General features: G+C 42.4%; 1 protein-coding gene across 1 annotated transcript; it reads left to right on the top strand.

The window, feature by feature from the left end:
* Positions 1-32,942: 32,942 nt before the first annotated feature.
* SLC5A7 (solute carrier family 5 member 7) lies at positions 32,943-44,217 on the top strand. Its single transcript, XM_033401667.2, has 6 exons — positions 32,943-33,098; positions 36,879-37,027; positions 37,858-38,001; positions 41,106-41,259; positions 41,792-42,009; positions 43,032-44,217. Exons 1-6 carry the CDS (start codon positions 32,966-32,968, stop codon positions 43,659-43,661), a joined length of 1,428 nt encoding a protein of 475 aa, XP_033257558.1. The 5' UTR covers positions 32,943-32,965; the 3' UTR covers positions 43,662-44,217.
* Positions 44,218-72,089: the final 27,872 nt, after the last annotated feature.

The raw sequence follows: 72,089 nt of genomic DNA, 5'->3' as shown, positions 1-72,089 counted from the left end.
GTATAATTGCTTTACAATGGTGTGTTAGTTTCTGATTTATAACAAAGTGAATCAGTTATACATATACATATGTTCCCATATCCCCTCCCTCTTACGTCTCCCCCCCTCCCCCCTCCCTATCCCACCCCTCTAGGTGGTCACAAAGCACCGAGCTAATCTCCCTGTGCTGTGCGGCTGCTTCCCACTAGCTATCTACCTTACGTTTGGTAGTGTATATATGTCCATGCCTCTCTCTCACTTTGTCACAGCTCACCCTTCCCCCTCCCCATATGCTCAAGTCCATTCTCTAGTAGGTCTGCATCTTTATTCCTGTCTTACCCCTAGGTTCTTCATGACATTTTTTTTTCTTAAATTCCATATATATGTGTTAGCATACGGTATTTGTCTTTCTCTTTCTGACTTACTTCACTCTGTATGACAGACTCTAGGTCCATCCAACAAACACATGAAAGAATGCTCAACATCATTAGTCATTAGAGAAATGCAAGTCAAAACTACCTTCGCCTTTTAAGCATTATCATTGAGGAACGTTTTTTGAACATCAACTGTATATGAAGTCCCTAGGTTAAGCACAGGAAAGGTTGTGACAACAGAGTATCCCCCAAGGAGTTTATCTTCTAGAAGGAGCCCAGTGAGTGCACAGCAATGTTAATGAGCGCTAAAAGCCACCAGAGCTGAGTGTGGGCCAAGCGTGGACCTAGCTTGCTAAGATTTCAAAATGGGAATATTGTGCTAATTCTATATTTCACCTCAATAGCAAGTAGGTAACTTTATCTAGATGTAGAAGGAGGAAAAAAGTAAGAATGCATGGGCTTCCTGTAAACTTGCCAATAGTCCTTGAGTGGAAGGGCAGACACCAAGGTCACCCCATGGTGCTCTGGACAGCAGGGGTCTAAATGTCAGCTGACACTTGGGGCGGTTAAGACTTGAAACCAGGGACTTGAAGTTGCAATTCGTGTCCCATGTTGCCCCTTACTCCACGGGAGTTTGGGGAAGGGATTTAATCTCTCCAAGTGACTGCGCCCCCATCTGTAAAGCAGGGCTACGACTCCTGCCTCTAAAGTTATTATGAAGATTAAATAGATCATGTATTTTGAAACTGTCTTGTAAATGCAAAGCTTTATGTAAATATTAATTGCACATAAACATTAAAGGAAGTTATAGAGAGAAGAATGTCTTTAAATATGAATAAAGCTAAATACATCTGTAGAGAATATGTATCCTACATGAAAGCGGACTCTCTCTGTATGCTATTCAGGAATAAAATTTTCATTTCTTTAATAAAAGCCATAAAAATTATGCCCTAGGATTCCTTTCAGTCGGTGCCCCAAGAAATGATGCACGACTTTTGATGTGGTACAATTCCATATAGCAGATGGTGTTTTTAATCTTCCGCAGCATTTTACATTTTAGTTTTAGTTTATCAAGAGGTGGGGAAAGTGGGCTCTTTCCAATATGTTTTACATTTTAATAAACCTAGACATAGCCAGTAAAACGAGAAACCTTCTAGAAAAGGAAACACATTTTCTCCTGTGAGAGCAAAAAAATAAACCGCTGATTACATTGACTAGTTTTAAAAATTAACTCACAGTGCTAGATTCAGCAACAGTTTATGATTATATAAATTATCGTTATCTCTTTGCACGCCTTTTTTCCTTCACTGAAAGCCATACATTTTCAAGTTTCCAGGTATCATTTCTGCACAGAACCAATTAGTTTACTTGTATTTTAAACAAACCCCACCTCATTTGTTTAGGAAAGGTAACAATATATCAAGCCATCCAACCTTCAACAAGTCACAGTGCCTGAGAGAACAGGATTCAAACCAGGAGGAGAAGGCAACATTGAATAAATGACGAGGAGTTGTGTGATCGAGCCACAGGCTCTTACCTGAATTAATGGCTAACTCATTTCTGCCGTGTAACGGGCTTGCTTTTTTTTCAGCGATGACATGTAAGGATTTGTTCCATATTACAATGGAATAATTTAAAGCATCTTAGCAAGAGTCTCTGGAATGCATACATTTGCTTTCCAGGTCATAAAACCAACACGAATAATTTAGGTCAGATTGGAAAGTCTGCAATGCGCTGATCACCAGCAAAGCCATATGCTAATCCGTATTTTATGGAACATACATACTTAGTGAAATAGGAACAGTATTCCATTCAGAATGAAATGAAGTGCAGTTGCTCTGTAATTAACAGGAGGAGGGGGGTGACACCACCGCTGCAATTTGGGTTTAATACTCAGCTTCCTGGAAGGGACCCTCACCCCAGGGAGAGGCCACAATTCTTTCCCTCTCCTTTTAAAGCTGCGAGGCAGGGGGCAGCGCTGTGCTCACTTTCCCACAAGTGTCTTTAAACACACCTGTCGGAGGCTATTTAAAGTTCACGCCAGGTATGTTTGCCTCACGACCCCAGGGAGAGCATACAAGAAGCCCACGTGACTTCTCTCTCCAAGGGCCAATTTTGGTTTCTTCTGTAGACAGTTTTGCCAGTGCCCGGGGGTGGGAAGAAAAAGAAGAGATCATTTCACCAAGAACAACTCACTTCTGTGATTCCACAGGGAGACACGCTAAAATACTGAAACTCACCTGAGTTTGGATACAGAGCGACTAGACACACAGTCTCAGAAACTTGACTCAGAAAACCTTCCTCCGTGGTCTTGCCCCAGCACCCAAAATGTTGCCAGCGAAGTTTTAGCCCTCTGGGTAAAAACACATGTGTATCCAGAAAGATCCCACCACATGCAAAACCTCTGAAACAGTCGAGTCCCCAGAAGCGATAAGAGGAGACCTGTAACTGGCAGGTTGCCATATTATTAGACATAGTGAGTGCACCGAAACTGTATTTATGCTTTGATTCCCAGCAATCTTCATGGCCGAGTACCAACGTCAAAACTTTTAAAATGCCATCCTACAATCTACAAGCAAAAGAAATTTGGAGGACTAGTAGGGAAATGATGTCATTAGGCTGTTTCCAGCGAAAATCAAGGGAAGAGAGAGCAGAAGAAAAATATATGTTTTCTGTGAATGCTTTTAATTGACATAGAAACAGAAGACATCAAATCCAATCAGTCATCAACTTCTAGCCAAAGAATGCACTGACTGAATTATCCATCATAAGTCTATCCTCAAGGTGAGGGCACGATGCCTTACTTTGCTTCCCCACTGGATCTGACATTTAGACCCGAGTTGTTTTTAGAGAACTGCCGGACGCTAACCTGAATGGGTACTGGGTTTTCTGTGTGATTTCTGCCTCAGCTCCTTTGAAACCTTTTCCTCTACCCCCCTCTAGTGAGTCAACAGCAACAAAACAGAAGGAACACAAGCAACTCCTGTTAAAACTTTAAATTGGGGAGAAGTGAACACCACGAGCCCCCAGGGTTTGCCAAAGGTCAAAGTATCTTGCAGTTTAAGCTCGTAGTTGTTTCAGTTTGGGCATTAATTCTATTTTGGTGGAGACGGTTTCCAAACACAAATCATCAGGTCTTTAAAAGTAATCTAGAAGAAATTAGAAATTTTACCAAGCCCGTCTGTGCTGGTAGAACATCTCTGATCCAGGATCTCAGGACTCGAGAAGCGTTATGAGGCAAGAACTAGGCAGTTCACACACAGATAACACGTGTTTCAAGAACCCAGGGGGATGTGTCAGAACAGAGATGGGCTGTCGTCTACACCATCTAAATGACCAGCTACATAATCGCGTCCCCTCCTTTCTACCAAGCTCCTTGGAACCCAAGGGAACCTATGAAAACAAAGCCACAGGAGGAGAGGAAGCTGAGCTAGGAGCCAGTTAAACTCGACGAGTGGCCGTGAATTTTTGGACCTGACGCCAAGGCAAAAATAAACGTGTGGAGGTACATCAAAAGAAAACGCTTCTGCACAGCAAAGGAAGCAACCAACAAATGAAAAAGGAATCTGTGGAATGGAGAAAATAGTTGCAAACCACATATTTGATAAGGTGTTAATATCCAAAAAATAAGGAACCATACTACCCAATAGCAAAAAATCAAACAATCCAATTAAAACATGGGCAAAGGACCTGAAGAGACATTTTTCCAAAGAGGACATACAAATGGTCAACAGGTACATGAAAAAGTGCTCAACACCACTGATCATCACGGAAATGCAAGTCACAACCACAGTGAGGGCTTCCCTGGTGGTGCAGTGGTTGAGAGTCCGCCTGCCGATGCAGGGGACAAGGGTTCGTGCCCCGGTCCGGGAAGATCCCACGTGCCGCGGAGCGTCTGGGCCCGTGAGCCATGGTCGCTGAGCCTGCGCGTCCGGAGCCTGTGCTCCGCAACGGGAGAGGCCACAGCGGTGAGAGGCCCGCGTACCGCAAAAAACACAAAAACAAAAACAAACAAACAAACAAAAACCACAATGAGACGTCACCTCATACCTGTTAGAATATCTTTTATCAAAGAGGTAAGGGATAAATGCCGTTGAGAATGTGGAGAAAGAGAACCCTTGTGCACTATCGGTGGGAATAAACTGCACAGCCTGTATGGAAAGCAGTATGCTGGTTCCTCAAGAAATTAAAAATCGAGCTACCGTATCGTCCAGCACCCCCACTGCTGGATTTATATGCAAAGGAAATGAAATCATTATCTCAAAGAGATATCTGTATTACCATGTTCATTTCAGCATTAGTCACAATATCCAAGGCATGTAATCAACCTAAGTGTCCACTGACCGATGAATGGACACGGAAAATGTGATATACACATACAGTGGAACACTATTCAGCCTTGAAAGGGAAAGAAAATCCTGTCAACCTCTGTGATAAGCGGGTGCAGCTGGAGGACATTATGCTAAGTGAAATAAGCCATACAGAGAGGTTTCGATGCTGCCCAGTGTCACTACCACGCGGAATCTTAAAAAAGTTGAACTCGTAGAAACAGAGAGCAAAGTGGTGGTTGCCAGGGGCTTGGGGGTGAGGGAAATAGGAAGAGGCTAGTGAAAGGGCACAAACTTTCAGTTATAAGTTGAATAAGGTCTGAGGATCTAACGTATAACACGGTGACTATAGTTGGTAACACCATATTGTACAACTGAAACTTGCTGAGAGGAGAACCTAAATGTTCTCACCAATAAATTAAAAAGGTAAGTATATGAGGTGATGGCGATATGGTAATAACTTGCTGGCGGAAATCCATGCAGTGTACAAGTATATTAAATAATCACGTTGTATACTTTAAACACATTATAATATTGTCTATTATACGTCAATAAATCTGGAAAACAACCCGGCTATCAACCTCGCTGTATTTAAGAGCTGCGTTCTCCCACCCCGTTCTGTGTTCTACCCTTCAGATCCAAAGTGCAAGCCCTCGTGTGTCTGAGTCCCGATCCTGTAATGCTTTAACAGGACTGGGTGGGGAGGGTGGAGAGCCCCCAAATATGTCATTTTATCCTTCCAAAATCTTGACTCGTTTTTATTTCTTATGTGGCCTCACCAGCAGAGGGCGCCCTGATACCATTTTTCTTCTCCCCCTGCAAACCAAACAATTTGAACAAGCGGCCAGAAAAATCAGAATTCACTTGATTACAAAATATAGATCATTTATCATCCTTAAAAGCAATCAGAGGTGCTTGTAAGGTCACAGAACATATGCGTGTATCCTTCTAGATACGGAGACAGGCTGTGTGTCATGCAGGACACGCTAACGGGTGGAAGGTAGTTTGTAGCTATTCCAAGGAGCCCCTAGCCTGACTTGACAGACATTATTTAATATGAAATTCTTGCAAATGATGTTTCAGGACTAACATCAAAAAGCTTGCTTTTGTAAAGGGTCTGATTTCTTCGCAGGCTAAGTTAGCTGAGAATTTAGTCTTCAATCAAGTTGGAGAACCCAGGGCTATTACTTTGCTTGATTTCTCATCTAGGTTAATCAGTTAAATCATGTTATTTGCCTCCAGCCTACTTTTACTTAGTCAGTTTGAACTTTATAAATGCACAGTGTTTTCACCATGTCTCTTTTGGGGGTAAACTATTCTAAATCCATAAACTACCTTATTTCCTATACTGGTTTTTGTTTCTCAAGGCATTTAATGAGGAATAAAGACTTTACTTACCTAACCCATTTTCCCTAGGAAAACCCTGTGGTCTGTAAACGTTAATTTACTTAAAATTAAGTTTTGTGTTCTGTCTGATACTGTGTAGAAGGACACATGACAAAACCCACAGAACCGTACAACGGAAAGAGTGAGCCCCCGTGTGAATTATGGACTTCAGTTAATAATAGCACATAAATGTTGGTTGATGGGTTCTAACAAATATACCACGATAAAGGAAGATAGTAATAGGGGAAACTGAGTGATGGGAAGAGGGGTAGTTTTTCTACAGAGCTAATCTGCTCTAAAAAATAAAGTCTATGGACAGTCTTAAAGAAGAGAGAGAGGAGGGAGTAGAAGAAGGCTCTAATCTCCCTTCCCGCTCCAGGGGGAGGAGAAACTCTCTGGTAACGCCTGGCCCTGCTCCATCCTGGGAAGAGCCTCGGGGAGTGGAAGTCCCAGAGAATTTGCAGTCTGCTGACCCTTTTAGTCAGAGTTTCTGGCTTCGGAGGTTACTCGGGGGGAGGGGGATGCACCTAGAATTTGCGTTTCTAACAAGTTCTAAGGTGATGTTTCAAATGTGTCCAGGCAGAAAAGCCACCTCACAGAGACTCCTGTCACATCGAAATAAGGAAGCTACAGGTATCCCGACCTTCAAGCCAGGCATTTACCGTGATTGGAAGGGCCAGGCCTGTCAGCACCAAAACCAAAAGACTGCAAACCAAACCCCAGAGTGGCCCAAGAGCATGTCAGAATCCGTGTGGGGACCAGGGATGCGAGGACCTGACCTTTCCCGCTTCTCCTCACCCCTGGTACTTCACAAATTCCCTAACCAGACACAGTCCTGAGGAAGGGGGCCGGCCTCCGCTGATAAGATTATTGTCACTGCAGCCAAGTGGGGGCTTAACGTAGAAATAAAGCTCAGTTACAGAAAAAATTCCATTTGTTGCACATACACACAAGATATTGAAGTTCTGGTAAACTCTTTGTTTACCAAAATTAAGATAAAAGGAAAAAAAAATCCTGCAAGATCAAGAGAGAAATTCATTCTTCATCATTTGTGGTAAAACATGTATTAAAGTAAATACTTTCAATGATTTCATACCTCCCAGGTTTAAAGAAACATTCCTGTTCAAGCATAGGACTGGTACAAGTTGCTAATTATTTATAAATTTCAGTATGTTTATCCATCTGGAACAATATCATAAAATTCAGGATATAAACCAAAAGACCTTGGAAATTTTTTGATGTTCTCACCATGTATGAATTTGTTGATGGTCTCACCATTTATAAGAATAACCATTGATTACATCTTTACAATTAATTGTAAACAATCAATTGTTTGTTATTCCTCAAGCAAGAATTCTAGTCTCTTCCATTGTGATACTGATGGATAACATAACTCATTAGCCACGATTGTTCGATTTTATCACTACAGCAGAGCAGGGAAAATGGCTACAATAGGAAGCAATACTGAAAGAGCAATTTTATTCAAAATTGCTGAGGAAGTTTCTGGCACCTTTCACCAGCCAAACTCATAATCCTGGCAAAACTGTGAAGGTGGGATACAGGAGAGAACTAGAGCTTGAAGGTTTATGTGAACATTTGCAGATGGATTTTACACAGTTACTTCATTTGAATGGACGTTCTCCGTTCAGTATGTTCTTACTACTGTCTATATTCTGAACGGCTAGATGCTTTTCTCTGTCAAAAGTCAACTGTCTTGTCTAGACTTTGTATTTCTCACATGGGGATTATTCTCCTGTTTGTATAGTGGCAAATTCGACAGAGGAAGTAATGAGAGAGCTTTGAAAGACCCTGCCTGTCACCCGGGAGCTCCACTGCTCTCATCCTCGGTCGTCAGAGGAAATTGGATGAACAAATGGCATCACAAGTGAGCTGCAAAGCTGTCCTGAGACTTGCCGTACACTGTTTTCTGCAGGACACCCACGTGTATAACCAGCAGGTACAGGCAGCTTCTCCCGTAGATAAATGACAGGAACCTTTGCATGAGCTTCAGCTCCGAGACCTGGGAACACCACCAGGGCAGACTGCTCTTGAACTCATGGAAAGAGATCCGACCAGGTACTGTTCAAGGGGGAAACAAATCTGCAGAGAAACGCCAAGGAATCAGCCTTTGAGTTCCTATTTCTCAGTTAAAAAGACAGGACACGGCCATTTCCCGGACTCCATGCCTGTGGGGCATGTCAACTGTGGATCTCTTGGGGTTCTCCAGGAGCTTGTTTCAACAAGGAGAAAAACCTTTCCCAAGACTACCCCAGACTGTTAAATGGGAAAGTCTTCTGCTGAAATGAACCTGCTAGGTGGTGTTTCGGGGGCTCCGAGGAGCTCCGGTTCTTTATGTCTCAGCGCAGAAAGAATCCAATGAGAGGCGGTGATAGATAAGAAGTGATTTATTAGAATAGGATGCTTGTGAGGCTTACAAGGGGCAGGTGAGAAGGTGTCGTACCCCAAGAACTTAGCCGGCTACAGTTTCATAATCAAAGGAAAAGCAGGGAAGGGGTGAAGATGACTTTCTTCCTCATTCTTGAGTAGGCATCACGCTTCCATCACCAGCTCCGCCTTCCGGTTGGGTAGGGGAGTTTTCTTGTCCCTCCGTGGTCAAGCCGGGAATGTCATGGCGCAATGGAAATGAGCAAAAAGGTGGTAACATATACTAAAAATGGTAAATCATCTCAGGTTCAGTATAATGTCACCCTTGCCTTATACCTTCGTTTGTAATGTGCCCAGAGGAGCATGTCCTGGGGTCACTAACTTGCTGAGCGCACTGGGCAGGGTGTGGGTCTCGCGCCACCGTTGTTTTATCGTTTGGGGGCATGTTTCATGCTTCTGTTGCACGGTTTTGTTGCCAGGCCTGCTTGGTCTCGTGGTTAAGCAAACCTGCTTTCCTGAGCGGTCAGCAGCTTACGGGGTCTCCCATGCATGTTTCTTGACTTACAATCCCCTAGTGGGATTAACTATTTAATCACCTCCTTTGTCCCTTTACTCTGTCCCTATCAAGAACACTTGGGTCAGGACCTGTGGGTACCAGGAGCCCGTGACTCCATGCCCTGCTTTTTCTCGCTCCCCTCCTTCTTTTCCCCCTCTGTCAGTTCAATATTCTAGATTGTTAATTATCAAGAGTGGAAACTCTAACATCCCTTCCTCTGATTCTAACGCTGTGGTCTCCAGGGCTAATCCCTGCTGTTCTAACAACACCTGACTGATGGGCAGGAAGTACGGAAGCTCGGAGACCTGGAAACCGAGCTGCTTTCTGGGTGGATCCAGAGCTCAGATGGAGGAGGGGTTTACTCTCCCAGTCGGGACTAGAGGAGACAGTTGAGGGTTAGGGGGAGTGTTTCATGGGGCCTGAATTCCATAATTTCTCAGCATCACACTCCCATTCTTCTCCATGTTTACTGAGTCTGGAAAATTGAAAACCAAAACACTATATCAATTTCCTCTGAAAACATTTCCAGACTTCATTGAAATCAGACCTCTTCTCAGAAAAGACGATTTCTGCCTGGTGCTCAGGTTAATTTTGAAAAACAAAATCCAATAATCATCATCTGTTTGTGCTTCGATTGTGTGATCAACCTTCCAGCTGTTTACTCAGTGGAGCTTTTAGGAGATGTAAATTTTGTTGACTTCCAACTGTAAGCTTTTCTTCCCAATAAATGGGTTGCAAGAAAAGCGCTTTAAAGAGATAGAGAGAGAGGTCTCTGAAGCTCTGTGGTTTCTATAATAATAAACTTTATTTACTGAGCTCCCGTTATGTACCAAGCTCTATACTAAGGGCTATACGTTTATTACCTCATTGAATCCTCAAAACATTATTTGATGCAAGGTGAAGGAAATGGGGTTCAAAGGAGTCACATAATTTATCAAGGAATTAGTAGTGTGGACCTGTGAATGAGCTCTTATGTATGTAAGGACCTACGTATGAGGTTCTATGCATGAATAGGGTCTTTGCATGAGATATTAAATATCATTGTTGCTGAAAAACATACTTGAGATCTTTGTACTAAAACGATGCTCGTCTGCGATCCAGGCAGTATCTTGTCTGTTACACTACTAGACTGTGAATACGGAAATGTTTTGCTGCAGCTCAGGAGACAATCAAAGCCTCAGCGGCAGGTGCAAACACACAGCTTTCATGAAGTTTCCCACTTAATGCAAAACTGGGTAGACCACAGACCACGAGATATTGCTGTGGTCTGACAGGTACCCTAGCTGCTCTCCCTGAGCAGTCTTTGAGGGCCGCTGCTAATTATGCCTGTTGGGGGAACAGTTACACTCCTGCTATGCTGTAGATGAATCTGCTTCCTTAAGGGAACATCCTCTGTGACCTCTCCCCTTCTCTCTAGCCTATGTGTCCCCTCTCAAGTTACGCTAGGGGCTGGCAAACGTTTAAAATAAAGGGCCCGACAGCAAATATCTGAGGCCTCGTGGGCGATGCGATCTCTCTTGCAGGTTCTCACTATTCCCATCTGCATATGAAAGCAGCTATAGATGGTACATAAATCAGTGAGCACGAGTGTTTGTGATAAAGCTGTGTTTACCAACACGGATAATCATCTGGATGTGGCTTGCAGGTTGTTAATTTGCCAACCCTAATTCTAATCATAATTAAAGGACCTTAAATGAATTAAAGCATATAAAACTCTTAGAACAAGGCCTGGCATACACTAAGTTCTATACGAATTAATAAAATAAAATCAAAACTTGAATACGTGCAATTTCCTAAATACGTCATGCCCTGCGTGCCCCATGCGTTTGCTCCTGCATCTTCTTCCTGAAACTTTCTGTCCCCTTCTGGAGCCGGATTCCCCTGTGACCTTCAGGACTCGATTCTCCACCTCCAGGACACTGTCTTTGCTTCCCATCCCCAGTAGGAATAGACGTGCCTGCCCGTTTACCTTGCGCCTCGCGCCTGCCCCAATCACGGCGACACACAGCAGCCCAGCCCGGTACCGAGCCCCCGCAGACTGCAAGCTCACCACACAAGGACCCTGTCCTCCACCTGAGCGCCTCAGTTTCGAACGGGGGAGGCTTGCAAAAGTTTTAATCACTGAACAATGAAAATCTTCAAACGAATAAGCTAAAAGTTGTCCATAGGGCCCCAGTAACCAAATTCACAATCTAAACAAATAATTATAAATCTCTTCTCCCAATTTTTTCCCATTCATCACAGACGTGAGGAAAAGAAGGAGGAGGTGCGTCCGCTAGGGAAGGACTCTGCTCCGCCTTTAACCTCCAGTAAGCTCTACAGAAGGAAATGTTTTGAGAACAGACAGTAAAGTACCCAGGAACAACAAAGTATGAATATAATAAAGGTAAAGATTTTAAAAAGAAGAAGGAAATACCCTAGAAGGGAGTAATATGAATGTACATAAGGTGAGGAACTCAGTTAACACTTACTATGTACATTGTTTAAGACATTCTGTCTTTTAGTTTTTGTCTTAAAATAAGAAGTCTTATCTATGTATGTTTATATTTATTGAACAAATATAAGTGTGTGTGTGTATGTGTGTGCGTATGTGTGTGTGTATGTGTGTGTGTGTGTCTGTGTGTGTGTGTGTGAGATTTGTGGTGGGTATGAAGAGGATCCAAACATTAATAAAATGCTGAAGGCAAGACTTCCCAATATATCTATAATAAGAGGTCAAAAGTAATTGAGTACAAAAGTGTAGTGACTATCTTCTGTTTTCTACCATCCAGCATTCCTTCCCCTTTATTCTGTTAACCAGACACCCTGTTTTCCTCATTCCCGTAGCTTTGGTGGGACTCCTAGTCATGCTGGGCCACCCACCACGAGACCTGCCCTTGACACCCAAGGTGAGGGGTTTGCTCTCAGCCAGTTCAATCACACACTCTCTCCAGAGGTTTTAAATTTTAATGAATGAACACAAGTTCAGAAAACGATTGGCCTTGAGTATCTCCAAGGAGCACCCTGCAGATGCCCACATTTTCTTCTTATTCCCTAGCTACCCAGTGCGACTCTTCCTTTCCATTGATTCTATGACCTACCTTAAATCTTTCTATTTTGACCTAAGTTAGAAGCAGAGTCTGTTGCCCATAACCAAAGCATCCTAACTGACACAATCAGAGAAGTGAGATAAAAAGTTTTAGAGATAAAATGATAAAATGTTTAAGAACATGGAAGAGAGTTATTTCTGGTTAAAAGGATTAGAAAAGATTCCATGGATAAGTTGGCATTTTAGTTAATCCCTGAAAAATAGCTAGGATTTGGATATAAGAAGAAAACAGAAGGAAGAGGGTGTCTAAGTAGGATAATTGTGTGGACAAAGATATACAGGCAGGAAATTTTAGAAGATTGCAAAGGATATTTCAAATAGTTTATAAGACAGAAACTATGAAAAGGATGAAATAAGACTGAAAGATAGAGTACCACAATTGGTTAAAAGTCAACTTCTGGGCCAAAAAGGGCCTCTATTTTACAATCGGGTAAGTGATACAAATGGACAGTTAGTTGGTCCAGTGTGTCTTGTGACCAGTGACCACCCTTACTCTAATCTTGTTATAGTAGATGCCTGGAAAGAGAACAGAGCCCTTTGTAGGGGCCACTGCATTATTTAAAATATTGTTGTCCTTTTAAGACACCTTTGAAATGATATGGAGAAGACTTTGCAATCTTATTGAAGCATGGCTACTTTAGATTCAAGTATTCCTGTTAAAAAGAAAGGTTTTTATATGTCAGCAATGCCATAATACCAAATTAGAAGATAAAATAAAACTCTAGTCATAATAAGCGAAAATCAGAAAAACTGGGGAGAACCCTGCAAGAACCCACAAGAAGAAAGGTATTTTTAAAAAATGATAAAAAATTAGTGAAAGAGAATAGAAATTATAGATATTTCAATATTTCTCTAGTTAATCTATTCAGCAAAACCTTACCCAAATCCACAATTTTTGTCTTAAGTTGATCTTTAATGTTTCAAGATTTATCTGAAAGAATAAGTAAAATAGTCAAGAAATTTTTTTTTTTTTTTTTTCGTATGCTGTGGCCTCTCCCACTGCGGAGCACAGGCTCCGGACGCGCAGGCTCAGCGGCCACGGCTCACGGGCCCAGCCGCTCTGCGGCACGTGGGATCCTCCCAGACCGGGGCACGAACACGCGTCCCCTGCATCGGCAGGCGGACTCTCAACCACTGCGCCACCAGGGAAGCCCTGAAATAACCCTTTGGGATGCTGGATGCTTTGCATGTATCTTCATCATTTTGTGGTCAGCCAATGCTGAGAATAACACTATATTACATTCCTACCACCCCTAAGATAGGGGTGCAGGGGAAAATAGAGTCTCTTTGATTTCAACTTCCAAATGGATAATTCACAAATGTAGTGTCCACACATTAAAATATTCTTCTCCTGCATTTCTGATATGAAACTCCCATTAGATAATAACTGAATAAATTATTAAGACAGTCATTTCCAAGATACTTACTTACTTGGGGACTGATGATTGGAAGTTATCTGTATCAGGAAAATGTATGTGACTAAAAACTTTCAAAGAAAAAGTGGCTTTATGACTCGACATCATCTAGAAATGCATCACATTTCTAAAACATTCCAATACATAAATTTAGTTACCAAAGTCATGATACAATTAATGCTATAGCATTTTTTAAGTGGTAAAAGCTAAACATTTATTTTAGAAATTCTATCATTTGCAATATTTCAACTACGGTGAAGACTTTTTTCATGGAGCGCCTATTTTTGTTGGTTAAGTTCATATTTTGTATTAGAATGAAATGAAATCAAGAATGCAGTTGATTCTGCAGTGTCTAAATTTGATGGAATATTTTTTTAAAGTATAGAGAATTATTTAAAAGTTTTATCTCATAAAGATAGTTTTATTGAATGGAAGGGGAAAAGTTAAATATCTAGGCTTGAAATATTTACAAATTTTAACATAAAAGAAAGCATTGAGAATATCCTTTTATTCAACAGAATTTTCTCTGTGCTTACTAGATCATTCAAACTGTAAAGAAGACATTTTCTCCATTAAAAATATTATGCTCTAAGGACTTCCCTGGTGGTGCAGTGGTTAAGAATCCGCCTGCCAATGCAGGGGACATGGGTTCAAGGCCTGGTCTGGGAAGATCCCACATGCCGCAAAGCATTTAAGCGCGTGCACGACAACTACTAAGCCTGAGCTCTAGAGCTCGTGAGCCACAACTACTGAGCCCACATGCCACAACTACTGAAGCCCGCACACCTAGCGCCCGTGCTCCGCAAAAAAGCCACCGCAATGAGAAGCCCACGCACCGCAACGAAGAGTAGCCCCTGCTCACCACAACTAGAGAAAGCCCACGGGCAGCAACGAAGACCCAACGCAGCCAAAACTAAATAAATAAATAAATTTTAAAAATATATTATGTTCTATAGAGAAGAGTAAGTTGCAAATGTCAACATTTTCACAATTATTGATCATAAAATTCAGTTTTGAAGAAGACTGTAGGCAATCTCATAAAATTCAGTTTTGAAGAAGATTGTAGGCAATCTTTTTTTTTATTTTAAAAATAATAAGACTATATAAAAATACATTCTTCAGATAAATACCAATGATTTGGTCTTAGAGACAGAGCTATGAAATTGGTTAAAGTATATGAATAAATAAGTATATGAGTGAATAATTATTCTGCTTATGTTTTTCATGCATCATTGAACATGGATATGATTTTATCTTTTATAATAAAACAAGTTTTACAGTCAATAAATACATACTATAAAATTACATAATTTTAATTACTTAAAATTTTCTATCTCACTTTCAATAATGTCTGTTAATATTTTAAAATAATTGAATTTCTTAAAAATTAGTTTCAGGGATCAGAAATAAAAGCAAGATGAATCACTCCACTAGCTCAAAAAATTATTGCAATGAACAGATTTATTTTCTCTGATTTATTTTAGTTGCATATTCTAAATCTCAACACTCAAAAACAGACTTAAGAATTAACCTAGTTATAGATTCCCACTCTACATTTGAGGACACTAACAGTTGGATGTATTTTCCAGGTTATCCCAGCAAGTTGATTACACAGTTCAGTGTAGCACACTTCCTTTTGACCTGTATTACTAATTTGGTGACTGTTTTGCTAATGGTCCTTAAAAATCAATCATAGAATTTTTCTTATCTGTTGATAAGAAACCAACATGGTCTAATACTTAGTGGATAGCAGTTGTTGGTAAACAAATTTAGCATAGCTGTATTAACAGCATTTTGTAATTTGCAAAAACAAAGAAAATGTCTCTTTTCTAAACAATATCCAGCATCTGAAAACATGTTGATAAAAACTTCAAGCCAGTGAATATAGTTTTTTGGTAAAAAGTAAAGATGAAGAGCTTGAATCTGGGTCTGTTACTGACAGTCTTCAATGTTGAACAAGTCTCTTCTGTAGACTCTGTTCTTATCAGTAGAAAAATGTTCCCAGCCATTGTCAGAGCGCTTATTGGGAAGATGGTGAGATGCTACTGACAAGGCTTTGTGGTTTCCTCAACTGCTTAATTTCAAGGCCATCATGCCCCAGACGATTCTTATTCAACAAGCAAGAATATTTTATCACCTGTCATGTTAGCCTGGATCACAGTTAGTCCAGATAACACAAAGCAGTCATTAGAGGGACGATGTCAACCTCTGAAGGGGAGACTTGCCTTTATTTGGTGCCTTTCCAATAAAATGAAGACTCCTGCAAGTAGTAAAAAGGCAGGTCATTAAGGAAGACTTCAGTCGATGGCCTGCCAGGTTCTTTCTTCTAAAAAATGGTGAGCAAGTTTCAGAGCAAGGTCACAAATTGCACAGGAATCAAGTGAGAGATGGTAGGGAGAGGCTGTAATTTTCAGTTACTATGTTACGGTGTCTCAAAGGAGAAGATGGACAGAAGTCGATGGTTTCCCTTTTTGTTAGTATAAACCAATGTTTCCCAAAGAGTCATTGGGGAACGCCAGTTTCTTAACATGTTCTCAAAAAAAATTAAAACATAACATTACAGGTTTAGGAAATGCCTTCTCACCATTAGCATATCAAGGGCTCTTAGATATCCTTCCTTAAAGAAATCCCTTCAGACATCATTGGACAAGCAATTCCCAAACATACACGGCCACATATCAATTTGAGGAAAACTGGCATAAGCCTTCACTTCTCATTGTCAAATTTCAACCAATGGGCATCTACTGAACTCTATTTCTTTTTACTGTACTTATATTTATTATTATTATTACTAATTAAATATTGGTCTGTACAAGTCCTCCTCGATGTGATTACATTCTACACTCTACCTCATATTGCTTTGGGAAGGTTAAAAGAATTCATGAATATAAAGCAACTGATACATAGTAAGTTCTCTTCTTCTCATTCCTTTTCACCTTTTGTCCTAGGCCTGTAGGAGGAGGAGTGGTCAGAAAGTTGAATACATGGGCTACTTCACATCATTTGGGAATCAGGCCATCATCTCATCCAGTGGCGATGATTTCAAAATCACACACATGGATATTCAAGAAGATATTGAGCCTTAAATGGGTTTTGTAATGTTACTCAGGAAAGAATAAATTTATTAAGGAGTGTTGTCTTTGAGCATTGCTTAAGCAGGCAGCCTTTTCTATAATATTTTATTCAGGTGGTACTTTTAGCTTATCACCCAGACGTCTAATAATAACTTAATTAATGTTACTATGAAATGAAAATAATTTATAGATGAAACTGAGTATAAATGAGAATTACTTGCAAAGATCATTGGCTTGAAGAGTAGTACAAAGAAACCAATTCCCAGTGTGGTTAGAAGCAGTCTGGCCAAAAGATTTTACACAGTAAATTAGAAAATCTTGACAAAATTTTTAATATTTCCAATTTCAGACATGAGAAACGATATTTCAGTGGTGTTATTTCAGGAATTATTAATGTGATCTGCATTCTAAAGAGGAAAGTGCTGTTGGTGGTAAAAAGCATTCAAATACAGAGCCCAGTTCCTTCCAGAGGCACAAAGGACATCAGATTAAATGTTTGCTTTTCTCACATGATCCTAAATTATTACAACGGTTTTGCTTTAGTCATTTTTGAACAGGAACGGTTTTTTCGGTTTTATGTTTTTTATTTTTTATTGAAGTATAGTTGATTTACAATGTTGTGTTAGTTTCAGGTGTACAGCACAGTGATTCATTTATACATACATATACATCTACTTTTTTTTCCAGATTCTTTTCCCGTACAGCTTATTACAAAATATCGAGTACAGTTCCCTGTGCTATACAGTAGGTCCCTGTTGGTTATCTATTTTATGTATAGCAGGTGTATGTGTTCATCGCAAACTCCTAATCACTAATGAACTTATATACCAAACAGAAATAGACCCACAGACATAGGAAACAAATTTAATGGTTACCAAAGGGGAAGGGGGAGGGATAAATTACAAACAGGAATAGTTTTAAGAGAAGAAAGGAAACAAGAATACAGCTGTGTTGTAGGGAGGGCAACTTTCTGATGGCTTCCCCGGGAATTTGTCGAACTTCCACCCTTGTTACCTAGCGACCAGTCTCAGAACCAAGCTGTGGGGTTTCTCTTGATCCCCACTGTGTTTCATCTTGAGCATCTCTAGCCTCACCTTCAACCCCCTCAACCTCAGTGTCGAGATGGTCACGCTCTCGGCAGAGCAATCACTTAGGGCTTTAACTGTAAGAGCATCGGCGGAATCCACTGCCACTGAGTCTTACGAACTGATTTCTCTCCTGTGAGCTCTTCCAGGTGGAAGGATTAAGAAATAGAAACCCATCATTCTGTGAATCCCCAGGGTGTATAATGAAAGTGTTGAAAGTTAGTGATGGTAAAGCCTGCCTGGAATTATAGATGTTTACAGTTTTTTCACTTTCTTTCCCAAACAATATGATAAATCCGTTCATGGATTGGACTGATGGTCAAGTAATGACAGATGAATTGATCAATTTTTTCTCTGATGGAGTTTTTCCTTTTCTCTGGGTATTATCTTATAATTCTTGCCAGGAATTACTTTTTACTCAATAGAAATAATCTTAACCTCCTCAATAAATCAGTTACCGGGTTTGTTTTACATACACTAGCAGTAAGTTTTGGAAAATTTGTTTGCAGACTTAAATGAAGAGTACCTTTGAATAAGTGAGTTTAGATTTTGACCACCCTCTAAAGATTAGTATATATTTGGATGAACAATTAATGACACGGGGAATTCAGCTAGTTCAGGGGATTATCATGCAACACACAACAAAAAGAGGTACCTTTTGAAGGATGAAAAATGAATGAGGAAACAATTATCAAGGATTTCCACTGTAGTTGCCTGAACCACGAACTCCTTTATAAAAATAGCACGTCTCATTCATTTCTGTGTCCTCAGGTCTTAATGGAGTGCGTGAGCTCTCATTAATTCAATGTCCACTGCATTGAATCTAGCTAATGAAACCCACAGCACACATACATACCCAAGTGCATGTTTATTCAAAATAATGTTCAGGTACAGTGGAGGTCACCACTGAAATATGCAGATAGTACAATTAGTGAGAGGGAAAGAGCGAAACAATTGACCCTCTCTGTCTATCTTTTATTTTCCTACTTTTGGTAGATATTAATTCAATAAACAGTGCATCTTTCTCCAAACCCTCACTCTTACTCTAAAACGCAAAGTAAAGATGCAGAATTAACTGCACAGTGACACTTGCCCTCGGTCTCGGGAAAGCAAGAGCAGTCAGTGAGGCCCGGGGCTCCACACTAAGAGGGAGCGGCGACCATTCGACCTGGCCCATCATGTCATTCCCTGGGGAAGCCCACAAAACCAGGCCAGCTTGTCAGCTCTCAGGAGAAATCCGAATCTGGGGGGAAATCTGGTTTTAAGGCGTTCAGATATGTCGGAATTCTGTGACTAAAACACAGCAGACCTGCAGACTGAACCCGGCTCATGCAACATCTCCCTGCTCCTGGGAGAGCCAGACAGCTGAGTAAGTAGGAGCTGAAAGCTCAGTGAAAACACGTCACCCATCCCAGTAACGATGGTAACAATAAACCGTTATCTCTCTACTAGTAATACAGGTTTAGGTGCACATGACTAGTATAAATTATTGGGATGCAAAGAGAAAAAGATCCTATCCACCTGCCCAAGATTTTATTCCCCAGATATAATGACCTACTTTGGTGAGGTGGAGAAAAGAAAAGAACAGACAAATGGGTCGAAATTCAAGCTCTCACCTCCTTAGCCACAGCCCAACAGCATTCAGTAAGCAAAAGAATCAAGTTGCTGAATTGTTTACTTTTTTAAATAAAATACTATCCTTTCTATAATAATGCCACATTTATTTTTATTTGAAATACTTAAGTAGAAAAATTAAAAGAAGAGTGCAATTACAAGTATTAGGCCAAGGATTAGGAAAGCACGGTTAACAGGACTTTCTGCAGTCTATGTGCTACAGTACCTAAAAGAGTACGTAGGGAGCTCTGGGTCAGCAGGGAAAGAGAGAGATGAACAATAATACATCCCTTGCCTTGCTTACTCACAATACCAGCACAGCGTGAACCAGTGCTTATTCCGAGAGGATCACAAGTGCATAATTACATGTGTCTTTAAATAAAATTTGACTTTTATGACTCAACTTTCATGGCATGCAAAAAAAAAAGGATTAAAAAGCTATTATGGGGACTTCCCTGGTGGCGCAGTAGTTAGGACTCCATGCTCCCAATGCAGGGGGCCCATGTTCGATCCCTGGTCAAGGAACTAGATCCCACATGCATGCTGCAACTAAGAGTTCACAAGCCACAGCTAATGAGCCAGCGAGCCGCAACTAAGGTCCAGCACAACCAAATGAATAAATAATATTTAAAAAATATAAAAATAAAATATTATTTTAAAAAGTTACTCTTAAAAAAAAAGTTATGTACATAAGCCTGGCATACAGTTGGTGATCAATATATATTTGTTGAAAGAATGGATTGTTTTCTTACCATGTTCAGCACAAGAGCATATATGGGTCTTAGACATTTATAACTAAAATTAACAGGAACATACCACTGGGTCTGCTTATGTAACAATCTAAAAGCCATTAACTATAGACTTATTGCAGCTAATAAAATTCAGTTTGAATATAAACATAAAAATATATACAATAAAGAAATACATAGAAATTATAGGTTAAATTGCTTTACTATTATTTGGACCAAAGGTGAAATATTTGCATACAGAATAAATCTTCTTTTAATAATCCAGGGTATCTCTAAAATTATTTTACATTAAGAGTATAGGTAAAATGTTTATCCTTGGGCTTCCCTGATGGTGCAGTGGTTGGGAGTCCGCCTGCCGATGCAGGGGACACGGGTTCGTGCCCCGGTCCGGGAGGATCCCACATGTCGCGGAGCGGCTGGGCCCGTGAGCCATGGCCGCTGAGGCTGCGCGTCCGGAGCCTGTGCTCCGCAACGGGAGAGGCCACAGCAGTGAGAGGCCCGCGTACGGCAAAAAAAAAAAAAAAGTTTATCCTTAATAAAATTTGGAAATCTATTTATTTATTTTAAGGAGTTAATCAGTAATATAAATAATTACAGTGTTAATTTCTGTTCATTTTTATATCATATCTTCTGAACATCCACATCTATTGTTGAATCATGGGTTGGATAGTGGTAAAGATAACGTTCATTTTTGTTTTCTTCCTTACTGAGCAGTAATGTCAGAAGCACTTACTTACAGAATGTGTTTACATTCAACACGAACAGAGTAAACGATCAAAATAATCAGTTACAAAGTGCAGAACATGACACCCAATGCAGACGATTCTCACTGTGACTAAGGAAAGATTAATGTCGCAGTGCTATGAATCAGAGAAGATTCACCAAATGGCCCGTCACACTCACATTCACAGACTCACTGTAAAATTGTATTAAATGCTTACAGTTCTTCATCTCTAAAATAGCAAGACAATTATTAGAAAAAAGCTAGCAAAGAGATCTATCTTTAGTTTCTAGTTTTTATGATATTTATCCCCTAAAAATCTAGGATTCCACAGTTTTAAACATAATAGTCCCCAAAAGATAGCATATGTATCTTAGATGACATCAGGCCTGCTTGGTGAACCTGGGAATAAAAGAAATTGTCTTATACAACATTGTAAATCAACAGTATTTCAATAAAATTTTTTTAAAAAAAGAAACTGTCTTCCGTGGTTAAGGAGTAGGTCTTCATGTCTGCTGGATCAAATTTCTCCTAACAGGAGAGCACGATTTCTCTCTGGCAACAAGAGTGATGGATGAAGAATTGACTTATCTATTTTCCTCTTCGCTTCTAAGTAATACTAATAATACTAATAATATTAGTACTGATACTAATAATAATTCATGTGAATAGCAGGTGGAAAACTAAAGTCCATTCCCAATTATTCATCTTAACTGGGTTTCAATTTCCTTAAATGCATAAAGTATTTCTTGTGAGTACTTAGTACAGAATCCTTTATGTGAAGAAAGAAAAATATACAGCGTTCAAGAATCTCCTGGGCTAACACAAGTTTGTTTTGTCATTAAAATATGGTGCTGAAATTCTGAAACCTCTATACACGTGTACTGGAAGTGAGCACTAAGCAAGTGATGGAAGACGGTGGAAACCAGGTGTCTCACTGTTGGAGTTGGAGGCTGCAGAAAAGTGAGGGGAAGAGGCCCAAATGACCCCTCGGGAGCTGGACTAGATTGGGGGGCGTCAGTATGAACTGGTGTTTCAAAACACATACAGATGGACGTACCGTTACAGACGGACCTATGTAGACCATTGATAGATATGTTCATAAACAGCGGTTAGTATTCATACATATTTCCAAAATCTTTTATCTGAAAGGAGCTAGAAGAAATGATATTCCAGAAACAATGAGCTCACCCACGACCACTGTCCATAAAACAAACTAGGGTTCTTTGGCAAAAGGGCTCATTCTACAGCAGGGGTGGGAGATACACAAAATGAGTTGGGAACATCTTGTAGTTGTAGAAGGTAAAGAAATGCTAACAGACACACACACACACACAATGGGGGACATCAAAGGGGCACAGTAGACAACTGTAAAGTTCCTAATTCTAAAGCTGGAACAACTTAAGCAACAAAATAAATAATTCAGTTGAGATATACTAATATAAATATGGTAAAATAGACAAATCTTCCATGCAGAAGAATTCCAAGTAATGTATGTAGCTATTCCCCCCCAAAAGAGGTAGAGTATAACTCCTCACCCCTTAAACGTAGGTTCCTAGAGCAATTTTTCCAAAGAATACAGTGTGGAAAGGGGGAGAGGAGGGGAGGGGAGAGAAACTTCTCAGTGGAGATAACGTGACAACACGACCTCAACCGAGTAATTAAGGTCCACACCAGCAGTGGGTTGACAGCATGCGTTCTTGATACGATACGAGAAGAACGGTATTTTACCTCCGTGATCTTCCTCCCCCAAACCTGCAATCACAATCTGATCATGAGAAAAACATCAAACAAACGCAACTGAAGCACATTGTATAAGTTACCTGATCAGTGCCCTTTCAGATGGTTGAGGTCACCAAAAACAGGAAGAAGTCTGACACACTGTCACAGCCTAGAGGAATCTAAGGAAACATGGGGATTCGACGTCATACGGTCTCCTGGACAGAAGGGGCAGAGACTAAGGGTATCTGAATAAAGCATGGGTTTGAGTTAGCAAGAATGTATTTTAGTTCAGAGCGACAACCTTACCACACTAATGTAAAATATCGACAATAGGGGAAGCAATGTGGGATATGCGGGAACTCTTTTATCTATGCACAAGTTTCCTGTCATTTAAAAATATTCTAAAATAAACATTCATCAAAAAAATATATGACGTTGATTTTTCCCGTATTGGAATGATGGTAACTGTAGATGTTTGGTTTGGTGTTCTCCTACATGAGAGCTCGCTTCCTCTCCGTGTTGTTGACATTTACAACCTCTTACTGACTGCAATGCTTAAAACTGGCCCGTGCTGCCAGCCATTTCCGAAATTCTTACTGACGATAGCTAGGATACGGACAGTGAATCTCTATTACGCTTTTAATTATATTTACAATAAGAAACGTGTTAGTTATCAACGTCAAAATCCAGTACCGGCACATCTCAGAGATACAGCAGGTCTGGGTCCAGACCACCTCAATAAAGCAAATATTGCAGTAAAGGCAGTCACACAATTTTTTGGGTTTCCCAGGGCATAAAAGTTATGCTCACTCCATACTGTAATATATTAGCTGTGCAAAAAACCAACTAAGCATCTAAAAAACAATATAGACACCTTATTAAAAATACTTTATTGCTCGGGGCTTCCCTGGTGGCGCAGTCGTTGAGAGTCCGCCTGCCGATACAGGGGACACGGGTTCGTGCCCCGGTCCGGGAGGATCCCACATGCCGCGGAGCGGCTGGGCCCGTGAGCCATGGCCGCTGAGCCTGCGCGTCCGGAGCCTGTGCTCCGCGACGGCAGAGGCCACAACAGTGAGAGGCCCGTGTACCGCAAAAAAAAAAAAAAAAAAAAAAAAAAGAAAAGGTGATGCTGGTGACATTGCTTTGAGGACCACGCTTTGAGTAGCAAGGCCGCAGCCTGTAAGCCCACTGAGGACAGGGCTCTTTTCCTTCAAGTCACTTGACTATATAGCTACCACCGAGCAGAATTCCCGGTGCATGGTGGGTGCTCACCGTGTGTTTGTGGAATGAATGCTCCCCTCCTCCAGGGAGAACACCCTGTTCTGTTTAAGGCCTTTTGTTTGTGTTTTCCCTGAAATCCGTGTGTATAGATGATACATCTTTCCCAGTGTTTATAAGAAAATACTGGAGGACAGCTTTTGCTTGTTTCCTTCTTTCCTTTCACTAATGATAAATTGCATAAGAGCAGAGGCTATATAACAGTCTGCATGTTTCTCTGTACTCAGGACAGTGCTTGGAACATAAAAGACACTTAGGAAATGTCTATTAAACAAATGAAGGATTTGGAAAGGCAATCCCTGCTTTTCTATCCACCAAAGCTGCAACTGATCTTCCACTGACACGAATTTCTCTAACTGCATGCGTGATCGCGTATTCTCTGGAGCTTGGACAGAGAGATGATGCATATTGAAGACAAAAGAGGAATGGGTGTCAGGGAGAGCACGTCCTGGAGCAGAAATTCACAAGCAGCGTCATCCTGAGGTCGGACGGAGGAGCTCAAAGGACGCGGCAAATGAGCAAACGTCTCCCCAGAAGTAGACTCAGTACAGTACGTCAGCTGCTGTTGTTTTCAGCTGGCGTTCTTTGTCATAAAGGACAGCTCCTCTGCCAGGTCAGAATTGGTCTGGCCACCTTCAAGGTCATCATACCTCCCAGATCTGGCACTGAACCTGGACTCTGGCAAGTCCAGCTTCTTAAAGGGGATTAGGTGGGCCCCACGGAGAGCCCACATCCTGGCTGCATCCCGACGCTTATGCCTTAAAGCCCTGGTGATATTTCTCTGAGGACAGCCTCCTATTTCGTCCCTCCCTGGATCTGAGTCTGCCTCCTGACCTTAGCAGTGGACACTACTTCCCACACTGCCATTGCCCATGCCGGGCCTGCTATGGTCACACGCTTCCTGCCATCATCACCTGAAGTATATTCTGGTAGGAAGGACGGAAGTTAACCTGTGGCCAATGTCCAGAAGCAGAAACTGAGTTATAACTGTCAAAAACAAAACGAATGAATGAGTGAATCTCTGCGAAAAGCACTTGAGTAATTATATGAAATTCCAACTGTCTTCCCTCAATCCGTTTCTCAAAATTGCTTAAATTAATGTAAATGTAAAACTGTAAAAATGGAGTTATATCGACAGGCTATGCAACTGTTTTCCAGAAAAGCCGTGAGCTAATCATACAAACCAGACGAGGTAACCACACACAGGCCCTTCTCCTCTGTCTGAGCTGTTTGACCTCCGTAGGCTTTATCTCAGCCAAGGTGGTTGGATGCTGTCATTGTATATACAGAGAACAAAGAAGACGAGGTAAGTGTGAAAGTTCATTCCCAAATCCAGCGTAAGAAAACGGGGGATGGTCTGAAATCTTGCGCAGAGAGAGGTGGACAGTAGTTAAGGAACACTCTTACTAATTCGATCTTTTACTAGATTTTCATATATCACTGTTTAATTCACTGACACAGCTGGTGGAATGTGGGACCGAGTGAGAGAGCGGCCAGAGGGGCTGTAGCTCTATGGCATGCTCACGCTCTAGCTCTCTCTCTCTCTCTCCATCCCCTACACTCACACACTTACAGAAATACACACAGATATCTGTATCTATATAGATACATAGCTAGACGTAAATATAGCTACAGATAAGCAACTATACCTGTGGATACATAAGGTAGGTGTTAGAGATAGGTGTCTAGGCGTAGATAGATATTTAAAACGTATACAGCAAAATTTCCCAGCTCTGGAACAGCGTACGTCAGTGGGCAAGCAATGTCGGCTCAACCTTGCCTGGCTTACCTGCTACCTCCATTGCTGTTTTGGGCGACTCCTACAGTCTTTCATTTTGATCCCATTTTTAAGAGGAAAGGGTATGAATTTAAAAATGACTCTCGAAACCTTCCCAAAATATCTCCTTCAGAGAACACCTTGCAGGGAAGCCAGAATCAGCCTCCAGCAGAGGCCCGGGAGGGAGGCAGCCCCTGAGCACCAGTGAGAGGCCCCTCAAGAAACCGTTCCCGCGGGTCTGGGCAAACAAAACCCCTCGACCCCTCCTCTCTGCTGCACCTCCAGCGGCTGCACCTGAAAACAACTTCCTGAGACCCTCCCCGTCTCCCCATTCCCTGCTTCCAACCAGAGTCGTGGGAAGTAGGCATTGGACATGACCCTGGGGAATCACGCCCTGCTTCCAGGAGGAGGGGGGCGGGAGTGGCAGCGCCGCGCCCTTGTCGTCAGGCCGGGACCCCGCCGGGCCGCTGGCCGGGAGCCCAGAGCCCAGCCCGGCCTGGTGGCTCCGGCGCGTCCCCTGCGCCCCGCGCCCCACGCCCGCCGGCTCGCGGGGCACTTTCCTCTGACGTCCGCCTCCCCGGCTCTGACGATCGCCCGCCTGCCGCCCTTATAAAGGGGTCTGTGGCCAATACCGGATCGATCGCCACTTCGCCGCGCCCACACCTGTCAGCTCCGCGCGCGCCGCGTTCCGGGAGACCCGGGGTGCGGAGTCTCCGGCGCCTGACCCTCCTGGCCCTGCCGCCCTGCGCCCCTGACCACCCCTCCCGTGTCCCGCGCAGCCTCGGCCTCCACGGTTCCCGAGAGGAGCCCGGACCCGCGGAGCGCTTCCCTGCGCGGCGACCTCTCCAGGTAGGAGCGCGTCGGGGCCAGCCCTCCGACGCGGCTCTGGGCCTCCCGCGGGCACGCCCGGCGGGGCGGGTCCCGCAGTCCGGGTCCTCTGGTGCGGGTGCGAGCGCGAGCGGCTGTGAAGTCGGGGCGTAGTAGGGGCGCCGGAGACGCGGGGACACCGGGGGCGCAGGAGGGACACTGGGGCGCGGGAGAGACACCAGGGGCGCGGGAGGGGCAGCGGGGCGCAGGAGGGACACCGAGGGCGCGGGAGGGGCAGCGGGGACGCGGGAGGGGCAGCCGTCCCTCCCGGCTCTGGCTGCAAAGGCAAAACCCACCCCACCTCCCCACCCGCCGCCGGGGCTCCCTTCGCCTCCCCAGAACCCCAGGGGGGCTGGTTCTTTCGCCCTAGGTCTGTCACTCACCTGCGTGCGCAGATATCTGAGTTTTCCCCCAGAAACTTGTTTGTGTAAATTGGGGAGCATGAACAGACGCGGTCACGCGGGGAAGATAAGAGAGAACAAGAGAATTCCAGAAAGTAAAGGCGTTAGAACTTGGCATGTCTCTTCCAAGCGTCTTGTTTTTAGTGCCTCTGGCGCTCCATTATGTTTTCGGCATTTCTGTATTTTAAATCGTTTTCTTGTATGTGCCATTAAGGGGGTGGAGGATGGATCGGAGGAACGGAGGACAGTGGGTGGGGACAGTTGACCGGGAGGGAGACCCTTTAAACAACGCAACCCTTCAGTGGCTGCAGCAACTTAAACCTCGGGCAGTTCACTTGTTGAAAATTGGAGGCCGTGTGGTTCTGAAATGGATTTCCCTAAAGTTGTTATTTTTTCCCCCAGATATTTGCATGTCACATTACTTCTGGAACAACTCCCTAAAGTTGTTTGAAAGGAGGGGTAGGATAATGAATGAACGAATATGGGTCAATTCTCAGAGTAATCTTTTATGATACACTTACACTACTGAGCAATTCTAGATTGAATAGGTACATAGTTCCAAAAAGCAAATACGGACACACTGTTCGTAAGGGATTTCTCGACTGTTACTGAGTTAAAACACAAGACAAGGTGAATTTTACATTGCACGGATTTATTTAACACAAAATGATTATTCCTTAAACAGCATCTCCAATTTTTTCTGTTTCTTGAAAACCCGAAACAAGGTTCAGTTGTTGAATAGAAACAGAGTGATGGAAAGGACACCTGTTGGCAACCACAGGTGAACGTGCGATTTCAATGTACTTCTTCTTTAAGTGGCAGAGGATGTCAGGAGCCAGCACTTTCCAGGTGGAAGGGCTGATAGCCATCGTGGTGTTCTACCTCCTCATATTGCTGGTTGGAATATGGGCCGCGTGGAGAACCAAGAACAGTGGCAGCTCGGGGGAGCGCAGCGAGGCCATCATTGTGGGCGGCCGCGACATCGGGCTGCTGGTGGGCGGATTCACCATGACAGGTGGGTGCCCACGCGCCTACCTCTGCAGCCATCCACCCTAGCTGCTCCAGACACAGAGCAAATCTTGTTCTTTGTCCTTGGGGGATTCTCTGTGTTCACTACTTATATATTTAAAAAATAATTTTTTACATTTATTTAGAACAAAATTAAAACGGTTTCAACTCAGTAGCGCTGGAACTAATGATTTTATAATCAATTACTGGACAGAATATCAGTGAAACAAATCTGGGCTATCTGGGCTGTTGAGCAGGTGGAGGCAGTAAAAACAAAGGGGTGGAGGCATGTGCAGAAGTGCCTTAGCCTTACAAGTTGTGTCTCTGTTCATTAATGTGATACAAGCAGCATCCCCTCCTGTTCATGGAGACAGGCATAAAGGCATAGAGCTGTGCCTCTGACAGGCATAGAGCTGTGCCTTTGACAGGCATAGAGCTGTGACTTCGACTTGTCTTAATGAATACTAACTAGCCAATGAACACTAACTAGTGATTTTAACTAACTAGTTAAAACTGAATAAATCAACATGGGGGCAGCCCAATTCCAAATTGATGGATGTCCTGTTTTGAAACCTTATTCTCCCATGTAATGAAATAATTTACTCCCAGGAAGACGATCACATGTTATGAATCCACGGCTCTGAGAAAAACATTCCCAGGAACATTGATATGAAACGAAAAAAGCCAGGGTGTGTCCTAGTAGGAATCCCTCAGTTACAGCTGCAGCTCTTGACCATTCAAGCCTCTCTGTGCTAGGAGCAGTCTTTCCTCCTTTGCCCAGAGGTGGTTCTGATTAAGTGGTGGCTTGTTTTTCTTTTGTGTTCTTCTCGGTTGTTGAAAATAATATGGAAAAACAACAATTTAAAATTATGTCTGTAATATCACCTGATGTGTATTCACTAACAGCACACATTTCATTTTAGACTCTTAGTAAGTTCTTAAATGTTAGCGACATATTCCATACTAACAGGAACTCTCAGTGGATTAATGTGAGTGGAGTGCTCAGTGGAAAAGTACCCCACTGCAAATCATATCGAGATGATGTCAAATTTCATTCCTGAAGTGCTGGTTAAAATTGATTCACCCTGTTTATCACAGAGTTTTCCAAGCCAGTCTGGGAAGACTGCATCCCTGTTTGCCCACCTGAAACCTATAATGTTGTAGAATAACTGATGGACGATCGATTCTACCTTTCAGATATTCACATCTTGTTTGTTTAACTCTTCACCATGTACATGGTTCCGTTCAATCTTCATGACGTCACTATGGAAGGGCTCTGGTTATGTCAGGACCCAGCCTCCCGTGCTTAGTAAGGGCCAGAGCCAGGGCTACACCCAGGTCTGGCAGCCATGCTGGGGCCCCTGCAGTGACCACACCCAGCCCTCCACAGGTCTCTCCCCACTTCTTTGTCAAGGTACCCAGGGTAAAAACAGCTCTCTTGTACCCTCTGTTTCTAATTTTTTCTACATACACACATATGCAGAAAAGAAATGTTTTGCAAAATATTTTCTGTGATGCACAACATACAAAGTTAGAAAAATACAGAAACATGAAGAATAAAAATCACCCACTTTCCTACCACCTGCAGATGTTTACTGAAACGTTCATGTAGATTTTGTTTTTTCTCTTAGTATCCAACTGCTGATGAATACACACCTTCATACCTTCATTTTCAGTTTTCATCAGAGCACAAACATTTCTTCTTTCCTCTAAAGATACACATATGATACCGTATGAACCGCATTAAAGCATTGTAATTATATGTCCTTCAGATTTCTCCTCTGACAAAGAAAATAAGAAGAAAAGCAAAATAGAAGGACAGAAGTTTTTGATTTCACTCAAACTGTTGAAAAGAATAAATGAGCTGTTGTATACCAAAGTATTTTGTTCATTGTAAATTATGATCATGTTCTATTACTCTAATTTAATAGTACATTTATTATGTCCGTAAAGATAATATTTCAGAATTTATCTTTTATCATTTAGAGTGATTTTTAATCTAATAGGCTATTAAAATGTATAGAAAAAATTTGAATTATGATATTTCTTATAAAGTGTCATGCTCGAGCTCAGCTTTTAAAGACTTTTTTTTCTCTCTCAGAACTGAAAAGAGCCCTGATCAATATCATAATTCAATTAAAATCTGAACCATATTATCTAAACCTTGTCAGATTCATTGATTGTATTATTCGACAAAGAATAAAGATTGAAAATAAAAATGCACATAATTTAAAAGAATTCTTGTTCTCACTCATGAATCTGACATGAAATATACAAACATGCAAAGGACCAGATGGATAAGAATGGAGGGGCTCTAGTCATAATAAGTGACCGAGTCTGCACTTCTATATTATAATATTTGCAATCATTCAGGCACCAGTTTTCTTTCTGGAAATGGAGAGGAGACCTACACAATGAAAAATGATCACTAGTAAGTGTTGTGCTTGTCAGACCATCAGATATTTACTTAATGCAGCAAAACATTGCTGGTGCGGAGTCAAGGGTCCCAGGTGCCAGGCGGAAGGTGAGGTCTCAGGGGCTGTGCCTGTGAGAATCCGCTGCTCCAGGTCCTGGTTACTCGTCCAGTGAGGGGTGGGGGGAGTCTTTAAAATTTCAGCAGGGCTCAGGATGAGAAAAGCACATCATAGCATTTGTTATATATCAACACCATGGAAAAGCTACCGGTGAAGACGGGGTGGTTGCATTTGTCCACTTGAGGATTTTGTATATAAACTCTCCACTTAAACGTACTTAAATTTCCTTGGCAGGAAGGTCTTTTCACGTTGACTTTTAAAAATAAGATTAACCCTTGAACGTTCTCTCCTCTTTGCTTTGGATTTGGATTAAACGCCAGATAAATTTTGGCAAGAAACACTTGTCTTTGGCAGTCTCATGTACATGTTATTTATTTTACTTACATTCTAACCGCGAAATTTCAGGGGACTTTTCAGAGTCAAATTTTATTCCCCACTGCATGGTACAGCCCAGAGTGCAGTCTCATATTTGATAAGCTTCATGCCAGCCTCTGTTCCTCATAATCTGACACAAATTCTACCTAGGGATTATTTTAAATGTCTTGACTAGACTCTCAAAAGGATACAAACTGCAAAGATCTGAGTGTTCCAGTAACTTTGGCTTTTCAGCAAGAATCAACTAGTCTAGTGTCTTCTCAGAGAAAATGATAGCGTTTACAGAGCATTCTCGGCCCAAACTTGTTTAATCAAAACGTCTTTTCTTTGGTTCCATGGCCCTCTTCACCTACTACACTACAGAAATGTTATTAAACAACATCTGAAGAAGACATATTTCTTATCATTCTTTATGAACTATCAAGCATCTCACTGAAAGACCCGGAGCAGAACAAAGAACTGCAGATGGGCTTGCAGCCAAGGTTGTAAATTCTCCTGAAGGCTGATCTAGCCCTAAGTGTAGGTCGGGTTCTTGGGAAGACAGAGAAGGAAAAGGTAATTTAAGCTCACGTTAGGGCACCTGGCACCCACCTCCCTCCCCACTCCCTTAACAGCGTAAGGGAGTGAGTACAACTTCGTTATAATTCAGAATAGATTTGCCAGAATCCTATGCACCCAGCATGCTTACAGAGTGACTCTATTGGTGAAAAGCACACGCACACACAACCACGCATGCACACGCACACACCCCTCCCACTCCTCGAAGACAACAGTCATGATCAAGAGAAAGATCAATACAATTAAAACAAAAGGCCCTTGAAATGAAGACACTTGACCCCATGTTATGGAGGCTGGGGGGAAAGTCATAGTATTACTGAGGAGTAGTCATATAGTATTATATATTGTATATGGTCTCAGACTTTATGATATAATAATATCATTTTAAAATGTTGATGACAATGGATTTAGAAAATATCTGGGGCAACACTGTTCAATGGAAATATGATGTAAGCCATAAATATAATCTGAAATCTTCTACATATCACTTCAAAAAAACATTTAAAAAATAGGTGAATTAATGTAAATAATAGAATTGCTTAACGCAGTACATGGAAAATGTTTTTCTTTTGCCCTGTAACCATTACAAAAACAAAAATGAGAAACCTTACATTTATTTTTCCATGCTAAGTCTTTGAAATCCGATGTGCCCTTTGCATTCTTCCAACACTTCAGACAAGCCATGTCTCCGGTGGCTGTGTCACCAGCCACTCGATGTCCAGGGCCGCCGTGCGGGGCTGAGCGGGTCTCAGGGATGACAGGTATGACACGCCTTCCCCTCACTTCTCACTCTGTTTCAGCCACCTGGGTCGGAGGAGGCTACATCAATGGGACAGCCGAAGCCGTGTACGTTCCAGATTACGGTCTAGCGTGGGCTCAGGCACCAGTTGGATATTCCCTTAGTCTGATCTTAGGTAAGCAAAAGTTTACACCTGAGCGACTCAGTCAGTAAAGCATATAGATCAGGAGTATAAATAACAAGCGAAATAAGTCAAACGATGTGAACAACTGTTGTGGGAAATGCTACCGGAAATCCCTAAGTAGCTGTTATCAGAAAGTGGTAATACTAACGTTTAGGTGATTGGATCTCTTGATGATGGAATATGTTTAAAAAAATTCCCTTGATTGTTTTGCTATCAAAACAGTGAATTTCTTAACATAATGATGCTTTTTCTTTCCAAAATAGTGTGGACATATCGTTAAAAATGAATCTACTTGAATTGTACCTGCATTTCATTTTGTAAATCAAACTAATAAAAGGTCAAGAATATTATATAACAGAGGGTTCCTAAATTTCTTTTGCACTTAGAATACTTTTGTTGGATCCTGTGCTTAATCAAATATCTGAATGCCCTGCTGGGTGACACAGATACATGAAGACATTTGACGAGTGCACTGCTGGTCCGTGTGTTTCAATCCACAGCCTCTTCCATGCCATGTGTGGCCCTGGATGCACACAACGACAATCGTATTAAGAAATTTCCACCTTGTTGCTAAATATTTCTTGGTCCTGTACTCACTGGATTTTGCAGACAGGTTCCTCAACATGTATGAGTGTTCTAAAAAATTCATTTCCCTTCAGAAATTATATATAGTAAAAGGTTGGCAAAGACTATTGTATTAGGGATTTTTCATTTTCTCATTAACGCTTGCTTTAATTTCCTTTAGGTGGTCTGTTCTTTGCCAAGCCCATGCGTTCCAAGGGATATGTGACCATGTTAGACCCCTTTCAGCAGATCTATGGAAAGCGCATGGGAGGGCTCCTGTTCATTCCCGCGCTGATGGGGGAAATGTTCTGGGCTGCGGCCATTTTCTCTGCCTTAGGTAAGGACCAAAGAACGTCGTTCTGTGCGCATCTCTGGTTGAATGAGCATCAGATACACAGCTTTACTTTCTTCAGCCACAGGCCAGGCCACCCCCAACCTCCAGCACCTGGATTAATGCCACCACCCCCCTGCTTTTCTCCCATAAGACTGAATCTGATCACATCCCTTTCCTGCTTAAAACCAGGCCTTTGAACCAGGCTAGGAAGGCTTCTTACAACTTGGGCTTTTCCTTCTCCCTTCCTCCAGAATGGCAGTTCTGACACTTTGCAAGCACACTGCCCTCTGCTTAGGACTCACGCCCCTCTTTCCTTTCTAGCCAACCAGGTAGTTTCTTCAGATCTGCTAGAGATGTCACTTCCTCAGGGCAGTCATCTTGAACCTGCTGGATGCCTTTCCTATGGGCTTCCGGAGGCACCAGGAATTCTGTTTCCATTGAATTTACCACTTGATTACGTGCCTATTTATCTACTTCCCAATTTCCAACCTCACAGAAGGAACTATCCATTTCCTGAAGGCAGGACCTGTGTCTTGTTAACACTTACAGTCCTATCACAAATGAATGAATGAATGCATCACCTATAGCTACATGTTCTTCAAAAGAGAAAAAGGAAAACAACAGTCCTTCCTTTCTCAGTGTAATCCCCTTACATCTTAGACTGTTGGGTTGTAGACATATTCAGGGATTAGGAAAATGGACTTAGACTCTTTGGGGTCTAACTTACTATCGAGATCCATCAGTGCTGAGGACAGCCTGTCTTTGGTCCTTGGATTCTCAGCCCACCGATACGACCTAGAAAATGAGAGCTTTCAGTGGGAGATCTTCAGGTTCAGTACCCTCCCTGTTCATCAAGGAGAAATCTACACCATCCTACTGAGTGTTGAGTTCCTTCCTGAAGACGAGCAGAGCTGGACGTTCCTTGTCCTTCCTCAGTGAGCCGTGTGTATGTGTGATACCCAGAACACGCCGTGTTATTCTCCATCTCCTCCTACAAATGGAAACAATGGGCTTATGTCTACAGTCAAACTTTAAGTGGACAAAACAAAAGTCAGATAAGATGAATTTCCTTCTCTGTTGCATATTAGACTACAAGCCAGTCTTCTGGTCTCAGTATTATCATGAGATCTGGTCTCTGTAATATCAGATATTAGTTTACACCACTTTTCATTCCTGTCTCTCTAGACTCTTGTATAATCATATCTTATTTTCCTGGTCTCCAGCTGTAAAATGAAGGAATGACTTGGTGTAGAAAAGAAGAGAACTTGATAGTTTAAAAAAAGCTGTAATAACTCAGTGAAAAGTTGCACTTTGCTGGCACTAAGTAATCATACTCCACAGCCACCACTGCTATATCCTAAGGAAATTTTACATAAAAGCACAGCTCCCTTCCCACCTTGCTCTCATTAGCTAGGAAGCAATGGTAGTTTATTTGTCACTGGTTTCAACACCAGAAAATGTTGGCTTTAAGAACAAACTCCTGCTGAGATATCAAAAAAGGAGGGGGCTGAATATCTAACAGAATACAAAACGTTCACTCTCACAGAATAAAGATCAACTTCTATAACAGAGCCCTGAAGGGAGAACACAATGAATCATCTATTATTTCTAAAGTATTCTGGAAATTTAATAGCTAAACTCAACCTTGCTGCAATTAGTTATTTGTGTAAATACGTGTGTCTACATCTGTGTCTGCTGTCAACACATATGTAAAGTATATTAATGTCTGTCTCCACACACACATGTCAAACAACATTTATGAAATATTACTGCTATTCTTGAAATATGTGCTCTGGTAAAGAGAATGTGTGTGAATTTTAAATTAACACCTCTATTTTCTTCAAAAATAATAGTCGGACGTAACTCAAAGTTAGTGTTTATTAGAAATAACTTGGGACAAGACCTTTCACCACCTTACTGTGAATATGTATGAATGAGCATAGCTTACCACTAAAGCTTAGGAGTATCTTAAACTATCTTCTTGGTATCAACAGACAACACCCTTACAGCTTCTTAAAGAAACGTATATTTACACTTTTCACGGCTCAATTCAGATAATTTTTATAACTTTATTTGCAGTATATTTAGTTTTACGGCTGCATGAGTTAATTAATATTTCACAACAGATCTGGAAGTATAACTTTGATTTTACTCACGACAAATGATGGGGTGATTTAGAAAATATTTAGAGAAAAAATTCATCCCAACCTTAATAGTGGGACGAAAGTAGGTGACGTCTTTAAAACCACTGAGTTACAGCCAAATGGCGCATTTACTAGGACCCTAAATCTTTCGGCTCCCCGTCTAGTGATCTTTCTTCTATAACATACAGCCTCCCTACCTTTTGGATGTGTAGGATTAATAGAAGTTTCACAAAAGGGTGGGAAATTAAACAGTATTCAAAAGAGGTTGGGTAATGATTGGACTTTTCATAATTCATGGGGTATGCCTCTAAAATGTTGTTCTTAAAGTAGAGAACTAGACCAAAGATGAATGACAAAGAATTGCACCTGAAGTTTCAACATGTAGTAAATCATCTCAGGAGAAAAAACAATAACTTGTTAAATATCCATACAACAGTAATTCAGTCAGTTACCCAAAGTCACTTGTAAATAACTGGCCGCTTTCCCTTGTCCTCCTCTCCCAACTCCTTACTAGGCATGCCCTCTCCTCAACCGGTTTTTATGCAAGAAAGTAATTCAATTTTGATGCCGAAGCCACAGCACTAAGAAAAAATTTCTTGAAAAGTATTTTGCATTGTTATCTTAGATCAAAACATACTGCTCTTTAGATAATGGATTTTTCATCTCGGGTGGGCTGCCTCTGCTATTAGCGCGCCATTGAGAAGCGATAGTAGAATGCAAGATTGCAAGTAATGATTCAAAGAAATCACAGATTTGTTGCATGTATGTTAACGTGGCAGGAATATCATTGCTGCGTTTAATAATACGAAATCTGGACTATACCACTTTTGAAAAAAACAGGGAAAGGGTGTGTAGGGCAGCAAGTGAATTCCGAACTGGCTGTCCAAGAACTGCAGCGTCCACACCATAACGTTCTATTGGAAATACAGACACCAACAAACACAGTAAACAGAGTCAGAAAGTCAGAAAAGCATAGATTGACTTCCAAGGCACGGTTACAATTTTGATGATGAAAATTACTTTAAAACATGATGCTAAAATCTGCGGCTCTTCAGTGCCCTGGTGTCCTAGGGGCAAAACTGGAATTCTCTGGCAAACAAATAAAATAAGTCGTCTTTCCCGAAGTTGAAAAAGTTGGAAGGAACAAGTTACCAATTTTATTATTTTCTCCTACAAGTTTGTTTCAAACCTTGGTACCTTTTACCATGTGTCATCTAGTAAAAGCTGGCTGAGGTCAGAGTTAACGCAAAAGAGCAAATGAACGCTGATTGTAAAATGTGGAGATGGGTGTTATGCTTACCATAAAGGCTTATTTTTCTCATGGATGTGAGTAAATATACTGCATATGTTCAACAAAGTCAGAATTTCAGGTAGTTGGTGGCATTACTGCAAGATCTTATAGTAGTATTTAGTGTAGTATATGTCATGGATCTGTAATCAAATCGTGAATTTCAGGTGTCCCCACACAAATAAGTGAGCAAAGCACTAATTTCAGAAAGAAAGAAGGTTTTTAAACATATGTATGTATATATATATGTATGTATATAAATGCAGATATGCATGTGCATATTCAGTTTACTGAGATGGAAGAATCTGAATGTGAGACTTCACCTGGGCTGTTCTCATCCAATCCTTCCAGGAGCCACTATCAGCGTGATCATTAGCGCCGATGTGCGCGTGTCCGTCATCGTCTCCGCCCTTATCGCCACGCTGTACACCCTGGTGGGCGGGCTCTACTCCGTGGCCTACACAGATGTCGTTCAGCTCTTCTGCATTTTCGTGGGACTGGTAAGTGGGGCCGTTCACAGACTTTCCTTCTTCCTTCCTTCCCTTCTTCCTTTCCTTCTCTCTCCCTTCTTTTCTTCCTTCTTTCCTTCCTTTCTCCTTTTGTGAAAGATAATGTGGTATTTTATACTAACTCAGCAAAAATTAACAGAAATGCTATTTTCCCATCATGAGTAATACACAGTAAGTCGTATACTATTGGCAATTTTTCATTTCTCTGTGGATCAATTGGATGAAAAACCTCTAGTCACGTTGTGAGATTTTGACAGAAAAGTGCCCTCAGTTAAGTCTTAGTAGGGTCTAGGGCTTCCCCTCCTTCACGCCTCCACTTGATGGAAACACAGGTGGGATCTTCCTTGAATAACTTCCCTCAGAGTTAAAATTTAAATCCTGACACTAATCTGTATTTGTCTCTTAACCCTTCCTTATATTAGTTTTGGTTAATCCATGAAACTGCTCATGGGACATAGAAATTCTTTTCAGTCAAATCTTCTCGGTCACTTTAAGGAATGGATATCTTCTTCCAATTCTAAGAAAACACAAAATGTTTATGTATAAACATATGTCAAGCTCTCCAATTCAGCATTTTCTTCCCAAAGGTCTCTGGTGGCTGCTCTGTGGCTAATGTGAAACGGCATCGTTAGCACAGAAGTTATGTGCTACTCTAACTCTCCTAAGTGTTGCACAGTGTCCCACAGAGAACGTGCTCCCAGGTTCTTCCCTGAACACGAGGAACACTGAGCTGTGCCATCTACGAGAAAAAACTAATAAACTACATCTTGCACGTCCCGGACAGTCCCACGGCCTAACGCTCTCCCGCGCTCTGGTTGCAGTGGGTCAGCGTCCCCTTCGCGCTGTCACATTCTGCGGTTGCTGACATCGGGTTCACGGCCGTGCACACCAAGTACCAGAAGCCCTGGCTGGGGACCATTGAGCCGTTTGAAGTCTACACGTGGCTCGATAGCTTTCTGTTGTTGGTAAGTGATGCTCTTACCCGAGGAATGCACTCTCACTTGTCCTAAAGTCAAACGCACTTCCAAGACTTTAGTGTTTCTATGTAACACTAAAATGCATGCTCCTGTCCGTTTCTGGGTTGACTGCTTCCTGCTGGAAGAAGGATGGGGGCACTGACAAGTGTCAAAGCGATCACTTCCCTGGGGTTATGTGTGGTGTGTCCACACTTGTGCTGAACACCACGCCCTACTGCCGGATACCTCCCCCAATCTGAGAGCCACACCATCTAAAAATTCTATTTTGTATCTTGGATTAAGGCATTAAAATCCAACTTCTTCTGAAATAAGTAACTCATTCAGTCTCTAATTAAATTCGTGGTGTCATAAGGCCTTAAGTGCGTGAGATACGTAGGGAAGGGAGGTGTCACCCAGGACAGATGCCCAGAAAGAAGGCTGGGAGGTCAGGCAGCTGGGAATGTGCAGAACCTGTGGGTGAAGGTGGTGGCCTTGAGGGGTGGGCATGGAAGAAATCAAGGCGGATCACAGACTGAGGGGGAGGGAGTACCAGAGAACCTCCCCCTCAGAGATTTTGTGATCTTGTGATTTTGCTAGAGGGGTTACGTATTTTAAAAAAAAACAATGTATTTGATTTCAAAGTAAGCAATAGATTGTTATCAAATTAAGGGGAAATGGTTTATGTTTGTTCCCTTTTTGGAAGATTCACAATATTTTGTGATTCCATTTTGTGTCTGTGGCACTTTGTTAAATTTTAACACTGAAAGTAGGTGTGTCTGCCCCCATGAAGAACTTACTGGTAAGAAGACAGGAAAACATGTAAACTAATGTTTCCAGTGGCGGGGAGGAGGGCGTTTTCCCCAACGATTGTTAAGAAATGCATTTGGCTGAAATTTTTCGGGCATGGTTTACAATTATGAATCGAATGGAGAAGGCGATTAAATATTATATGTATGTGTAATTTTACCTTCATGGCTGGTGTATTTTATGGTTATATGGGAGAGATGATGAGACTTAGAAAAACTAGGCAATTTTTTGATTATCAGTCACACCACTGTCTGAGTGACAGATTGAAACAGAGAACCAAGACCCCAAAGTCCTTTCTCCTACACCACACTTTCGTCCTCGGATTTACTCATCTTCAAGATAAGGCATTATATCCAATGATTGCTACAATTTCTCCCAACTCAGAAAGATTGTATGACTAAGTCATGTTCATCCTTCAAATTGTAAGATAAATTGCAATGAAATAATAGATGCGGAATGACTGACTGAATAAATAAACTGTAGATGCGAGCCTTGAAACGTTTCACCGATGGTCTCTGATCTTCCAGTTGCCATGGAAATGACTTGTCAAGTCCTGCTCATGGTAATCTAGAGGCATCTGCCCGTCCCACCCTAAACTTCCCCCGTCCCTATATTAGCACTAGATCAAGCTCCTGGATCACCTGGCCCTATTGTGACAGCCCCTCACTGGTCTCCCTGCTGGCAGCCCACCCACATCCCACCCCTCCAAGCCCATTTCTACCTTTCCATCAGAGCTCCTGTTTGTCAGTGGAGGCCAGATTTTACCTGACTTACAAACCTGGATGACCTAAATGTCCATAGACACAGGTATGTAGATTATGATATATCAATTCACATAGTCATTGAAATTACTGACGAAATATTCATCGACATGGAGGAAGTCAATGATATACTGATTTACAAGTTGCAAAACAAAAGGAAAAGTTTTGGAAGCATACAGATTTGAGGCATGGGATGATGAATTTTAGAATTTCTCCTTTTGCCTTTGTTTTGTTTGTTTGTTTGTTCTGCATTTGAGCTTGTATGGCTTTTATAAGAAGGAAACTGTTCTGGAGCCAATATGTGATTGGCACAGATGTGACAATAATAAACAAGACAGATATCCCAGAACTCGGAGCCAGTGAGAGAGACAGACAATCAAAGAAGCAACTTCAGTACATTGTGATGTGGGAAGTTCCCTCCTCAATTCACTCACTCACATGATAAGTATTTACTGAACACTGACTCTACGCCAGTGAGAGGATGCTCCAGCCTCCTCTCTCACCACCCACACACACCCTGACCTCTACCCATACCAAACACACGGTGGTCTAATGGCTGCCTCTTTGTTTTTTTCTTTTTCTTTTTCATATTGGGTTCTTTCCCAAGAACTCTCCTCCCTGTCCGTCTCCACCTAGTGACACCCTCTTGATACTTAAGGGGACTCAAATGCTCTTTCTGTATGGTTACCATGGTTACCATGCCTCTGTCTTCCTCCCACCTTTCCCCTCCGTTACCCCCAGATGATTGCTTCTCATTATTGTTCCCATATGTACCTCTTTATAGCATCAACAAATTACATGCAAGTTCAGTGTCTCCAAACTTTTTTATTGTATATCCTCAATAAGAATGTGAAGCACACCCCCAAGGTAGGGATAGGAATTATAAACTGCTTATATGTACTGTACTAGCACATTGTGGAAATCATTTAATAAAACAACAATATTTAGGTATGAGGTAGAAATGAATATAAAGAGAAATTCTAGTATCTTCTTGATGCTCTATATTGTCTTGAGCCTCTGCACACCCCCGTCTAGAAAACACCGTAACGCATTGACCCTCCCAGTGGACAGTGGTCTCAAGAGCAGGAATTTTTCACTCATCTCTGGGCTCTGACAGCCATTACATTGCCTGGCACGTGATTGGAATCTAGAAATATTCACTGGGTGTTTTGAATCAAATGAAACTTCATGGTTTCAGAATCTTAATTTTTTGAGATAATTTTGTGGCTGTTAAAACTTCCAGATAAGAACAAATTGAAGGTTTCTGGGTAGTTGTGTATAATGCAGTGTAAAGTAGGTAAATTAAGCAAAAGAAAATATTGTGCATAAATAATTATGAGAGAAAAGAACTTGAGAAATTCTGCACGACTGAACCTATGACGATGACTTAGTGACAGCAGTGTAGACAAGTGGCAGGTAGGACCATTTTCTCCCCTTCAGAGCCATGCATGTGACCATTCTGAATGTGACTGTTAAAAAAATAAAAATACCTAATAGATGCTATTTGCCTCCAATTCATTTTGAGTCCCCGTGGTTCCCACGCAGATGCTGGGTGGAATCCCGTGGCAAGCCTACTTCCAGAGGGTCCTGTCTTCATCCTCAGCCACCTACGCTCAAGTGCTGTCCTTCCTGGCAGCCTTTGGGTGCATGGTGATGGCTCTGCCAGCCATACTCATTGGAGCCATTGGCGCGTCAACAGGTAAATCTCCTGCAGCTTCACTAACTGACTCACTCAGGCTTCATCCAAGTCACCAGTTACCCCTCAGCTGCCCTCCCTCCCCCACGTTCCCTCTCACCCCCACACAGTCAATGGTTTCTCATCTGTTCATATATCTACCTTTGTAATATGTCAACCAATTGTCTTATATTTCAGACACCATTGTAACACTGAAGATGAGAAATATATATTAAATATGTATTTAATTTTATATATATATATATTTCACACCACCATATTCTGTTCAGATCTTGTGCATAAGACTAACTGTAACCCATTAGAAGCTGGAATATATGAGGCAATTTCACTGGACCAGTACATGGACTTCCCACCTAATTAAACTAACATGCCCTGTTAGACTAATTAGATTTCCCACTGATTAGACTAGTTTATAGGTTCTGATTTTACTTTGAAAGCTACCTAGTAAATAGGATGACCCCAGATGGATGGACGGATGGATGGATGGATGAATGGATGGCTCTCTGGTTGTTGTGTTTGTTGTTTCTATCCACAGACTGGAGCCAGACTGGATACGGGCCTCTCGACCCCAAGGACAACCAACAGTCAGACATGATCTTGCCGATCGTCCTGAAGTATCTCTGCCCTGTGTACATTTCTTACTTTGGTCTTGGAGCCGTTTCTGCTGCTGTCATGTCATCAGCAGATTCTTCCATCTTGTCAGCAAGTTCGATGTTTGCTCGCAACATCTACCAGCTTTCCTTCAGACAAAATGTAAGAACGGTTTTTGCTTTTATCTTTTTTTTTTTTTTGCGGTAGTAAGAACAGTTTTTTCAACATAACGCTATTGCTCTTGTTCTCATCCTTGCAGTTACTATGTAGGTGTTTCTCTATACTTATTAATAGTCTGCATGAAAATCTGACCCTACTTTGATTCAGCGCTTTATTTATGCTGTATATGAGGTTTTTAATGCATGTTGTCGTTCACACTAATACTGAAGGGCACTAATCAATATAACTATTTCCCAAGAGGTACAGTCATATTGCAATAATTTAAACGTCTTCTCTTTCTAATGAACGAACAATGAAACCTAAAATAACTTAGAAAAACTCTGAGTTTAACTAAATACGATAAGAAATTCAGGAACCCTGGCAGAGCAGAAGATAATGAGTAATTATTTCATGGGTGCTGGTCTCACACCTGTCTGCTCTTCACTTGAACCCCAAGTCCTCCTTTGTCAGAAAACAGCGTCTCAGTTTGATTTTCCTTATTGAATGCCAGGGCGCAGAGCAGCACGATCGTGCTCACGGAGGGGCCCAGAGCCCCCCTCCACCTCCTTCCTTGACTCAGGCTTGCCTTTCTCTAGGTTTTCTAGGTCATAGTTAACAAAATGGTCCCACTTGTTGTTTAAGGCAGTTACCCTCCAGGAAGAGAGGAAGACAGGCCACAACCTCTCACTGCCACATGAAAAACTATTCCTTAACGTGGAAAGTAAAGAAATCCTCCCTTGCGTTATCCTTCCCCTCCGAGGACCCAGCGCGCATCTCACGTCTCCCTCTGCCGTTCAGCCAGTGGGCTCTGCTTACCGCGAAGCCTCTCGCGAGGTCGGCCGGGGAGGCTGCCTAGCCTGCTCGATTCACATGCTGTGGTTTCGGCTGGTTTCACCCATAGACTGAGCCTTTTGAACCAGGGGGATTCTTTACAGCAGCTTTAAAACACAGGAAGGCATCTCATTCTCCTCCTAGAGGAGCCAGCACGTCCTGAGAAAAACTGACTCGATGTCGATTTCTTGCAGGCTTCCGACAAGGAGCTCGTCTGGGTCATGCGCATCACGGTGTTCGTGTTCGGAGCTTCCGCAATGACCATGGCCTTGCTGACGAAGACGGTGTACGGGCTCTGGTACCTCAGCTCCGACCTCGTGTACATCATCATCTTCCCGCAGCTGCTCTGCGTGCTATTCATCAAGGGGACCAACACGTATGGGGCCGTGGCAGGTTACATCTCTGGCCTTTTCCTGAGAGTAACCGGCGGGGAGCCGTACCTGAACCTGCAGCCCTTGATCTTTTACCCTGGTTATTACATTGATAAAAGTGGCATATATAATCAGAGATTCCCGTTTAAGACCCTTGCCATGGTGACCTCATTCTTATCCAACATTTGCATCTCTTATTTAGCCAAATACCTATTTGAAAGTGGAACCCTGCCACCAAAATTAGATGTATTTGATGCTGTCGTTGCAAGGCACAGTGAAGAAAACATGGATAGGACAATTCTGGTCAGAAACGAAAATATTAAGCTAGATGAACTTGCACCTGTGAAGCCGCGGCAGAGCCTAACCGTCAGCTCGACTTTCACCAATCAGGAGGCCCTCCTCAACATGGATTCCAGCCCAGAGGGCTCTGGGACTGAAGATAATTTACAATAAACACACCCTCACTGCCTTCCTAGACGGAGCTCTATAGCAGGCTAGTCCCGGAAGGGTGGTTTGCGGCATATAAAATATATTTTAAAGATATCGTTCAGGAGGACAAAACTCCATATAATAGTGTAATTGCACATCCAAGACAAGCCAGAAGGAAGCACCCCTGAAGCAGCATCTCTCTCTCCCTCGTGGACACATCTCATCCTCATTTGATTTCGACTCTCAGTAGTTTTGTTAAGTATTCAAACATGAATAAAACCCCACTCAAAGAATGGAGAGCCAAAAAGAGTGTTCACCTTTCTTATGGAAAAAGGAAGTAGATGTGAGAAAGCCAAGGAGACGGGGGAGCCTTGATCGCGACCTTGTTTGTGAATGCCCTGAGTCTAGTTTAACTCTCACACTGAAGTTGTGAGAATAAATCCCCATCACTCCAGTGAATGGAGCAGCGAATTAATCAGATGATTCCCTGATGTGATGAGTAATTCCTTCTTTCATGGTCTTAATTATAACATTCGCTGAATATGCAATTTGTTTTTCTTTTAGTAGTGGTATGTATTATTCTGAGTGCAGGCAAAGCAGACACACAAAAAAATATTGTGTAGCGGCATTTCTTGACATGCAAGATGATAGGAAAGTAGATCCCGTCCCGATAGAGGATCCTGGTTCCTTCGGGTGTGTCTAAAACTACCATACAACTACCATATGCATTGGGGAAAGTACCTACAGAGAGAAAGGCGCGATTATTAGGCAACCTTACAGCAATAAATCAAGGCCACTAAGTAGAAAGTGACAGGAACAACAGTGAACTTTCACCTTCATCTGAAGTTTAGAACATTTTGCTTCATGAGAAAAGTAATCTGTTGACTTGCTATGTATTAGTATTGGAAGTGAAATTGAGCCGTTTGTAAGGTGAGATAGCTACACACCTTAAATTGCTTAGTGAGAGGCAAACCACACCTCCTGACAGTAGCAAGATTAGAAAAACGAAACCACTCGATTTTGAATGTTAGTTAATGAGGATGATTTAGTGTCAAGAGAGCTACTCTGTGGCCCTTTTTTGCAAAAACCAGTCTTAGGTACTGGACAGATCACCACTACAAATCGTATATCGTGAATTTTAAAATGCGGAAGAAAGGAGAAAGTAAAATTAGGTCCTAAAGGGAAGAAGGACTTAATTGTAACATTTGGCGTCTACATAACTTTCATGAGGTTGGTCATTAAATGTTATTTTACTCCTTTTCTGGAGTTAAAAAAATATGTGTATATTTATATGTAATGGTTTGTATCCATTTTCGAATTTTAAATGATTTCCCATCAGTCACATTATAGAAATAACTGGAGCTGCGTCGACAAGAGCAGAGTGAGCTGATCAGCGGAAAAATTATCTAAGCATTTGATCCAGTTAAAGAAAGGCAGCCTGAATTATTCAAACTAAAGCACTTTTTCCAAAAAATATTTCTTTTTTTGTGATTCATAGACAAAGTGAAAATTCAGTGTGCGACATTAAGTATAAAAGTTGTGTTTGGGAAGCTAGAATTCCCTTTTTTATTGCAATTGTCCAAAAGCATCCAGTAATCTCTCCTTTGTTATTAAACATGAATTAAATTTACAGGGTAATTTTTAAAATGTGGAATAATTTTATATGTTGTCAGTCCCATATTTTTAATGCTTTATCCAAGCTTGATGGTAAATGTGACATTGCATTCAGAATCTTTGTAAAACATCGTCTGCAAGCTAAATGAAAAGGGAATTTTTTTGTACCCATCTCTTTGCTCAGAATGGAGTGCTGGGAAAGGAGCACAGTTTTGGAACCAGTAAGTGTGCGAGTCCCAAGTTTCTCGGACATGGGTTGAGAGAAGAAACGGGGGCAGGAAACACATTTTTTAAAAACTACAAAGGTGGAAATTTTTGACAGGTGAAGGTAGTTAATTGATGGGGACTGCAGCTCCTGGCAAGTGTGATACTTCAGATGTGCCTCTTTCCAGCACGCTACCTGAATAATTATTTTCACCCGCTCCATCGTCATAAATTTTTGTTTCAACCCCTTTAGGCACATGCTTCCATAGAAGCACATCACCCATGTTACAGTAGAGTGACACAGGGAAGTATGGTCTCTACCGATATTATAGTTTACAATTTTGTTGGGCAACAGTTGTCCAAATGACCCTATTTAAATCCAGTGAAAAAGAATTAATACTAATAGTGAAAATTTTTTCCATTCCATTCATTTTGTAATACTAGAAAGATAAAGGGGGAAAAGCATTTACCTTGTGCAAGATATTAAAAACTAGAAAAGTTAAATAATTTAAGCTAATAAACAATGTTCTGTGTTTATTTAACTTACTCTTTCTTTCCTACTCTCAAACTAGATATACAAAAAAAAAACTAGGTTAGGGTAAAATACACCAGTAAATGGCTAAATATTAGCAAGATGATTCTTTTAAAAGGACAAAACAAAGTTGAGGGTCAAAAGGAAGGAAACAACAGTCGTAGGGTCTTTATTTAGGATCATTTACACACAAATCCCCCAGTTTCTAAGGAAGGAACAAAATTGTGAAACATGGTAGACGACGCTTTATGCTCATCATTTGCTCCGTCTCGACATCATGGGTAATGCGCACTGCTTTGGAGTCTTTTGTCTTTCCTCAGTGGGCCTAATTTTCAAAAACCCGTTCTCAATGAAAATAAAACAGCAACATCTCAGACACTGGGTGTATTAACCTTTGGAGGCAATACCTGTGGATACAGTGTTAGAAGAAAACACATTTTTTTTTTTTTTTTTTGCCTTACGCGGGCCTCTCACTGCTGTGGCCTCTCCCGCTGCGGAGCACAGGCTCCGGACACACAGGGTCAGCGGCCATGGCTCACGGGCCCAGCCGCTCCGCGGCATGTGGGATCTTCCCGGACCGGGGCACGAACCCACATCCCCTGCATCGGCAGGCGGACTCCCAACCACTGCGCCACCAGGGAAGCCCCTAAAACACATATTTTATTTTCATACTTTTACAATAAGTGTGACATGTTTCTTGTGTCATTTTAGTGTTTCTTTTCACACATGCTTTTCAAAATATCCGGCTTGTAGCCGGACTGAAGTGTTAGGAACAAACTTTCAAACACTCCATGTTAACATCCAACTTCACTGCTACTCTTATAAGTAGTGAATTTGATATGACTATCAAATGACTGTAAGCTTGAAATAAGTGAATCTAATGTAATGGCTGTTAGCTTGTTTTATTTGGAGATAAGGAAGTAGCACCTGTATTTTAAACATAAATGTGACTTTTTCTTTTTAGTCTTTAAGAAAGTTTACGCTGGTATAATGTATAATTTATTGTAAGTTTGCTACTGAACAGACAGATACATATAATAGTTCTAAACATATATTTTTGTCTGTCAAAGTATTATATAAATTGTGCGTAAAATAAGTAGATTTGCAACTGTCTGTGTAAACGTTTTAAATGTAATGGTACTGTATTAAATTGTGCTGGTGCAATTCAGGATATCATTGTCTAGGCTTGGCTTTTTGGGGCCCTCTCTTATGAGGAATATAAATGGTGCTGCAAGACAGTAATGCACCGGAACTAAGTAAACCATCTCATTACCGGAACATACGAAAACGCTAAATGGAAATGCTGCACCTCCCGTAAATCTTGGGGCAATATACGATATCATAGCTCCAAAAAATGTGAATGATTTTGCTTGGAAAAGAAGTTCTATCACTGTACCCAGGTCTCTCTTTAAATCAAAGAAATCAACAGACATTATATCTATACCGTTAATATCAAGAAGATCTGCCTTTTAAAAAGGCAGTAACTGATAATTGTTGATTTAGGATATGCAGCCAACCGTTAGGCGATGAACTGGTTCTTTTTGTGCTCCAAGTATATACTTCATATCTCTTATCTAACTCCCTCAGGAGTCTACAAAAGTATAATTATATAAACTCTCAGAAGAACCTTTGCCCCTTACACCTTAGTCATAAGCATTTGTGCCTACAGATGTATACACAGGGAGTAGGGGCCTCGAGTCACCGAAAGAATGAATGAAGAAAAGAAAAATAGTTTTGGTGGGAAACTGTTAACCAACTGAGATAACATCAGTTTGGTCTGCCGTATGGACACGTTTCTGGACAGCATGTATATTTGCTTTATCACAAATCTATACTATAGGGGAAATTATTAAGAGCTAGAAAAGAGAATTTAGAATATGATACTGGAGGCTGTATCTGCCGTCTTCATTTTGACCATTGTATTAAGAGAGTTTAATTTGACCATCAGCATTCTCCTAAGACAGATATTGTGACAGAAATCCAGGGAGCTACAGGGTAATGAAAAATGAATATTTCTACCTTTTTAATACAATCATCTAAAGAAAAACTCCAAAATAGTGAAAACAGTCATCTCACGTTACTCATATTCCCTAAAGTCAAAGAGTGTATGGAAATTTTATGTTGATGTTTAGTTGGAAAACTATGGTTGCCTATTTAAAAGAAGTACTGCAGTATGTACTTTGAAGCCAAAATACTCTGTTGGTTTAGTAATTTTTAATCTAGAAGTAGTTAAAAACTAGTTAGGACTAAAGGCCTAATGATAGAGTAGTGGGTTTTAATGAAAGGAGTAATTGGAAATACCCCCTAATAGTGCTGTGAATGCAGCTGAAGTGAGCCACAGCACAGGAACCAAACTCCTGGCTTCTGGCCTGAAATGGATGTAGCTGGGAGAATTACTGAAATCTCTCAGGCTCTGTTTTGTCCTTTTAAGGCTTCTGATTCAGATCATCTTTAAGGTCTCTTAAATCTCTAAATTTTGATGACACCCTAATTTGGAAACCCGGGTAGGGACCACAGCATAACTTGGGGTCAGCAGACAGGAGGGAGACCACAGAGTAGGACACACGTGGCTTTGATAGCAGCTCTGCCTTAGACTGAGGGTCTCAACAGCTGTGCGATCAGGCCGAGTCTCTGAATCTCTGGGGCCTCAGTTTCCCAAATGAGGTTCACAGTTACCTGTCATTAGGCTGAAATTACAGGATACATAAGAGACTACACAGTAGAACACACCTTAAAAATGCAAAGACATAGAACTATAAACAGAGCTCTCCAACTGAGAAAATTGTGACAAAGCGTATCTAGCTACTTGGGGAACCATTCTGACTTTGAATCTTGTCATATTCAACTAGTTTTAAGCATGGATTCTAAGTTAGGGATGAAGAAAGGAGAGTCATGCTTTAAAGTATATTGAGCTAGAGATCATACTTGCTCGACTGGGCTTTTCAAGGACCCAGTTTAACAGAATTTTAGCCCTGCTCCGAATGCACTCAATTGTGGTCGCGTATGAATATGGCTGAACCAGGAGTGGCGAAGCCTATGGAAAGCTGACCTCTGTTCATACTGGGACTTTCAGGCAATACCACTTCCCAAGAGTACTCTGTACCGAGAATAAGGAGTAGAAAGTCTACGGGAGGTGTGCAGGTTTGGAAAAGTCATTTTAAAATTCTTTAATTTAGTTGCTCTCTATATTTCTGATCATTCCATTAAAAAGCATCGTGATTCAAACAATGCTTTACAAGGTAATAAAAATTATAGATTGAAAAAGCAAATTTTGTTCTTCAAATACCACCCAAAGCTGAACTTCAAAGGCCATAAATGTATATGCCTGGGTGTGAGTGGGGAAGATTGCCGATGGAAACCAATAAAAATTAACATGAAATTTAAAGACATCAAGGTCAAGAAAGTATTGCAAACCATATACTCTATATAGGTTAAAATGTCCCTGGCCTAGATGGCCAAGGGCATAAAATATAAGCTATGACTTAAGTGCAGGGAACAATCTGGGTTGAATCCATGCAAGGCAATCAGTCCCAGCACCTTTGTTTGTGTTCTCAGAGCTTGAAGAGATACAATGGACGCTGCAGCCTCTATTTTCTGCTAATCAACAGTAAGTTGAAATTTAGCCTTCGGAAAAAATCTGACCTACATAGGCTTTCATTTTACAACAACTTTGTTTTCGTATACTTTACTTTTTAGAGTAAAATTTCTATTAAATGATGCTACTTGCCAAATACTTTGGCAAGTATTTCCCACATTTCATTTTTCAGAAAGAACTAGAGATTTTAAAACACAGTATAAACTAAAAACATCTACGTGTGCGTCTGCTTCACGCACATTTGATTCACTCTTCTATTCCTTTTACACCCAGTATCTACAAAATAATTCTGAGATCACAGTTATTTAGAAAGATGGCTAAAAAAAACTTTAAAATTCACTTTAGTTTACTCTATCTCCTAATTTACAGAAAAAATTAGAGACTTTTAAACAATGATGTCTGAAGTAAAAGCAAGTTTCAACATTCGTTGAAAACGCATTAGGGCTTGTGCCTTCTAGCCTTTACCACCTCCTGAACCAAGGCTAGGAGACGCAGCCCTCCACTCCTGGTTCTGCTCCTGTTTGATCTTCAATGAGCTAATTGACCTGTCTTGGCCCCAAGTCTCCTTCTTTAGGGCATCTCTCTGGCATGGAATTTAACAGCTACAGGAGTCTACAGCTCCCCTCCACGTCAGTCCAGATGTACTTCATTACTCATCCTAGAACTACTCAAATTATTTGCTTTCCAATATCTCAGATTCAGTGTTTTCTGTGAACTGAAGAATTATGGAAATGGAAGAGTACCTTGTGGTGATGGATCTGTTCTGTATCTTGATTTGGGTGAAGGGAACTTAGAATGGCTGGCAGAGAAGGGGAACGATGAGCATTAGCTGTGACCCTGAAACCACGTGCGGTGGTGGGGCTGTAGTTGCTACCATCTGCTTTCCTCTTCCAAGTTTCCCCCAGGAAAAGAGATCCACTGGAATCCTGAAGGACTCACGTAAAACGTCTGGAACTCTCAGTAATGCTTGCCTAACGCCTCCTTCCAAGTGGTCCTTCAGAGCACATTGAAAGATACCAGTGAAGGATCCTCACCAACTCCTGAGTCCGCCTACTCAACCATTAGAAATTCCCTACTGTTCAACAAACATTCATCTTGTTGGGCAAAATCTGCATTTCCCTTAAACCTGATCTCTGTAACAAACTGCAAAGTTAAGCTTCCTTTCCCACAGTTTTGATTGAAAACAAAACCCTCAATAGAAAAGATACATGCACCCCAACGTTCATAGCAGCACTATTTACAACAGCTAAGACATGGAAGCAACCTAAGTGTCCATGGACAGACGAATGGATAAAGAAGAGGTGGTACATTATACAACGGAATATTACTCAGCCATAAAAAGAATGAAATAATGCCATTTGCAGCAACATGGATGGACCTAGAGATTGTCATGCTAAGTGAAGTAAGTCAGACAGAGAAAGACGAATATCACATGATATCACTTATATGTGGAATCTAAAAAAATGATACAAATGAACTTATTTACAAAACAGAACTAGACTAACAGACTTAGAAAACAAACTTAGGGTTACCAAAGGAAAAAGGCGGGGAAGTATAGTTAGGATTTTAGGATTAGCAGATACACACTACTAAATATAAAATAGATAAATAACAAGGACCCAATGTCTAGCACAGGGAACTATATTCAATACCTTGTAATAACCTATAATGGAAAATGATCTGAAAAATTAGATACAGATATAGGTAAAGATATATAACTGAATCACTTTGTTGTATACCTGAAACTAACACAACATTGTAAATCAACCATATTTCAATTCAAAAATAAATAAAAGCAAAAAATAAAATAATTATCATGAGAAAAAAAGATTACATGGTCAATTACCATTTGACAAATAGAAGTTGCAAGTTTCTTTTTAATTCCGTCAGCCACTTCGGTTGCGACTAGTCTTAATTTTTAGTCCTCTATCAATTTTCTACTATATTAAAATGCCACTCTTTTGTTAAATGTAATTTGCTATAAGAATCATACACAAAAGCCTTTACTACTGTAATCTCATCTAGAAACCATAGAAATATATAACTATAAATATATGAATACTTCAATATGTACAATTAAGCTGTTGTATTTTATTTTCTAAGTAATGCAAACAGATAAAGCTATAAGGATAAAGCTATCAAGATAAAACCTCTAGTTATTTGTAAGTCTTAGACTATCATCTTTTTGACAGTAAACGAAAACGTGGACGGCAACAGTATGTTTCCTTCCACAGGGTAATTTACTGAAAACCTGAAACAATCTAAAAGGAGAGAATATTCGGGATTTAGCTGCTTCTGTGGCCAGTTTTGCCGTTATGATGATACTGGATGTATTATTATTATTATTTTTTTTTTTTGCGGTACCCGGGCCTCCCACGGTTGTGGCCTCTCCCATTGCGGAGCACAGGCTCCAGACTCGCAGGCTCAGCGGCCATGGCTCACGGGCCCAGCCGCTCCGCGGCATGTGGGATCCTCCTGGACCGGGGCACGAACCCATGTGCCCTGCATCGGCAGGTGGACTCTCAACCACTGCGCCACCAGGGAAGCCCTGGATGTATTTTTTGACACTTGACTCATTTCAAAAAATGTGATGCAATATTTCTGCTGAAACTCATATGCTTATGGCTTCGTGAGGTTCTCACAACAATATACCCACTGTGACTGCTAGAAATCTACCACAGCGCTAAGGAGTGACACTGGAGGAGACGGGATATTAACCAAAAATCCCCAAAGAGCCCCAAACTCTAACTCGAGTTGGTAAGGTTACTGTCTCTACTTCTAAGCATTTCACCGAACTGCGTTGCTTTACAATTTCTTGAATTTGCTTTTCTTCTGCTCACCCTGACGTCAGCCAGTCGCAGGAAGAAGGACCTGCCTGAACAGATGCCGGAGCAGCAGGCTCCGTCCCTAAGACTTCACCCAGCAGACCTGCTGTGTAGGCAGAAACAGAGGACACACTGAGCACAGCCAGCAGCTTGGCTGATAGGGGCTGCCTGACTGTTACATTCTGAGCACAGAAGCCAGAGACAGAGAGCTGTCCCTGGGGGGCCTTCGAAAGAGCCAACCCTTAATAAGTTCATCCCCTGCCTGGGGACAGACACTTAAATGGCAGCGCCATCACATGGACTTATCTGTCCTCCTCTGTAACTTCCCAGGATGGAGGCCAAAGCCCCTGGGTGAGCGCTGCCCACAGGAGGGCAGTGGAGCAGGACGGAGAGAAACTAGGGCTGCATTAGCCCAGAGCAGCATCTTAGCTCCAGGGAGCCCAGAGCAGAGAAGCCAAGCTGCTCGGGGAAGGAGCCCCCTGCTTCACTGGGATACATTTGGAACTCTGCTCTTCCAGAGCAGCAAAAAAAGGACTCTCTTCAAAAGGGGGTTTCTTCTGCAGGGTGTGTTTTTTAAAGACAGTCTACAGACACACACTCTCCAGAGGAAAGCTTTCGGTGAGCATGAACACCTATGCTGTGCAAACGGCTTCAAGTCGCTTTCAAAATTTGCAGGTGCAGACGATCACCTTTCAGCCTATATTAATTATCTTTGATACCTGCTGATCCCAAATGTAATAGGCAGACTGAGAGGACAGGTATTTGGTTAGGTTGCTGCTGTTGTTTTCATTTTCTACTCTACAGATTATGAAACTAGTATAAAAAACAGGAAGCGGTACTATGACACCTAAGTGTTAGCATCAGGCTGTAGGGATGGGTTTCTCTGGGAGCTACCTGTAAAACTAAGCCTATTTTGCTTATGAGAGAAGATTATGTACATCTCCAGATATAAGACGGAAGTTCATTTTGGAGATGTGACTTTAGTTCATTTAAGTTTGCACAGTGTTTGCAGCCTCCAAGTAGAAGAATGGTTCCCAGACAGGTGGCAGAAAAGGCTGGCGTTTGGAAAAACAACTGGGCTGCACACTGTTTCAATGTAAATGCCAAGGCTAAAAAGTCGTGCCAAGGTTCTGCGCTGTTAAACATGCGCAACGCGGCTCTGGAAGCGGGAGGCCTGAGTAGAGCATCAGAGGAAGGCTGGGAGTCCCTGCGCTAAGTCCTCAGGGAGTGAGGGAGCTGCAGAAAGTCCTGTCCGTTACTGATTACCCAACAAGAAGAGGGATGATGAGGGGAAGGTTTTGGCTTCAAAGAAAAAGTCTGGAAGAGGGAGAACAAGGTTTTCAAAGAAGCCTGGCTCTGCGGGTTCATAGCGAAGTTCCAATCTAGAAAACCACAAAGAAAGTCTTAAAGGAGAACCAGGGACCAAAAGTTAAACAGAGGAAGCATTTTCGGAAGGTGCAAAGGTTTCAGTGGATTACGATGGAAAATAAAAGGACTTTAAGATGCCTAGAAACTGATAGAAGGATCCTGGCTGAGGAAGCATGAAGTCCTAGGGGAAGGAGAAGTTCCCTTAAGGGGGAATTCTCATAATTTCCCCTCTGTTACCCCTCTGGTGAAAAGGTTTTCATAGGTTATACTGTCTCTGCTAAAGGGATCAGGAACTTCTGCATCCACTCCTGGCGCAAGTGTTGAAGGTACAAGCGATATCCCTCAATCTGCTCCTGCCGGGGGCCAAGTGGTGCTGGCGGTGAGCTCAGGGGACAAGAAAAGTGGGCTTCACTTAACTGTCTCTTCCTCCAGGGAGTCTCTTTCCACTGGCCAGCTCGGAGGTTTAGGGTTTTACTTCATGCAGCAAGGTAATAATCCACTGACCACAATAGCCAATAGTAGCTAGTATTTATTCCTTGTAAAAAATAACAAAAACACCAATTAAAAAATAACTACTATTTATTAAGCCATCACTCTAAGCCAGATTCGGGGCTACACCCTTCACACATTTTTAACTTATTAAATACTCCCCTGACATCCCTGTTAGAGATGGGAATCTGAGGGCCACAGAGGTTAAAGGAAAGCCCCAGGACCGCACCCCCAAACCTAAGGATGATGTTGCAGAAAGAGCAACGTGATGCTGTCCCACAGGGTGGACGGGGCAGGGGGGGAGGGGGGGACGGACGGGGACGGGGGGAGGGGCGAGGTTGCTGAGTACCTGCTCAGCTGGGGGTCAGGGGGAGGGGAGTCCAGCTCTCTCCTCGCCTCCGCCTCCGCCTCCGCTCTGAAGCCCCAAAGGTTCGCACAGCCCTGGCTCTGTTTCTCTAACTCTCTGCCCTGGATGTTAGAATCTCATTTTTGCCCCAACACGCCATGCGAACGCCTCTCGCTGGGGTCACCAGCAGCCTCCTTTCAACCAAATCTGATCATACTGAAATTCAGGCTTTGCCTTCCTGGGGACTTCGCCTCCTCAGGGGCTGCACTTTGCCACCCACCCGCGCCCGCCCCAGTTCCCGCAGCCCCTCCCCCTTCGCGCCCCCCGACAGCACCATTTCCTGGCTCTCTTGCTAGTTTTGTGTCCATCCTACGCCCCGCGCTGTGGGGCCTCCTTTGAAAGCCCCTTCCCCGCCCAGAGCTTCCTGAATACCGGATTCTGCCTTTGCCCTTTTTCCTTGTAACTATCCTCACTAGGTCACTGCATCCACCACAATATTCCTCAAATCCTGATTTTTAATCCAGATTTCTCAGTTCTATTCCTACTGAAAACTTCCACAGACATCTCAGATACTTCCTGTTCAAAGCAGAGCTCGTGGAGTTACCTCTCCCTGGATAGTCTTTCCTAATGTATGGCAGCCACGCCCACCCAAGCCCCCAGTCAGAGCCTTGGGTCACCACTCACCGTGCAGTCACCAAGACCCTTCGGTCTTTCTGCCCTGGGTTCCTCCCCTGTCCCTGCTTCTCTATCCCCGCCACTGACTTACTTCCACCTCACATCCACGCACCTGGGACATTCTCTCCAGCCTCAACTTTCTCAGATCTATACCCTGGGCTCTTAGCAGAGACAGCGTTCAGAAATTCGGATCTGATTATGTCACTCACTCATCAGATCAAACTGTCCAAAAGCTCCAAGTCTTGAGAATAAGTCCCCTTCAGGACCTGTGAGTAATAACATTTAGTCCTCAACGTTCCCTAACGATTTTTGCTGAATTGTGTTGTGCATTCATTATAAGAACACCAAGGGCTGGTCCAGGCACAAAACTGGCCCTGATGGGGAAAATGCCTGTAGAGGCTCGCTTGGAGAGTGACTGCCCTGGTGAGTACACCAGGCATTGCTAGCCAATAGCATCCCTATCAACAGACTAGGACAAACACAAATGTCAACTCAGAACCCTATGAAAATATTCATCATGAATGTACACGAAATAAAGGTATTCTCAATAAAATAAAACTAAAAGGAACTGTTGTCAGTCCCATGCACCGAAACTAATGGTAAAAGAAGCTCTTTAGGCAAAGTGGAAATGGTATCAGAGGAATCTAATACTTTAGGAACAAAGGAAGAGCAAAAGAAATGGCATATATCCGGGTAAATATAACAAAAGGAGATGATTTTTCACCTAAGTTCCGTAAAATATGTATGTCAGTTGAAAGCAGAAGTTATACGACTGTCGGGTAGAATCTTCGATGTGTGTGGATACAATAAATGTGTAAATTATAAGGGAGGAGGAATGGACGTATATGGGTGCAAGTTAAGTTGCAGGCTTCCCTGGTGGCGCAGTGGTTGAGAGTCCGCCTGTTGATGCAGGGGACGCGGGTTCGTGCCCCGGTCCGGGAGGATCCCACATGCCGTGGAACAGCTGGGCCCGTGAGCCATGGCCGCTGAGCCTGCGCGTCCAGAGCCTGTGCTCCGCAATGGGAGAGGCCACAACAGCGAGAGGCCCGCGTACCGCAAAAAAAAAAAAAAAAAAAGTTAAGTTGCATATTGTAATCCCTCGTTCAACCACTAAACATATTGTTCAAAAAGATACAAATGGCCGATAGATAAATTCAAATGGAATACTAGGTAATATTCAATAGAAAAGATACCATGACAAAGAAGATAGAAGAAAAACAAAGGGATCAAACAAGATAAATAATGAAATTGTAGAACTATATCCAACCATGCTCATAATTACATTAAGTGTAAATGTTCTAAAAATATCAATCATACTGAATTTAAAAAACCAAGGAAACATGCAACCATATGCCAGAAACACTACCAGAAATCCACTTGGAATGTCACTGATATAGATATGTTGAAATAAAAGAAAAACTAAAAAAAAAATGCAATGAAAATACTAATTAAAAAAAAAACTAGAATAACAATATTAAAGCGAAAAAACATAGACTTCAGAGCTAGGAAGAGTGCTAGGGAAAACAAGAGACACTCCATAATGTTAAAAGGGTCAATTCACTAAGAAAATAAATCTATGTTACCTGCCATATTAACAGACTGAAAAGAAAAAGCATATGATCATCTCAATAGATGCAGAAAAAATTTTTTGAGAAAATTAAATATTCTTTCACAATAAAAATTCCCCAGCAGACCAGGAATAGAAGGAAACTGCTTTAATCTGATAAAGAAAATCTACAAAAATCCTACAGCTTAAAACATACTTAATGCTTTTCCCCTAAGTTCAGGAAAGAGGCAAGACTGTGCACTTTTGTCACTTCTATTCAACATAGTTATTTCTGGCGAAGGAAGGAAGGAAAGGAGGGAGGGAGGTTGGGAGGGAGAGAGAAAAAAGAAAGAGGAAAGAAAGAAAGAGAGAGAGAAAGAGAGAAAGAAAGAGAGAAAGAAAGAGAAAGAAAGGAAGGAAGGAAGGAAGAAAAAGGAAAGAAAAGAAGAAAGGACATACAGAATGAAAGAAAAAGAAATACAACTGTTCATATTCACAGAAACATAACTGTTTATGTAGAAATTCTCAAGGAATCTACAAAAATCTCCAAGAATAAATGAATTTAGCATGGCTGCAGGATACAAAGCCAACATACAATACTTAACCATATTTCTATACACTTGAACAATTATAAATTGAGCAACAGTAAACTAAAATTAGTAAAACAGCTCCATTTACAATAACGCCGAAAGGAAATACTTAGGAATAAATAAAACAATACATGTACAAAATTTACATGCTAAAAACTATGCAATACTGATAACAGAAGTCAAAGAAGACCTAAATAATTGGGGAGATATGCTGTGTTCATGGGTTAGAAAAATTATGATAATAGAGATGATATATCGATTCTCCCCAAAGTTATACATAGGTTAGCTCAGATGCGATCAAAATCCAAGCAGCGTTTTTTTAAATATACGTAAGCTGACTCTAAACTGATATGGAAAAGAAAAGGAAATAATAGAACAGCCAAAAAAATCTTTTCCAAGAAGAATAAAGTTGGAGGACATACACCACCAGCAATCAACATGTGATATGGGTGGAGCCACATCTGGGAGTGGGAGGCGCCTGGACTGGAAGAGTCCCCCAAGCGGGCAGCTGTAGCCCTGTACTCACTAGCTCGCTCGCTCACATTCAGTTGCGCTCTCTCCCAGTTTCTTCCACCCGTGCTCCCGCACTCCCACCTGGCTCACATGCTTTGCGCAGGCTCCCTCTTCCAGGCAGGCCTCTGAGGTCCACACCTCGTGCTTCTGTCACACGCCCCGCCCAATTCCCTCACAACCCTCCCCCTCCCCCCACCCCTTTCCCATTCTAGTACCAGAGTGTGGTATTAGCAAAAACATAGACACAGAATAGAGTCCAAAGATAGATTCGTGGTAAGATGATCAATTGTTTTCTGACAAACTTGAAAAGGCAATTTCATGAAGAAAGATAATTTTTTTAAGAAATGAACAATGGTGGACAGATTGACGATGAAGAAATATAAGAGAATTTGGGGAAATGATGGAAATTTTCTTATCCTTATTGCAGTGCAAGTCACATGGTTCTATGCATGTATTAAACCTCACGTAACTGTACACCAAGAGGAAGTAAAGTTTCCTGTACATAAGTTTTTAAAAAGCATGTGCACTGTCGTCTGTGAAACAGTAATTGCATAATGGAAAGGATCCAGAGGGAGAATGTTCAACTCCAGCTCTGCTTCTTCAGGCCTGTGAGTGTGAATATTTTGATAGTTCTACCCCCATTTTTTAAATCTAAGAAGCAGTAACATTAATACCTTTCTCAAAATGTTGGTGTGAGTGTTACACATGAGGTAATGAGCATAAAATATTTTGTGTAGTAAAAAAGCATTACATAAGTACTGAATATAATTATGATGAAACATGCATCAGAAAAAATTTTTAAAGAATCTTCAATTATTCATTTAAAGGGTATATTAATTAAAATCCAAGCAGGAAAGATGCAACACACTCAAACTGGGTAATTTTAGGAGAGCATAGGTAAGCGAATATCTAAAGGTTGTGGGTAGGGTGCAGGGAAACCCTGAGGTACAGCAAAGTCCCTGGGGTAGCTAGCAACGCTGACAGGGGTTTCTCGAGGTAATGTTGATTCTGTCATACTTACATTTGAAATCTAAAAGTCACTACTAGTAGCAGGGGGACAGAGGGGGGGAATAAAGTTAATTAACAGGAAACAAAGCTCTGGGAGCCCCAATTCTATAGCTGCTCATGAAGCATAAGTTGGTGCAGAGCTCCGTATTCTCACACCCAATCCTTCCTCCCTGTCTTTTCCTGCACTGTAGGTGTGTGGGACTGTTTGCCCAGCAGGATACATCAAACCTTTATTCTTTTGGTATTTGAATCCTTGCAGGTCTGATTTTTGGGTAGGCCGCAGGTTTTCACAGACCAGCACTTTTCGACGAGACAGTAATAAGAGACTCCCCAGTAAAGCGCTGACCCAGGCATGGTCCTCCTCATGTAAACTGTATAACAGAAACGTAACTTTCCTTCAGTAACTGAGATCGACCCCGCAGTCATCACAGCCACACCCTCTTCTCTCTCTGTTGGTTCAATAGCCGAAGAAGCCAAAACGGCCAGGAGATGGTCTCAGCTTCCAGCTCAAGGAAAGGACGGTCATATTCCTGGGTGGACGGATTCCTCCCTAGGGATCAGATCCTACACACACACACACACACACACACACACACACACACACACACACACACACAAAGTCCAAGGTGTGGGAAGGAATCGAACATTCTTCCAGTGGGCTAACAGCTAGGACAGTGAGAGGGGCCATTCCCACCTCTGGGTCCATGGTGGATAGCACCATGTGTTTTCCACTCATACCGAGCATTTACCACACGGGTAAGTGTGCAAACTCACCCCCAACTCTCCCATAACTGAACCCGCTGTGGGCCATGCAGGATTCTACCAGGCCAGGTGCTTCTGGGGTGTGGGACCCCACAGTCAGCTAGGGCTGCCATAACAAATGCTGTAGGACAGATCCGGGGGCTGGAAGTTCAAGACCCAGGTGCTAGCAGACTGGGCTTCAGGGGAGCGCTCTCTCCCCGGCTTGCACACTGCCCACTTCTCTCTGTGTCCTCGCATGGCAGAGACCAGAGAGGCAGAAAACCAGCTCTCTCCTCCTTGCAAGGGCGCTGATCCCATCAGGAGAGCTCCTCCCTCGTGACCTACTCACCTCTCGAAGGCCACATCTCCCAGCACCACCACACTGGCCATTATAGTCTCAACATATGAGTCTGGGGACCTTGGTAAGAACCAGAGAACCACGGGTGAGACCCACCGTCACACGTCCTTTGCTGCCCACTGCGTTCCCTGTAGTATGGCGATGAATAGAGATGCTTACAGGTCAGGGAGTCAAATCCACAACTGAAATGTGCGTCCATCGACAAAGGGCAGTGGATTGGGGTCTAATACGTCCAGGAACCCTGAGCCCGGGGGCTCACCCCATCCCTCTTCTCTTGCACGCCCTCCTGAGCTCCAGCATCAGACTACTTTTTTTCACTTTTTACATCTTTTTTTGATAAACACAACCAGGAATCATTATTATTTTCATAATATGATGGATGAGAATAAAAGGTTGTCTTTGATTTATGACACTTATCTTGATTTTTTAAATTTAATCTATCTTGAACTTGAATACTGAGATATTCTCTTTTGATGGCCATATACTTGACGTGTATTTCTACCTGTCACATCCCGCCTGTCAGCCTCTCACTGTGATGACCCTTGGGAAGATGTGAGTTATGGGTCGCCAGTTCTGTGAAGTTTAGCGATGGCTGAAAACCTAAACCCCCGTAAAAATCAACACAGGAACATCAGCCGGTAAATAAAATGCAGTTTCTCATTACCTGTGTCTAGTCCTCTCAGTTTATTCTCGAGAACAAAGCTGCCCGCTAAATCACAGGGAGCTGGAATTCGACTGGCGTTCCATTACACAGGGCCTCCCCCCCGGAAACCAGGCCGCAGGCACAACAATAAAACAGAGCCAACCGTACAGAAAGGAGAGAGCAGGGAGTATGAGGCCATCACCGCTGCTGCCTGGTTGTATTTCCTGTTTTATGTGTACGGAAACTATTCACACCATAGAAAACATTCACGAGGAAGCAACTTCCCTTCTGTTGCTTCAACAGAAGACAAGATAAAATTCACACTCACAAATTAGGTCATTACCTTCCTGATGAAGCTTCATCACTGAGGAAATGAATATCAAGGTTTTTAACGATTTGTAAGAAATGCAAAAAAAAAAAAAGTAGACATCAGTGTTTTGATTGCAATAAACCTGTGATTAACCTTTCAAGACAGGGAACCAACAGCTTGTGCTAAAAAAAGGGGCTCCAGATAGAAACCGTACTTCTCACCCAGCAGGATGCTTTCCATTAAAATAAAATGTTCAGTATTTCTGCACACATTAGCTTTACTAATTGAGACGAATCTAACGGAGAAACAGACATTCGCGGGCTTTTACCGGCTGATTAGCAGCATGTGTCTGTAAACAGGTGGCACAGTGGTCGGCCCACCTGGAGACACACATCAGACCTTGATGAACAGCGTTTGCTCTCATTTGCGTTAATGGCCTCTGACAGCAGTGTTTCACACTCCACTGCCGGCCTTCTCAGTGGGTACGGACGCCAGCTGCCCTCGGGATGGCTTGCCATTTGCATTAAGTATTCATCACAGAGATAAATAGTCAGGGCCTGGCACAACAACACACTGTGGATTTGGAGAAATCCCAGCAAGTCCCTGGGGGTAGAGTGGAAAGGAATGTAAGGATTTGCTTTCAGGAGATTCAGCCCGTCTTTGCAAAGCCCCTGGGGTCCTCATTTCAGTTGGCGCAAGTGCAGACATCTGTTTACATCAAGTTGTGAAACGTACCCTGTCTACCTACACAGACGTTCGGTGCCTATTCATTTATTCCACAAATACTCTTCAGTTTCTACACGTATCAGGCACAGCTCAAGAAAGTGCGCCCGCGTAGTTCCTAATGCCAGTGGGAAGAACCGATGATGAACAAATAGCTCCATCTCGATATAACGTCAGGGAGGACATCCCTGTCCCTTCACGGGCTCAAACCAAAGTACAGTGGAGACTCCCCCTCACGGCCAAGCTCCATGTGGGTTTACAGAAGAGGGGGGCAAACAGGGAATTCCAGACCAGACCTGAAAGTAAAAAGAAAGGGAAACAGAATAGAAAAAAGGAGGAAGAACAATTAAAATGAAAGGAAAAGAGGGAACACGAACATGAGAAGCAAAGAGGGAAAAATAAGTGAAAGGAGGGGAAGTGACCCCTGTAAATGGGGCAGGAACACAGTACGCATGACTGGGGCCCAAGATGACTCTGTTCACCAAGACCTTCGTGAGGTGGACGACCTGCACACACATGCACGCACACACACACGCAATGCGCACACACACACATGCACGCCCACGCACATGCACGCCCACGCACACGTGCACACACATGCGTGCACACACACACATGCACGCACACACACGCAATGATGAACATGGAGTGGACCTTTCATGTCACACAATGAATTTGCTTTTTCCTGCCTTCAGGTACTGTTGTGCAAACACCCCTTGTACGGAAAAGTGTGTGCGTGTGACATCGGATTTGATGCCTGCTAGCAGCCTGGGGACTGTATCAACGGATCTGCTATGTATACGGGGCAGAGAGACTCCCATCGCGTTTAGAATCCTCAGAATCCTTTAGAATCTCTCCAGAGATGCTGATCTGCAGCTCTGTAATTTTCTTGTGTTTAACGTGAATGAGTAACCTTACTTGTGCTGTGAATGGAAGGCGTCAAGTCAGGGTGAAGGAAAATAGGCAAAACTCACGTAATCGATCTGTGGTCAGAGGTCTCTGTCGGCCTTCAGGAGGAAGAGGACATTCATTCACTCAAAATTGCAACAAATATTAACTCTGGGCCGCCCTTATGTCAGCATCAGGGTTCAGCTCTTGGGACAGGAGAGCTGAACAAGACTGGCCAGGCCTCTGCCCTACGAGCCCCGACCCTCCGTGCTGTCACCCTCCCCGACCTCTTAGCAAGAATCCAGCCACAGGAAGAGGAGGCATGGCCTGCGAGGGTCAGTTTTGAATCGGGCTTAACCTTGAAAACGTAAGTGGTGAGGCCTCTTCTTCTCCTTCTCTTTCTCCCCCTTATACTTTTTATTCCGGCAGGATGGATGTGGGGGCTGAAGCTCCTCCCTGGGGGCCACTCCAAGCACTGGTGGGAAAAGGTCCGTCCCGCTCTCGGCCGCTCTCCCTTCCTTTTCTCTGATGCGGACTCTTGTCCATGGTAGGTGTTACAGCTGGCATGGTCATCAGGGAGGTGTGGTGATGGCATCTCGATGGGGAGACCCAGGGATGCCTGGATCTTGCTGTGACCTGACTGCCCCTCCCTCCCTGCCCTGCACGCACCTGTGTGGGTGCAGAGAAGAAGCCAGGCCGTGCACATCTCAGCTTCCAATCCCAGGCACTCAGGGGCCCTTCGTAATCTCCACATTTTTCACAGACTCACACGTGATCGCAGCAGTGGCATTTTCATCATCTGCTGATTGGAAAAAAACCTTAATGGTGAAAATTTTGAGATGTATTCAATAATTCTTTTTAAAATGTTTAAATTATTAAGCATAACAGTCTCTGCACATTTAGAAATCGCTCCGCATATGGGAAGAAAAGCTGTGTGTTCGGTCTCCAGGTTGTGCAAGGTGTACACTTCGGGGGCAGACGCCCGGCTTCACGTCGTCCACGGCCCCAGGGTTTCCACTCCCAGGTCTCCAGCTCACCAGGTCTATGTGGTTAGACTGGACTAATTTCCCACTGGTACAGAAGACTTCTGCTTTATCCCCAGATGCTCGGCATCATGAAGGCACCTCAGTGCTCTCCCCTCCTCTGCAAACAAAGGAAGACCGTGGCTTTGCAAGAGGCCCCTGGGGCCAGTTGAGGGTCCACATCCCTGGCGAGGACATCCCGGAGAGGACAGGAAGCCACTTCCACCCTCAGAGCAGAGCCCAGAGACAGTGTGCTCTGGGCGGGGCCCATGGGTGCTTCTTTAATGTTGATTTGGTCAGAATTGCTATGGAATAACTGACCCCCCACCAAGGGGAGAAAAACAAGTTGATCATCTTTCAAGAGAACTGTGTTTTCTTTCCTTTGATTACCCAAACAATGACCTGTTCTGTTAAGTGTGTGTGGGAGGGAGCCTTTCGTCTCCCCAAGGAAGTGCAAAACCTCCATTCATAAAATAGAAACCATATTTTCACATTTCCCCTTTATCCTGAAGGGAAAGAGAGAAGGAAGGGAAAGTCTTAGCTATTCTTTTGGTGAGGCATTTCCTTATCCCTTGGGGGAAACTGTTGCACACATCAATTTACACTCTGAGCAACTCTGCGAGTCAAAAGAATCATGATTTGTCAAAGACAAATCTTCTAACGCAATACATTTTAAAAATAGGAAAAGCTTCCAAAGACATATACGTCCACCTCTAAGAAAGGGATACAGATTAAACCTTCAATCTTTCTTCTGAAACTTGTGAATAAAACCCACTTGATAAGTTCTATGAATATGACTTGCCCAGAGTCTAAATATACCGCTGTTTATTCATTCTGCTTTCTTGCCAAGGAAGCATTCTTCTCAACAGAGCAATAAATCTAGTTAATGGCAGGAATGATCCTACGCCAAGTTCAGGTAATGATGGCACTGAACAATATGCACCTTAATTCTCTCCTGACTTGAAAGAAATACATCCACTTGATATCTACTGAGCATCAGCTGTGCACCAGGTTTCAACAGCCATGGAAATAGGAAGGTAAATAAAACATAATCCCTGTAGGTTTAGGAAAAGCACAGCCTGCCAGGGAAGCACACAGGAGAGGGACCAGGCCAGTCTTGGGGCACTGAGGAAGGCTTCTGGGGCAGGGACATCTCAACTGAGACCTAAAGGAAGAGAAGAAGTTGTGGAGAAGCTAAGCCAATGCCCCTCAAAACAAGGACCACCCCCCGCACGCCAATCGCTGTAGTTATCATGGTGAGAAAAGTACAAAACAGAGAGTAGGCATTAAGAAGCTTTGCTAGCAATTTGAACCCTGACATCCAAGCATGAGATCAGTAGGCTTGTATTTTATGGCTTTCTGTTTGTTCTTTTCTAATAGTTCTTTTCATTGTGTTTTACAAAAAGTATTAGTCTGCAATGCCTTGGAAATTTGGTCCTTCCAGCTTCCAGTTGAGCACTGTTTCTCCCTCAAACAATTTCGTTGGCTCAACACGACTTAGAAAGATGTCCACGACCCTGCAGTTGTTTCCCTTCCCTGCACACGAACAAAGCTTTCAACCTGTTTCCCGTGGCGGCCTGCGCGAAAGATGACCGCGGCTTGCGCTACCCAAAAGCACGCTCGTCATTTTGATTTCTGACCCCTTCGCCCCCAATAACGCTGCTAGGATAATTCTCAGTCCCCAGATTTTGGAAAACTTTCATGAGGATTCTTTTCTTTCCCCTTTCTGCTCATTTCAAACTAAATCAGGGAAGATGAGGACTGAAGTAAAGCTCAGCCACGGTGACTGGAGCTCCCTGAAAGCCGGCTGCCTCTGGGAGTTCACGCCGCAGCTGGTTTCCTTCGTACTCCATCCCCCACCTGGAGCTCCAGGTGGCAGGGAGGTTACCAGCTGACGCAGCAAACACACAGCGTGTACTCTGATTGTAAAACTTTCTAAAATGCAAACATCTCCTGCAAGTGCCCAGACGGGAAGCTTTTTTTGTTTTCTTTTTTCAAAACTATTCCAGTCATCTGAGAAGCAAACTCCCCATGAGTTTGCCTGTGGTGATAAAAGGGTTTGAGTCTGTTGCATGAGGGGAAGACCATATGCACAGCTTCTCTGAAGGAGGCAATGAATAGAGTTACATTTCAGGGAATTTCAAAGAATGTTCCTGCGGGAAAAGGTATTAGGGATCGTCTAAGATAACCTGAGTTATTTTATAAAACTAATTTGAAAATAAATCTTCCCTTCTGCTCCCTTCCTAAACATACTATGAAATCAGCATACTCAGCCTGGAATCCATAGTTTTATCGCCAATTCTTTACTGTGGGGATTACAATACCAGAACGAGAGGGCTGCCAGGAGAAAACTCAGCACTGGGAGATGGAAACATTCTGACCTGCTGCCGAAGCAGATGCGTGCCACCAACTCCATTTAATCAGATGACTTTCTTCCAGGTCAGTTTTGACCTTACCTTGCTTTGTCTCACCCTTGATGTCATACATCACACTCACTGCTTCAGCCAGTTTATGGGATTTCTTTCTGCTTCTGAGTATCTCATTTAAAAGATATTTAAATCTAGGACTACCGCCTTCATACCTGAGATAAAAAGTTAGCTAATTCAAATAAATTGGCATTAATTTTGCCTCATTTTCCAGATTTTTGCTTTTAATATTTTCCTTTTTTCTTTGGCTTCAAAAATCTGTTATACTTGGGTTCCTTAGTTGTATTGACTAAAAAACTAAATGCACAACCTGAAAGTTGAGAGTTATGCTTTATTCAGCGGGAATGTTTAGGACTTCAAGCCCGGGAAGCAACATCTCAAGTAACCCTTAGAGAACTGCTCCCAGGAAGAGAGGGGGGGACCCAGGTTATATAGAAGTTTTGCAACAAAGGGCAGGTAGTCAGAACATCAAAAGATTATTGTTAATTAAAGGAAACCAGGTATCTCAAGTTAAGGAATATAGCGCATATCTATGTACGGGAAGATACAAGAGTCTGGGCTCGCTGAAATCATTCCTTTGATGTGCACCTCAGCCACCTGCGGCCGTCCTGTGCTTTCACATCCTGAGTTCCCTCAGGGTTTTCCCATCTTGAGTTTCCCCAGGGCTCACCTTGGGGAGTGGCTGCAGTGTGACGGCTGCTAGGTGGCAGGTATTCTTTCCCTTCCTGAGTTCCCTCAGGGCTCACCAGCTCACCATCAGAGGTGGCGGCGATCTCCAATGACTGTGACGTCCTTTGTTTACTGATATGGCAGGAAATATTCCATTTCTCAGCTGATTTGCTCATTAGCTGATTAGAATAATTATCTTTCATGTCTGAAATATTAACAAATTGTTAATGGTAAAAGACGCATTTTTCAGGTCATTCATTGGCAATATCTTCATTCTAAGTTGGAGCTGGAAGGTTTAGAGGACGCAGCGAAAGCTGACTGACCCGGCTTCCCCGGGACCATGACCTCCCTCCTCGTTTCCCCCTTCCAAGATTCAAACATGCTGCTCCCCAAGCACTGCGTTCCTTTCCTAAAAAACAATAGTTAATGTCGACTGAAAAACAACGCACAAGATGAGAGTTGTGAGTTAAGTTTTATTTGGGGCAAAATGAGGACTGTAGCCGGGGAGACAGATAGCTCTGAGGAACTGCTCCAAAGAGGCAGGGGGAAGGTCAGGGTATGTGTGATTTTGTGAAGGGGGGATTCTGCTGTCTCTTGAAAGTTGCTGCTAGTCACAAGGAACAGACGTCACCACGAAGGATCTTAGTGCTTTTCTAGATAGGAGGAGATACAAGAATTGGGCTCATAAAATTGTCTCCTGAAAATATTTAACTATCTGAGGACCTGTTCTGCCAGTTTTTCCCAGAGCACAGAGGACCTCATTCCTGCTCTCCACCCTGAACTCCTTGCAGGGCGTGTTGAAGGTCAGCTGCTGCAGCGGCTCATGATTTAATCCTCGTAGAGGTAGATGGCGAGTGCCAATTCGTAGGTGACGTTAATAACAGGATTGAGACAAATCAGTGAATGTCGTGGAAAAATGAACTTACTTTCATTAATATTTTGTGATTTATTAAATTAATAATTATTGTAGAGTGTCCTGTAGTTCACAACGTCCATTCATGCCTGTTATTTCAGTTATCTTCAGAATAACTGTATGAACCTGTTTTATAATCCATGTGTATGCTCCAGTTTTGTCCAGAAACCAAACACAGAATTTCCCCTTCATGAGGCAGATTCTGAGCATGTGTCTTCCACGTGACCTGCTTCCGCGGAGGTTTAAAGCCAGAGTGGCTGCACCTTTGCTCTCTGTCACCTGTGACACAGCAGGTCAGTTCTGGGGTTACCTGGGGCTCCAGTTATGTATCTGGTGGTCTGGACACAAGTACAGAAGCGTTCTGATCATGATTGGCCAGCCCATTTTCAAATTGCTAAACATCATGTCCTTCTGAAAATTTCACCCGCTTATGGTGTTAAATACTACTATTCGTTCTGAAGCAGCAGTGGGAGAGGGCGGTGGATCTCCACCAGATACACAGCAGAACCACTTGGAAGGGAGGCGTTCTGTTAAAACGACAATGTCCAGGCCCCACTCCAAGCCAAATACATCAAAATTGCTGCGGGTGGAGCCTGGCGCTGGTCACCTTTCTAGAGGCTCCTCCCACCCTGGTATTTCCAACCTGCAGCCAGGCTGAGAACCGCTGTGCAGAGGAAAGCTCTCTCACTTTGCATTCAGAACACCTGGGCTTGAAATCTGTGTCTGCTCTAACCTGTGCTATGATTTGGGGTAATTTAATCATTTCTCCAAACCTCAATTTTCTTGTCCCTAAAACCCGGAAGCGTAGTTTGTGAAGGAGCCCAGCACAATAATGGGCAGATAGCAAGTTTTCAATAAATAATAGATTCCCTCTCCTGTCCTGTCAGAGTCACAATATTAGAAACATGATTCCTTATGTCACGTAACCAAAAACATACATATTGGGCTTCCCTGGTGGCGCAGTGGTTGAGAGTCCGCCTGCCGATGCAGGGGACACGGGTTCGTGCCCCGGTCCGGGAGGATCCCACATGCCGCGGAGCGGCTGGGCCCGTGAGCCATGGCTGCTGAGCCTGCGCGTCCGGAGCCTGTGCTCCGCAACGGGAGAGGCCGCAACAGTGAGAGGCCCGTGTACCGCAGAAGAAAAAACAAAAAACCATACATATCTGCTTATGTTTTCCAAATAACAAGCTGTGGAGTTTCCTAGAAGAGAAGATGGGTACTTTCTGCACATGTTACATTCATATATGATGGGCCACTAGAAACGTGCCCTCCACCAACCAAGCTAGAGTATGATTTGCCCAATGAACGGCAGCTGACCTAGCGCTTAAGCACCAATGCTTAAGAGCGTTTGAAGCTGCCTTTATCAACGGCATACTTCAATTCAAGGCTAAGGAGCATTCTGGACAAGTTCCAAAAATGTACAGGAAGTCCTCACTTGGTGAGAACGCATCACAAAGCACGTACGCCTTAGTAACAGACTGGAACTAAAAAGAGCTTCTCGGCCAAAGTCAAATTTTGAATTATACTCTGACCAACTACCAAGAAGCCCTTATGTGTCTAACTGGAGAGACCACAGAATGTTTTGTCATCCACTATCTCATTCTTATTTTGTTATTTGATATTTATAATCTACAGCATGAGGGCAAGTTAAATGTCCCAAAAGAGGGAATACACTCAGAAAGTAGAAATACAGGATAGTGATGAAATATACTTATTCTCAGTTCATGGTTAGGAAGTAGGTGATGGTTGTATCCAGGAATGACTACAGTGACTAAACAGATCGATAACATAGTTGAGATGCATGAAAAACGTCTCACCTGCTTGATAAGACAGGATGACTCCAAGGCCATGGAATACACAGCGACCTGCCTCACTCCAGCTGGTGTTTCCTGATGGACATAACGCTGGTTATGGCATGTTAAACTGCATTCCTTAAAGTTTCTAGAACTTGGACTTTACACTGACACAGGCTGGCTGTTTTCCCCACCTCGTCCAAGTGCATGAGCCTTTGATGCTGTGATAATTCAGATCACTCAGCTAGTGCCGTGGACTGAATGTTTCTGCCCCCAGAATCCATATGCTGAAGCCCTCGTCCACCACGTGATGGTCTTTGGGTCAGGGTGATTAGGCCATGATGATGAGGCCCTCACGATGGGATTAGTGCCTTTGTAAGAAAAGACTCCCAAGAGCTTGCTCGCTCTCTGTCTCTGCCGTGTGGGCACCCAGGGAGAGGGTGTCCACTTACACGCCAAGGAGACTGGCCACAGAATGAAACCCACCTCGCCGCACCGAGATCCTGGACCTCCCAGCCTCCAGAACTGTGATAACCTTCTGTTACTTAAGCCACCCAGTCTATGGTACCTTGTTGTGGTCGCCAGAGCAGACCGGTACAGAAGGGCGAATGGTGACAGGGAAGCAAACAGACTGGAGGGGACCCGGGGGGCTATATGTGACCAGTTCCCCTACCCTAGCTGATGCCACTCAGTGGAATTAATAGAGGTAATTACTTGTGCTTGGATGCACTGCTGCCCGTCCTAAATTACAAACATAACTTTAATTAACATTGGTCATATATTACTTGTGATTACTCCTATCTAGAAGAGACTGTCATAAATGCAGGCAGCCAGGAGGACTATTTGCTAATAGTACTGTGTGTTTCAGAGAGTTAACAATTAATCATCCACCCCTGTTGTTTACGAAAGGGCCAGCCATCTATCTAAGGTGGGACAACAATTACACACCTTAATAATAAAATGCATAACTTTACAACACAGGAAGTCCAAGAAGCTACCTCTTTCTTTCTTTCTTCCTTCCTCCCTTCCTTTCTTTCTTTCTATATTGAAGTATAGTTGATTTATAATATTATGTTAGTTTCAGGTGGATAACACAGTGATTCAATATTTTTATATTTATACTCCACTTAAAGTCATTATAAAATAACGGCTGTATTTCCCTGTGCCGTACAATATATCCTTGCTGCTTATATATTTTATACATAGTAGTTTGTACCTCTTAATCCTCCACCCCTACCTTGTGTCTCCCCCCTTCTCTCTCCCCGCCTGGTAACCACTAGTCTATTCTCTATGTCTGTGAGTCTGTTTCAGTTTTGTCTTATTCATTTGTTTGTTTCATTTTTTAGACTCCACATATAAGTGGTAACGCAGTATTGTCTTTCTCTGGCCTATTTCACTAAGCATAATGCCCTCCAGATCATCCATGTTATTGCAAATGCAATTTTTCATTCTTTTTTATGACTAATATTCCATTGTATGTATGTATACATACAATATGTATTGTTCTCTCTATATATACACACACACTATATATATTGTTCCCTCTCTCTCTCTCTCTCTCTCTCTCATATATATATATATATATATATATATAATTTCTTCTTTGTTTGGTCATCTGTTGACAGACACTTATGTTGCTGCCGTATCTTGGATATTGTAAATAATGCTGCTATAAACACCGGGGTGTGCGTATCTTTTCAAATTAGTGTTTTCATATTTTCTGGATATATACTCAGGAGTGGAATTGCTGGATCATATGGTGGTTCTATTTTTAGTTTTCTGAGGAATATCCATACTGTTTTACACAGTGACTTCACCAACTTATATCCCACCAACAGTGTACTAGGGTTCACTTTTCTCTACATCCTCACCAACATTTGGTATTTGTGGTCTTTTTGACAATAACCATTCTGACAGGTGTGAGGTGTTGCTCATCTGTATTTCTTCTTTGGAAAAAAATGTCTATTCAGGTCTTCCGCCCATTTTCAATCAGATTTTTTCAATATCGTTGTCTGAGATGTATTTTGGACATTAAGCCCTTATCAGTTGTATCATTTGCAAATATGATTCCTATGTGAAGCCATCCAGTCCTGGACTTTTGTTTGCTGAGAATTTTTTGATTGCTAATTCAGTTTCACTACTAATGAGTAATCTGTTTAGATTACCTATTTCTTCCAGATTCAGTCTTGGAAGATTGTTAGTTTCTAGAAGTTTATCCATTTGTTCCAGGTTGTTTAATTTGTTGACATATAACTGTTCACAGTATTCTCTTATGACTTTTTATATCTCTGTGATATCAGCTGTAATTTCTCCTCTTTCTTATTTGATTCATTTGAGTCTTCTCTCTTTTTTTCTTAATGAGCTTGACTAAAGCCTTATCGATTTTACCTTTTAAAAAAAAAACAGCTCAGGTTCATTGACCTTTTCTAATTTTTTTTTTTTGGTCTCTACTTTATTTTCTCTGTAATCTTTATTATTTCCTTCCTTCTGCTGACTTTGGGCTTTGTTTGTTCTTCTGTTTATAATTCCTTTAGAAGGTATGTAAGGTTGTTTATTTGAGATTTTCCTTGTTTCTAGAGGAAGGCCTGTATCACTATAAACTTTCATCTCAGAACCGCTTTTGCTGCATTCCATAGGTTTTGGGAAGTTGTATTTCCATTT

The sequence above is a fragment of the Orcinus orca genome, chromosome 13 (assembly GCF_937001465.1).
Source record: "Orcinus orca chromosome 13, mOrcOrc1.1, whole genome shotgun sequence".
Lineage (NCBI taxonomy): Eukaryota > Metazoa > Chordata > Mammalia > Artiodactyla > Delphinidae > Orcinus > Orcinus orca.
Note: the sequence above shows the minus strand (reverse complement) of the source record. Positions and strands in the feature narration are given on the sequence as shown.

What these genes read in the sequence shown, in the direction of transcription:
- SLC5A7 (XM_033401667.2), top strand. Translation starts at nt 32,966, where the DNA reads ATGCGTTCCAAGGGATATGTGACCATGTTAGACCCCTTTCAGCAGATC. An exon ending in GGCCATTTTCTCTGCCTTAG is followed by an intron (nt 33,099 to 36,878) that starts GTAAGGACCAAA and finishes CAATCCTTCCAG; the next exon opens with GAGCCACTATCAGCGTGATC. An exon ending in TCGATAGCTTTCTGTTGTTG is followed by an intron (nt 38,002 to 41,105) that starts GTAAGTGATGCT and finishes GTTCCCACGCAG; the next exon opens with ATGCTGGGTGGAATCCCGTG.